The 58,937-nt window shown below is 42.9% G+C and overlaps 1 protein-coding gene across 1 annotated transcript; it reads right to left on the bottom strand.

The window, feature by feature from the left end:
• Positions 1-14,922: 14,922 nt before the first annotated feature.
• Positions 14,923-51,317, bottom strand: DNAJC10 (DnaJ heat shock protein family (Hsp40) member C10). The gene is made up of 23 exons (XM_077830216.1): positions 51,228-51,317; positions 49,799-50,177; positions 46,915-47,080; positions 45,004-45,054; positions 40,965-41,047; positions 40,625-40,756; positions 39,431-39,524; positions 39,066-39,143; positions 37,082-37,125; positions 36,551-36,688; positions 35,456-35,545; positions 34,579-34,692; positions 33,219-33,333; positions 29,091-29,218; positions 28,655-28,771; positions 27,176-27,277; positions 26,420-26,575; positions 24,942-25,075; positions 23,027-23,080; positions 22,246-22,393; positions 20,456-20,575; positions 18,926-19,045; positions 14,923-17,792 (listed from the first exon to the last, which is right to left on the bottom strand). Exons 2-23 carry the CDS (start codon positions 50,003-50,005, stop codon positions 17,781-17,783), a joined length of 2,403 nt encoding a protein of 800 aa, XP_077686342.1. The 5' UTR covers positions 50,006-50,177; positions 51,228-51,317; the 3' UTR covers positions 14,923-17,780.
• Between the last annotated feature and the right edge of the window lie 7,620 nt (positions 51,318-58,937).

Genomic DNA, 58,937 nt, shown 5'->3' with positions numbered 1-58,937 from the left:
TATTCAAATAAAAAATCAGGGACGGAAGGGCGGGAAATCAGCAGTAAGCAGAAATTATACCTAAAATATTGCAGCTAATTAAAGTCTTGTCCAAGAATGAGCCAGTGCTCCGGCTGCTAGGTTCAGTGTAACATTAAATACTACCAGCTGTGACCAATTACTGGGCCTCCCAATGGTAATTTTAAAAAAGTAGTAATCACAGTAATTTGGGAAAATATATTTAGTATGGCATGAATATGTTGCACTGACTGCAATAACATTTTAAGGTATTATCTGACATTATAATGGCATATACCTATTAGTTTCTGCATGCTCTGTTCTTTATGTTATGTTGGGTCACATATTTTAATAGTTTTAATGTGTGTTAAAGCTCTGTACAAAAATAGGAATTGTTTGGCATAGGAATTGTAAACATTTTACTGAGCTTGCTTGAATGAATACTCAGGAATAAATGCTAGTATAAATGTCCAGTCTCCTCAAAAGTGATCATCTAGTCTGACCTCCTGCACAACGCAGGCCACAGAATCTCACCCACCCACTCCTGCGAAAAACCTCTCACCTATGTCTGAGCTATTGAAGTCCTCAAATCGTGGTTTAAAGACTTCAAGGAGGAGAGAATCCTTCAGCAAGTGAAACCGTGCTCCACGCTACAGAGGAAGGCGAAAAACCTCCAGGGTTTCAAAAATCATTAACTTGGTTCTAACAGGAAAACTCCAAAATAAATTGAAATAGCTATTGGAAGAACACAATTCAAAGTAACAAAAAATTGACCATGGATTTTTTCCCCCCCAATAACATCCCGACAAACTTATGGATTTGTTTCTTCTGAATTCTGTAGTAGAAGCTAGAAATACCCAATATTTTTAAAATAGCTTATTTCTCTGAGAATGTACTAGCAAGATGTTTCTCTTAGTCTGCAAATGAAGTCTATCTTGATGAGTGCAATAGTCTTTTCATGGGGATTCTGAAAGTTCAGAAGATACCTCCAAAGATCATTAGACATGTAGTAGGGTCAGATTTGCCCAGCAGTAGGCTCTTGTTAAGATCATGATAATTTGGGCATTCTTAACGCAACCATTAGTTAGACAAGTTTCCAGTAGTTCTAGGATAATAACTAAGCCTCTCAACAACTCTGTTTATGTGGGTGGAGTATTTAATATTTCAGCTTTCCATTTGAAGTTCTTCTGTTCCTCCCTGCTCCCTGTCAGCTTAGCTGGGGCAGGAGCAGACAGTAAATTCAGGGAAAGGGGTGGGAGAAAAGAGCCATCTACTCTCAGAAATCTCTTTCCCATGCAGGTACTCATAGATAGTAGTTGAGTCACTTCTTATTCTTCTTAGAAAGGATATGAGCTACACTGCATTCTCCATCACTTAAAGTCAAGACTTTCTTTCTTAAACATATGCTGTAGCTCAGACATAAGGTACTGGGTAAGGTTCTAGGGTAAATGTGATGCAGGAGGTCAAACTAGACAATTGTAATGTTCTCTTTTTGGCTTTAAAAATCTGTGAAGGGAGAAGAGAGGGAGGTGAAGATCTTGTTTTGCCTTTGCCTTGAACTTAAGAAAAGCAGGAACAAACAACCCTACAGATGAGAACGTAGGACTGACCATAGTGGATCAAATTCAGTCTATCCTGTTTCGGTTAGTAGTCAGTACTAGAAACTTACAGCATGAACAATAAGTGAACAATAAAAGTATCTCATCTTATCATTCAAAAGTGGAGATGTAAGATGATACAGGAAAGCCAGGCTTTTGCTTTTTAGATATAACCTGATTTATTTCCCCAAAGTGGGCTGAAATACTACGTTCAGAATCATTTTAAGGACACAGGACCAGATCCTTCACTGTTTTGAGTCAGTATAGCTCCACTGAAATTAGAAGAGCTACACCTATTTACACTAGCTGAGGATGGATTTATATTTTGTGCTTCTCACCCTTGATGGCTGGGTTTGAGGGGAACCACTAAATTCTCAAGAAATGAATATGCATTTTTTAAAAAAAAATTAGGTCATATTTTAAAAAGGGTTTAAATGACGCTATTTACGTTGCTTCTCTTGTGTACTGTCAAACTTTTCAAAGAACTTGATGCAAAGTCCACTGAAATAAATGCAAAGACTTTTTATGACTTCACTGGGATTTAGATTAAACCCAGAGTCCAATTGCTTGTAAGAAGCCAAACTGATAGCTGAGTTGTTTTCATGCCAAGCGTTTTGGTATCTATTGTATAGGTTAAAATGGCCAGTATGAATTCCAATTGCATTCATTACATTATAAATTGGGTTGGCTGGAAAATAATTCCCCTTTTCAATAATTTCGAGGTTTTGAAATTTTTGTTCCACATCAAAACAAAACCAAGACCTTTCAAAAATTGTCATGGAAAAAATGAAAGAGATGAAAAAATGAAAGCATACGCCAGACCACCAACCAATAATTCGGTGCCTAGGGTGTAAGTCAAGACATACATGAACTTTCTTCATCCAGTTACACTTAAATAAGCAGTTCTATAGTGTTTGTTAGTGGTACTAAGAACAAATAGTCTCTTTTTGTATAGGTATTATACAAAAGTCCAGGTTTTCTTGTTTAACAGAGAGAGGTCTGCAATGTATTCGTTCTGATACGAACCCAATCAGCCCAGCAGTATTTCTAACTATTCTGAGCAGAGAAGATGATTAGGAAATAGCATTATGTTGATATGCTCATTACTATTTTTGAATAAAGGGGCATTTAAAAACTTTAAATCTGACCTTCTGCTTGGTTATTACATATAAAGATGTTGAGGTTTTTTTTGGCATCACTTAACCACTGTTTCAATTTGTGCTTAAAGCCACGAAAGTCAGGAAATACATAGACCAAAAAATTCTCAGCTCTGTAAGTTTATGGACTGATTCAAGTTTCTCTCTATGGGAGTGGGGGAAAGATGTATAGAAATGTCTGAATAGAGCAGGGTTCTCACAAAAAATTTCTGGTGGCCTCAGAGTGTTGCCACCAACTCTTGCTGGTGGCCGCTCTGACAATTTTTCCTAAAATACTTTTTTGGAAAAACAAATAAATATGCACATATACACGTCCAAATCATTGTAGTTTATGTAAGAGGGTTTTTGTTTGTTTGTTTTTAAACTCAATAATACAAACAATGTACAGTTGTCTCTGTTCTTTACTGGACCTAAACAGAGTAGAAACAAAAATAAGGTGCTTTGTATGTTCTTGTCTTTTGTTGTTGTTGTGTCTTTTGCTTTTTTGGTTGCTCTGTTAAAGACTTGCTAGCTAGTAAGTCTGCTGCTATGAAAAGTGATATTTTTATGTTTGTTAATATCATTTTTCACAGCAGCAGACTTGCTAGCTAGCTGGGAGGTAGTGAAAAGTGATATTAACAAACATACAAATATCACTTTTCACAGCAAATTTACAAAGCCCCAGCAATCTGGAGGGACAAATTAAGCCTGGATGGGGAGGTGGGTAGTGAGACAGTGGGGGGCCAGGGCAATGGATGGGGGGCTGGAGGAGGCAGTGGGGCCAGGGGCGATGGGCTAGGGGAGGCAGTGGGGGGCCAGCGGATCCGTGCCGAAGCCCTGTGGCTGGGGACCAGAGCCCGCCACCCCATGGCTGGAGCCTGCTATCTCATGGCTGAAGCCAGAAGCCTGAGCTCCACTGGTCCCAGGAAGGTGGGGAACTCATACCAGCTGCCTGCTCCTCCAGTGTTTCTGGCTCCAGAGGGGAGCAAGGTCCAACCCCTGCTGATGGCTCTGGGGGAGGGGCCGATGCTTCCCTCCCTCCTGTCCCCTGCAGTCACCCCCCAGGAGCCTGTGGCCGCAAGCAAAGCCCCTGGTGGCCTTATGTGGCCACAGTGGCCGCATTTGAGAAATGCTGGGCTAGAGGATCATAAACCTAGTTTCCAAAATATGAATAAATCGCCCTATAATCCCTGCAAATGGACATTTGGGAGGTATGGGCGGCTTTTCACTGCACAGATACAGCTAGAAATGTTCAGACAATCAAGGGATCCATGTGAACGTTGTTAACTCACACTGTTGTGCCTGGGATTGCAGCACATATTGTAGTGCAGAAGCTAAATGGGACAGTATCAACTGAGAACAAAGGGTTAAATCCTCATGCCCTCTTCATAGCTTTGGGAGGGCCAAAGCATGGCAGAACCACTGCAGCATGAAAAGGTGAAGGAGTAGAGAGGCCACTCAGAGGGACTCCGCAACCTTCTGCGTGCATGTGGAGTGAAACTATGGCATGTTTCTCTCCACAGTGGTGGTAAGGATATGGGATTGTGAGTGAGTCAGTGTTATGCTGAAGGTAGAGCCAGTGGGTCCACAAGCTGCACAGGATTTCTGACTGTAACCTCCCTGTATCTAATGGCTGTTGTAATGAGTCTGTGGCCAAGCACAGTGGTTCCCCGCACACTACATACAATTCTTTGCTGGTGTAAATGAGTGAAAATCCACTGACATCAATGGAGCTGCATGCATTTGCAACAGAATTTGATGTTCCAAGTGAAATACTGGCCCTACTGAAGTTAAATCTCCCATTGACTTCAACGGGACCAGAATTTCACTCTCTGTCTCTCGATAGGTTTGAGGTGGGGGTGGGAGGAGAAGGGAGGAGAGGAAACTTCTCATTTTGCCTGTCCTTTGCATCAAGACCTGTGAATTTTGCCCAAAGCTTCTTGACTAGGGGATGGAGAGTTGAGGTGAAAGGGATATTTAAAGTTTTCACAAACATCATGCATTTAACTTCAACCTTTTTATTTATTTTTAACCCCCCCGCCCCCCCGCGGAAATCACTGGGATTATGTGTCAGAGTCTGTGAAAGCAACATTGGCTGCCTGATCTGCAACAGTCCCATTGGAATCATCCTGGTTCTTCTATTAAGGTTGTGGTAACTGCTTTGGAGCTGCTGTGATCTCAGTGGTCCTTAATCTGTGGCTCACTGACCTGACAGACCCTAACAACTACCATCTATGCTCTCTATTAGGGACTTTTAATCGGCAGGCCATTGACACAATGGGCAGGCTCCCCTAGAGCTGTAGCATTCTATTGTGCCACTTGTATTATTCAAAAAATATGCTGTCTTGTCGGCATACTGTACTGTGTATTGAAAGGAAGTGTGAATACACAACCTCCTCTGAAAAAGGAGTTAATACACATGTACAGCTTCCCCCTTTAAAAAATCTGAATAGCAAAGATGGTTTAGGATTTCAGGTTTCTTTTGTTCTTATACAAAGGTATGATTCTATGTTCTGGAATAATCATCTGCAAAACTATTTTTTCAAATTTTGGGAACTCCACAAATGCCTGAAACCATAAAAATTACATTCTCTGTGGTCTCCTATTACTATAATCTATCAAACTGATTTTAACTCTGCAGTGTAGACTTTCCAGGCAACGAGCGCCAGATGCTGGCATAAAAGAATAAATCAAAATAAATTTGAGAATCACTTGTTGTCAGGCTTATATGCCAAGTTTCTTCCTGAAGTGACTGAAGTTACATCTGAATGTCAAAGGGCAGAAGAACAGGATAAATAATGGTAAAATCTGACAGATCTTTTAAAGCAGCATGACCAAGCATTCCTATCATATGACTTAAGTGATACTGATTACCTTAAATATGTAAAAATCACACACATTCCTCCCCATGCTTTATCCTAAAAGACACACTGAGATAATATTCGGACAGCTTGAGGGCAACAGTGATCAATCAAGCTTTCTTGTCAGTCACACTTGATGATGAGACATAACATGCTACAGAAGGAGTTTTTGTTACAGTCTTTGAAGATCTACAGCTTTCACTGTTTATCCAGAAAAGAAGTGGCCTATTGCTTTTTTGATGTGACCATTCTGTGGAATTTCAGCTATTTATAATAGAGATAGAAGATAAAATGGGTCTCGGTAGTATTTCTGAGATAATGTAATTAAACCACTACCATACAGATACCTGGCAGAAAATAACAGAATTGTGGAAGCAAGTTTCTCGTATTTTATTAAGCTTCTCCCCTAACATTTCTAACATTACATCAATTCCATACCAGGATGCTGGAACACTTCCCCCTCACAACAGGATGCGGATGCACTGGCAAGGAAACCTACTAAGCAGACACTGTATTCAGAAATTCACTTGAAAGCATTTACTTATAAAAACATGGAACCAAGCGTTTTGTGCTGTTATCTACCCTTATGGACATTTGGGAGGTATGGGCGTCTTTTCACTGCACAGATACAGCTAGAAATGTTCAGACAATCAAGGGATCCATGTGAATGTTGTTAACTCACACTGTTGTGCCTGGGATTGCAGCACATATTGTAGTGCAGGGTCATAGATGCCTTTGAAGTGTTTGGGAGAGATATGGTATCGAAACATGCAGAAAATATTTAACCCTAAATCCATCGTTTTAGACACCTCTGTTAACATATCAGAAGATATTTGTGCTTTCATGTCTGCTCTTGTGCCAACTACCGTAACTTCCTTCTTAATGGTCTTCCTAAGTATGGAGAACCAGAACTCTCAACTCTTCACTGGTATCCAAAACCAGAGCATCAATTCTTTGCCAGCTTCTTATCCATTTCAAAGTCTAGACCAAAATCTACCTTGTCTGTCTTCTTCCCTCCCTTCCTCCCTGTCTTTCCCTCCCTACTTCCTTTTCCTTTGTAGTCGACACTAGTGGATGATGGATCTGTGCTTCTCCCAGGTTGCTCCCAAAATCTGGATCAACCTCCCTATTTCTTTGTATTTAATGCCCTTACTTTTTCCGAATTGAATCTCTTCTTTCTGTCTTGTTTCAGAGTAGCAGCCGTGTTAGTCTGTATTCGCAAAAAGAAAAGGAGTACTTGTGGCACCTTAGAGACTAACCAATTTATTTGAGCATAAGCTTTCGTGAGCTACAGCTCACTTCATCGGATGCATACTGTGGAAAGTGTAGAAGATCTTTTTATATACACACAAAGCATGAAAAAATACCTCCTCTCACCCCACTCTCCTGCTGGTAATAGCTTATCTAAAGTGATCACCCTCCTTACAATGTGTATGATAATCAAGTTGGGCCATTTCCAGCACAAATCCAGGTAGATTCAGGGTATAGCAAGTTAGTAGAATTTTTTCAACACAAAGGAAACTTTAAAAGTCTTAGCATCCCTTTCTCCAACCTTTCATCCATCTTATCTATCAAAACTGCTGAACCTGCAGTTTCTTGTGTGGGAGCAGATTGCTGCGTTTAGACAGAGCCCCAAAATCAATGGGTCTCCATGGGGGCACAGCTGTCCACCTGCACACAAGATCTTGCAGGATTAGAGCCAGAGATGGTACTCTTTGGGAAAAGGACCATTCCTTAGATTGTATGTACAAAGTCTGGCACAGTGGGGCCTTGATCTGGGTTGGGACCGCTAGATGACAAATATTAAATAATGCACCACTGAATATCAATAGTCTTTTGCTACGTATTCTGTAAACTTCAATTGAGAGTGGTGGTCAGAGGTTCAATTCAGATAACGCCCCTAAAATTCACAGGCCTTTTCACTGTTCTTTTGATCTGAGAATTGAGCTGAACATTATACATACATAGGCTCTTTTCGCATGTGAAACCAGAAGGGCTGGGTCATATGACTAACTACACTTATCAGACATAAAAAAGGGGGAGGAGGGGTTGATTTAAGTTTTAGGAGCAGTTTTTACTTTGTCCAAACTGGTTCACCCAGTTCTAATGTAATGGGATATATATATATATATATATATAATATATATATATATATATTTACACACACACACTCTGTTTGACTTGGTGCCATGCAAGGAGTCCAATATATTGCAGGAAACCCAGAAAGGAAGATTCTAAATTATTAGGTGCAATTAATTTCAGAGCATGGTTTTGTTTGTTCATAAAGTAGCATTCGTGTGACCTTTGTAAAAATCCTAATGTTTCAATCACATAGAATCTTACTGCTGGAATTGTAGGCTAGCATTAAACTGCACCTTAGAATTATTTTGCTATAATCTAATTGCTTACTTGTTTTAAATAATTCAATTTATAGAATTTGTACTACCAAGAGAAAATTTTCATAAAACAAAGAGTCAAATTGTCCCTTGAATGATTACAAAAAGAGTTATTTGAGACATACAAAACAGAATATAGCCCTACATTATTTATGAATAATCATAACAGTTAAAAAGCTGAGGGAAGGAGGAGTCTGAGCAACTTTACAATTGACAAAAACATTGGGAGAGCAAATCAAGGGTATAAATAAAGCAGAAAAGTCAGGAATATTCATTGTGAGGAAGTGGGGAAAAATAGCTTTTTGTTGGAGGTTCTGTGACTTTAACAACAAAGTAATATGCTGTTGTGAAGTGACTGTTGTAAAATGGCAGTTTAGTGCAGTGAAATTAAGTAGTCCACTAAGACTAGCTTTTTGGCTTCTGATGGCCGTCTCTCTTCTGGTGTTAGATGCAGTGTAGTTGGTCCCAGGATATTGGAAAGACAAGGTGGCTTGTGTCTCTCACCAACAGACGCTGGTCCAATAAAAGGTATTACCTCACCCCCCTTATCGCTCTTCTGAATCATGTTTAGAAGCCATCACTTTACATGTAGGCCCAATTCTATGATGTTCTGAGCACTCTCAACATCCCTTGATGGCACTGGGAGTCAAAGGTGCACAGCACCTTACAGGATGAGGCCCATAATGAAGGCAAAGAGACAGGAAGTGAGAGTAATAATTGTAAAAATTCCTACCTTTTGCTTTTCCAGTGGGACTCATCCTGCAAATTCTTACTTCCAGAAACAGCCCCAGTGACTCAGCTAGGACTGTTCATGTAACAATTTGCAGATCCAGGTCCAATAAGAACTGACAGTTTCTCTCAATTTGTTGTGGTTAATGCTTTTGTTGATTCATGTCCATACATAAAGGGATTTAGAGAATAGGATTTTTTTTTTTTTTTTGCTGGGGGCATGGGAGTGGCAAGGGTGGAAGGATGAAATCAAATGGGCAATGGAGAAATGTTATTTCACTTAGCTTTTATTGGATGTTCTCAAATTGATCCTGGGAGCACTTGTTATGGGTTTATAGAAAACTGGATGATCACATGGTGTTTTCTTCTCCTCTTTTATAAAATCAAGTTGATTATTTAGGTAGCTTGAGATTTGAGTCAATACTCATGAATTTTTCATTATCTTCAAACTACAAAAATATAAATTTCAGTTTATCTCAGAACAGTATGAGAAGTAGCTGAGAATAAACTATCAGAAACCAACGTCATTTGCATTCAGCATATGGACTGAGGACGAGAAGTACTGTGTAGACATGAGGCTGCTCTTTGGCTCTAAAGGTACATTTGAGCGTGAAGGCAGGAGAAAATGATTTTTTTTATTAAGAACAACTAAATGTTATACACTTTGTCTTTTTGTCCTGAGACTGCAAGCATGTCTTCAAGTGACTCACATGAGGACCATATCCCAAATCTTTACTGCCACCTGCTGACAACCACTTTATCTGTCATGTCTTTCTAACTGTAGTACCTACTCTAACTGTATTTGTTACCTCCCACACCAGGACTGAAAAACAGAGAAGGAAAATATGATATTAGTACGGGATTTGCACTGGCTGCCAGTTGGTCTCTTGGTGTGTGATTCATAAAGCCCTAACTAGCTGGGTATCTACCTACTTGCAAGATCACCTCTCTCCTGTTGATGCTGGAGCTGGATTTCCTTCACTGTAAAGAGAGGGCAGTTCCAGCAGGGCATTCTCAGGGCCCTGGAACTCGCTCCCCATCTTTGGTTTAAAATAGCTGAATATGATCCTGAGCATGTTTGCAGAAACCATTTGTTTGAAAGGGTGAGGAGGAGTATGTTCCTGGGTATGAATTGGGGCTGGGGAGCTTTTCTATTTTGTCTTCTGGCTGAGGTAAGTTACCTCCACTTGATTATTGAAAGCTGTTGGCCAAAGGAGTTTATTTGTATACTGTGTTAGTATTAATGCTTCTGGGTGGCTACTATTGTCAGGAGGCTCAGAGGCCCAAATCTCAAAGCTATTCCCAGTGGGAGGTAGTTGCCTAAATACTTTTGAGGATCTGGGCCACAAACACACACAAAAACAACAACTGTGATTGATTTTTATCCGGCTTAGTTCTTAGAAAGTTTATCTGCTTCAGGTTTCCTTCAACAGCTCTTGGCCAAAGCTTTCTTGTATAATGTAATTTTAGTGAGTCATGAAAATGTGCCTCTCCTCCATCCAGTGCCAGGGAGTGCCTCTCCTTCGTCCGGTAGAGGGAGTCTACTGTCCCATGATCCTCTTGAGGCGATGACAGTTTTACCTCCTCTAAAATGGCAGCATTGGGCGTGGTGCCTTAAAAATGAACAAATCCATTCATATTTTATAACCCACACATGACAGGCTTTTATTCTGTGGTTTCAGTGCATCTATGGCTAGCAACAGAATGTGCAACAAGCCAGGGCATTTTAAAGTGAAAATGGCTGAAGTGGTGTCAGCCATCAGAGTTTTGGCAAAAGGAGCTGCTTCCACAGCACTGTGACACCTGAGGGCAAGTGTGGTACTTTGGGATAATTTCAAGCTGTGTTTACACTGTGAAGACAATTCACTTGGGGTGTTTTTAAAGACATTCCACATCCGATCAAAACACCAGATGTCTCGACTGAGTTCTAAAATTGGTCTTTAAAACAAGTTGGCACTGACTACACCAGCAGCCAAAGTGTTTTCCACCCTGGTCAGGAATGAGATCAGGATGGATCTGTTAGCAACGTGCACTATCTACAAAAGCATCCAATGAAGTGAGCGGTAGCTCATGAAAGCTTATGCTCAAATAAATTTATTAGTCTCTAAGGTGCCACAAATACTCCTTTTCTATCTACAGATGGGTCACTTTCCTATCCTACACAGGGACTTAGTGGCTTCTGATTCATCTAGTTTTGTCCCAGTCTCTTTGTCAGATGTTTTATGGACACTCTCCACATTTAAAAAGGTTGGGGAAACAAGGCACTCCATCATCTGTTCTGTTTACTGCTGTCCCTTGAAGCATCCAGAGTTTGTTCCTGTTTTAAATCGACAGCAAATGAGAATTTGGCTTATGAAGGTGTCAGTGAATGTGCAAAGAGTTCCATTCTTTTTTCCTTCAGAGCCTGCGTACTTCCTTTCGTTCTGTCAGGACTTTATCTCAGGGTCTTCCCTTGTCAGAGACATACAAAGGAAATCCATTTAAAAAACCAAACACAACAAATTAACTTTAGCAGCAAGGCATGAGACTACCCTGCCAGAAAGGAAGAGTCCATAAGATTGTTTGTGAGCCTAGTGTTGATGAGACACATTTTAATTAACTTAAATTCATTCACGCTCTTCCATTAGCTCCAGTTTTTTTTTGGAAACTGGGTGTGGTCAAATGATATCTACAGAGATTTACAAAAGCACTGACAGCCACCCATGTGGTATTTCAGGTGGAGGCATAGATGCCGATCCTTGCCTCTGGCTGAGGAGCACTCTGTGAAAGTCCAGAGGTGTTGAGATGATGTAAAACCACTTTTGCACTTCCCCAATCCTGAGGCTGCCCTGCACTGGCCCAGTTCATTGGTGTGTTAGGACAATTTGAGGACTGCTCTAATGTGTGCCAACTGCCCATAGCAGTTGGCAGTCTCCAAGGCATAAGGACAATGGGGCTATACCCTCTTACCCAACTCAAGCCCCCTATGCCAGCTAAAGGGATATATGCCACCCAAAAATAATTTATTTGGGTGATCCTCCTATGATTTGCGAATCTGGCATTAGCCTTGCACCAGTAGAGCAGTTCACAGCTGCTGTGGTATGAGGAGAATCTGGCCCACAGTATGCTGATAAAGCAGGTCCCAGCATATGATACTCTCTTCTATGCATCAACCCAGATCACTAACCCTCAGTGGGGCAAAGTCTGGATGTCTCTACCTTAAAGTTATCCAGCACAACGGTGGTGGTGGGGAACCTTTTCCCATGCACTCAGCTATCATGGTGTTGGGGGCTGGATTAGAATATAGATAGAACCTGATTGGGGTTATATTTATATTCACATGCATAACCCCTAACTCCATTTTCTCAAAAAAGAACAACAAAAAATACCTATCACCCTTCCAAGTAATATTTTTTTTTTTCCATTAGCGTGAACTTGTTCCGCAAGCTCAATGACATTGTTGGCGCTGTCTTGTTTTTACTGGAAAAAAACTTCAGATTCCTGACTTCAGAGGCAAAACTGAATCTAACATCTGCCCAAAATATTTGGTGTCCAAGAGCGTTTGCACTAACACAGAAGGCAAGAACTGTATTTATCTGTAAAATCGATTAGAAGGGATTGTGTTTGTTCCTGTATTTTCACTGCAGCTGATCTAAATGCATACAGAACAATCACCCAGCCAGGGGCACATTCTTTAGTTTTAACGAGTTTGGGCTCCTGCGCTCTACTAATGGCTGTGTATGAAGAAAACATTTGAAAGTCAGGCATACAAATGGCAAGAACCATTATGCACACATATGGCTACATCTAATTTATAAAAAGAACAGGAGTACTTGTGGCACCTTATAGACTAACAAATTTATTTGAGCATAAGCTTTCGTGAGCTACAGCTCACTTCATCGGATGCATTCAGTCGAAAATACAGTGGTGAGATTTATATACATAGAGAACATGAAACAATGGGTGTTACCATACACCTTGTAAGGAGAGTGATCAGGTAAGGTGAGCTATTACCAGCAAGAGACTGGGGGCGGGGCGGGGGGAACCTTTTGTAGTAATAATCAAGGTGGGCCATTTCCAGCAGTTGACAAGAACGTCTGAGGAACAGTGGGGAGTTGGGGGGGGGGGAAGAGATAAACATGGGGAAATAGTTTTATGCCCCCACCCCGCTCTCTTGCTGGTAATAGCTCACCTTACCTGATCACTCTCGTTACAGTGTGTATGGTAACACCCATTATTTCATGTTCTCTGTGTATATAAATCTCCCCACAGTATTTTCCACTGAATGCATCCAATGAAGTGAGCTGTAGCTCACGAAAGCTTATGCTCAAATAAATTGGTTAGTCTCTAAGGTGCCACAAGTACTCCTTTTCTTTTTGCGAATATAAACTAACACGGCTGCTACTCTGAAATCTAATATATATGTTCTAAACCAAGTCTTGCCTCACTTACTTCTGTGGGATCACAATTTGAATCAGTATGTGAATGTAAACAGAAGTAAGGTTCTCATCAACTTTCTCACCCACACTGCAGCTATATAATACTTTCTTTTACTAATGATGAGTAAAAACAGGTGTAATCATAATGGTTGGGGAACCTTTATTATAGTGTATGCAATCCAGAATACTATAATCAACACATTGTCAGCTGGATATTTCATTTTCTTCCTCCACATTCTTTTGAAATCTCCCAGCCAACGATATATGGGCGATTAGCATTAATAGTAGTCCTTCAAATGAATCTATTGTCCATAGAAAAGTATTGCAATACTGTGTACCTATAATCTGTGCTTCAGTACAGCTCCCCCTATGTGGGAAAACGTTCTCATCACTTTTCCATGTTCAAGTTAAAAACACTTAATTGTGTCAAATTATTCAAGGAAAAGAAGTAACTTTGCATGCTATCCTACCAGTATGTTCAGGCTGCCAAATTCTCAGTTTCATGATATTAATTGAACAAGCTTTTACTTTGTTTCATATGCTTTTCAAGTAACATTTTAAGACCTATTTGTTTCAGCAATGAATATTTATGTATCAGTTTAATTATGAAGACTTACTGATGCTCTTATGTATACTTAAAAGACTTGGTTTCTGGGAATTGGCGAGTACGTACAAGGTGTAATGGACTTGACTCAGATATGTAAGGTTTTCAAGTAAAGAATCTGTAAATAGAATTGATGTATAAACTCCTTTCTGGGAGCAAGTAGGGAGTGGGGAAGAAAATTTAAAAGGGAAGTGAATGGTATAAAGGGCCAGATTTACAAAGGCATTTAGGTGCCTAAAGACTGATAAATGTGTGGTGGGATTCACAAAAGCACTTAACTGGGTTAGGTGCCTAATTCCCCTTGAAAAATACCTAATACCTTTCTACATCTGGACTTCAATCTTAGCATCATAAACCCATCTTGATTAAAGCAAACATAGTTCAAAGAACCAAAGGCCCATTTCCAAAACCTCCAAATCTGTCAGGACAACTCACGCACATCTTACATATGTCTCACCCTTACACTACATGCTGGACAACCTTTGTTTCACATCCAATTCCATGATGTGGGGCAGGGGAGGGAAGTTTGCTCTGTGTAACATGAGAAATTTGACAGGCTTGACCTCATTGATGGGGGGAGTGATAGCTCAGTGTTTGAGCATTGGCCTGCTAAACCCAGGGTTGTGAGTTCAATCCTTGAAGGGGCCATTTAGGGATCTGGGGCAAAAATTGGGGGATTGGTCCTGCTTTGAGCAGGGGGTTGGACTAGATGACCTCCTGAGGTCCCTTCCAATCCTGATATTCTATGACTTAATACCCTGAGTGTCTTCAGCAGCTGAAGCCCTGGAGAGTGCTGGTTGTGCTCTGGCTTGACTGAAAGACATTCCATGGTCTCCAGCCAAAGAAATCCTTTGCACCTCAGGTATTTCTCCATCCTGTGGAGCATGAGTGGTGGATTGAGAGTGAGACAAGGGGCACTGAATGTTATTTAAAAAGGAAACAGTTGAAGAATCATCAGGGCTGGGTATCCTAACATTTCCACAGAGGGAGAAAGCTATGGTGTTGGTGGAGTAATGTTGCTGGTGGGGATGGGTAGGATTCAAGCTTTATTGTATCTGTTTCTTCAGAGGAGAGGAAATAAGGAACCATTGAACATCACTTCTTAAATCAGAGCATCCAGTTTATATACGAATCATGATTCATCTTCCAGTTTATTGCATATACAAAAAGGCTATTAGGTGTGTTCTTTTGAAGAATTTTTTAATGTAAACACTACACTTTAAAATATCAAAACAGCAGTTACACAGTTTATTTTGAAATGCCTGCTTCTTCTGTATTAGAGACCATGTGGTATTTTAAATTGTCAGTTTAATTCTCTATGCAAAATTTTTCCATTTTCTCATTTTGTTAGCAGAGTTCTTCAGCATCTCCATTTGTTTTCACTCTAACAGCAGAGCGACTGGTTCTGACTCTTCCCGATGCTTCTTTGAGGGCCAATATCCTGCAATTTATCCTACAGCTTGCAGAATCAGGATCTTCTTCTTTAGTGATCTTGCTATTGTAGGTGTCCTGGACAGTGCATTTAAACTATTGATTAAATTATAGATTACTAGCATAAAATTATATCTGTGATATTAGCAATTGAAAGTAAATGGGCCTTAAAAAAAAGCAAGCTAAATAATGTAAGAATAGTATTTTGCACAGATAGAAATTAAGTCTAGGCTTTGACAGTAAGAATTGGCAGACAAATCAGTTGCCAAATAAAACCTTACAAAAGTCTTTGAAAACATACAGCATCCTATAGTAATTTTTCTAAACCATAAGCATAAAGAGATCTATTGGAGGGTAGAAGAAAAACCTTCAAGACCAAATCCCTAAAAATGTAAAATACAGTTTATACAATATATTTTTTTTTCATTTCATGTCTTGAAATTATGCTATTTCAGAGGTGTGGTAAGAATCTTTCCAGACTACAGACTTCTACACAAGCTCCTTCACATCAAATTAAATCTTAAACCATTTTTTTCACTTTACTTAGACAAATTACCTCCTCATTGCCCATTTTGTATTTCTTCTCTTATACAAGGTGAGGTCTCATATCTGTAGACTTCTTGGGCTACCAAATACTGATATTCTGTGGACTGGACACTTCTGATGGGCACAACAGTATCCTATTTCCATACTATCAATACAAGTTTGGAAGGACTAACATGGGAGGGAATATTATTGAATCTGTATGTTCATTTAAGAAAAGCCTAAGTGTTAGAAGGGCTACAGTCCAACTAAGCCAGTTGGTTCTTATGGTCCTATTACTTTAATCAAGAAGAATGCTGTGAATTCTTCATACTTATTGTCCTAACATTTCTATAACTATTAATTGCAAGTCAAGGAAGACTGTCCAAACATCTCTGTTACTGTTTGTAGTTCTGCTGGAATGAATTTCGAAAAATATTATCCAAGAACGTATAACTATGACATCCATTGCTTTCTACCTTTCCTCCAGGGGATGAACGTGAGAAATGAGGTTGCAGTTAAACAGGCACTGACCAAGACAAAAGAGCTTGACTGTTTTGAAGTCACATAAATTTTAACACTTTCCTGAGTGTGGAAGGGTCCTTGATAAAAGAAACAGATGTACTACTTTTTTGGGGGGGGTCTATGGCTGGTAATATGTATTAAATATCCTGCAAGCAATATAAGTAACTGTAAACATGGGGTAAAAAGTATTTGAGTTTGGGTACCTCAGACTGGCGAGAGTCACTTTTTGTTTTCATGTGTGTCACGCTCTAATTTATTATATAAATTACTCAGTGAGGACAGGACCTCTTAGGAATTTCTGATGTACTAATCATTATGGTACCTACAGTAGGTTCAATCATGCCAAAGCTGGGTGGGTGGGTGGAAACGGGGAGAAAAACTCATATGGCAATGGCTAATGTATATTTTAGAAAAGAGTAAATCATTTCAAAGATAGTGATCTTTTCAAAGAAATTTAACTTACAGTAGACAGTTTTTGTGGACTCCAGTAAAACTGAAATGTAAAACTATTTAAACATTGCTAAGTGCAAATGGTGCATATAGAATCCTTTGTCGCATACACAATTTTAAAAAATAACTCAAAGAATTACCTCAGTGTCTACATGAACAATGTTAAATGTCCATTATGAAATAGTCAAAATTCAGAAGGCACTTGTACAAAAAAGGGAAATATGCACTGTGGGTCAGGACCATATTTCATGATGAAGATTTTCAAAGGTGTCTGGGGGCATAGGGTTTGACAGTGGTTATACCAAAACAAGTTAAAAAGATGTGTCCCACGTATTCATCTGAGTTAAAGATAAACTGGAACAACTTTACTATGAAACAAGCTGAGAATTCTATACAGGATACTTCAGTGGTATAACACATTTGTATTTGAGTTAAACATTGAGTTTTGAAATCCTAATGTGGTAAGATGAATTTAGGAAAAAAAAGAGACAAAGCTCTTCAAAACTTTTGTCACCTCAGCTGGTAAAATATAGCAATATTCTACTAGAAAGGTGATTTGTTGATTCTATAAACTTATCCAACTACGGGTTGCTTGGTGAATTACTACAAAATTAAAAACCCAAAACTAAACTTCCATCATGAGATAAGATTATTTTTCCTTCACATTGATGGCAGACGATTCCTCAGTGTTCAGGAAGGGACAATGCACTCTGCTGTGTGAAAATGAAAGTTTGGCTGGCTTGATTACATGCTCGTCCACAGGTTGAATGCAACATTTGTGTGGAGTGTGAGGGAAGAGATGTAATACAAGAGGGTAGATGAAAACCAAATAGCCTCCACTATTGTCTAAGCCCTTGATTAAGAGACACAAACTTCAGCAAGTGGGGCAGACACAGACTATTCCCAAATTCTTGTAATCCCTACACAACAAATAGAACAACTCCCGCCACAAAGTTTTATAGAATTCATGTGGACAAGCCTTGGTGTCCATGAATTCAAACTAAGGTTCATTTCTGTTTTTCCTATCATGAAATTAGTCTAACTTATATTTTCATCATGGTGCCTTCTATTTGTCACAGCTTCAGTATACTCTGACTTTTATCCTCTTCAATATCAGAGTTCATCCTGGTAATAATAATAATAAACAAAATTACAATCCAAAAGTACTGATACTCCGTTTTTTCTTCTTCTTCACACCAGTAATTTTACATTTTTTTGCACTAGCTCTTTAACACCGTAACTTGGCTGGACAAACATTTAGCAAACTCCAATTTTGACATTTAATAATTTAATATTTCTTTCCTGCTGAAACACAGAAATATTAGTCTTGGGCTAATATCCCTCTGTACCTATGTCCCCTTGCCTGCCAGGCTCAGGGTAAGTCTACCCTCCAGTGCAAGACCAGGATTCAAACTCTAGCTCAAGACTAATTTCCCACCCTCTACAAACAAATCACATTGACTTATGGTCCCAGAACCCTATGGGGTGGAGGGTCTTATTCCGAGTCAAGCTGGAATCCAGTGTTCAAACCCTATTGCTCTGCAGTGTAGACACAGCCCCACTGGACTTGTGCTCTGGGAGCCTGCCCAAAATATCCCAGAATACCATGGGCTGACCTTCCTTGTCCTCTGGACTGTCAAGTCTGGTGGACAATCAAGTTTTCTCTCACTGCACCACTAGCAAAGGGCTAGAGAGGACACATTTTGGGAAGGCGCTATGAAGTCTGGGATATGGGTGGCTGGACTCAGGCCCACAAAATGCAGTGGACACTGGAGCCCCAGGTTGGGACCCAGGATTCAACAATTTCTAATCTAGGGTTACAAATAAATGTAGATGCTCAAGCCCTAGGTTAACAAACCCAGGGTCTGCTAACTCTAGTTCTACTAAACTAGGGATTACGTTGCAGAGTAGGTATACCCAGTATAAGGGGCTTGGCTAAAGCACACTTTTCCAACTAACCCCAGCTAATGAATGGCCCCTTGGGATGGTCCTTTTTACATTGCATTCAACTTTGGCAGGAATAGTGCAAAAATAGCCTCAGGGAGGATGTAGTAACTGGTTCTGTGACAGTACCACTGAACTGTGCTGTGACCATCCAAACAAGCAGAAAAGCTGACTCAGTAAATACTGTAACTAGACCAAGACTGCATATAAAAATACAACATTTTATGGACATAAAGATGAAAGGCTATCAAGATTCTTTAAATAGCTATTCTTTACATTAATATATGTCTTCACAAAGGCCACAAGTTTCCTACCTTGTTTCTAGAAGATTTTTTTCTCTTTCCTTTATTTTTAAGGACGGCTAATCTTTCAGTCAGAAGATCAGCTATGCCCTTTGCATCTCTGCTGTCTATATGTTCTCCAAGAACATTTCTCTTTAAAAAGAGGGAGAAGAGTAAATTATTATCACTTCATGCCTTCTCTACTGAAGAGAAATGGATCTGGTGACTGCTGGATGAAATTCACACCCATTCTGGAGACAACTGCAAGGCCCTATGCAGTACTCAAATTCCCAAATGAGGTGACTATCACCCTTCGGAGAGAGAAAGAGGCATCTGTAAAGTTTGTGCTTTATAAAATGTCAACTCCCTCAGTAATAATTACTACGGAGTTCCAGTGTGTGTAAAACATGCACATTAAGGAAAACTCTAATGCTTAACTAGAATATTTTTGATATGCATATTAAAATATTTACTCAAAATATGAATACATATTTTAGAAATCTATCACTTTGTTACCTACATTCAATAAATCTCTTACTGCAGGTTTGATCTGACAAACTCTCATTCAGAGAGAAATCCCGTAGAAGTGAATGGAATTACTATGTGAGTACAGACTAGTTACAGGCGTAAGGATTTGCAGAATCATGCTCTTAATATTGCCCAATAGAGGCTGTTTGTAAATGCAAAGTAAAATTGAAAGAATCAGCTTTGTCATTAGAAAGTATTGAAAACTGAACACTTTTTCTTAAACAAAACAAATAATTACAGATCTTGAAATAAATACAGTAGCTTGGAAGTTTAACAACAACCAATGATTTCTAAGGAAAAAGGTGACTTTCTAGAGATGGAAAGCTTTTTTTTCTGGCTGAAAAATGCTGATTTGTCAAAAGCATGATATTTGGTAGAAATGTCACTTTTGACTGAAGTTCATTTGGAAAGAAAACTTGAAAAAATATTTCAATCATCTCAAAACAGAACATCCAAATTTTCAGTTTTGACACAACTTTGTTTCACTTTTTATATAATACAAAATAAAAATCAAACTCTGAATGAAATGTTCTGTTTTATTGAAGCAAAGCATTTTCAACTGGATCAAAAATGTTTTAAATTTTGTTTTGCAGGAAATTTTGAAACGTGATGCTTTTGTTCCATTTAGGAGTGAAAACTTGTGACATTTCTCACTAAATGAGAAATCTAGTGCCCACTTAGCTCTACAATTTTTCCTTACTTTGCACTATCAATTTGTCTAAATAGCAGCTTCCTTTCCCATCAGACACAATGACTATTATCTCTCATTACACTAGTGTTTTCCTGCTACAGAAATTCCAAGTATCATTAAAAAAGCATCAATTTTTAGTGTTTCATTTCCTTTAGAAAGATTAGTTTAGGGAATAAATGTTAATACAATCTGAAATAAGAACTATAATACACTTCAACATTTAATTTCCAGTACAAAATTAAGCACAATATAATCTTAAATAGTAGCGGGGCTAGACCAGTTAAGCAGCAGTACTTCCCCTCATTGGTTCACACAATGGGGACACTATTTAAACTAATATTTACCTTTGCTCCTTGGTAGGGATAAAATTTAACAGTAGGGTAGGCTCTGATGCCAGCCGTCTGACAAGTATGAGCATAAGCTTGACAGTCAATTTTTCCAGCTTTTACTTTTCCTTTTACAGTCTAAAAAAGAAAATTGTTTACTAGAAACCCCATTAGAATAAGCAAAGTTCAAAATTTCCATGTGACTCAGATAACTTGTTATAAATTGGAATTGTACAAAAAACACAACATAAAAATATGGTATAGAATATGTCCATTTATTTTACCAAGTGAAGATAAAGGGTAAAATTAAAAAAAAATACTTTAAGTCCCAGTTTTAAAATTAATGTAGGCACTTGGAAGCCTAAATCCCCTTGATTTTCAGTGAGACTTAGGTTATATCTATAAATGTAGAGTAGGGGTGTAATTTGCAGTTTGTGTAAATGTACCAGTGCAAGCTTTAATTTACTTAGAATGCTAAAAATATGAATGAGAATGCGGTGGTGTAGGCTTCTGCATGGCTGTACAAAGAGCTGAGGTGCGATTTAAAAGTTTTGAAAACTCTGCTAAACAGAGTGAAATTAAAAAGCAAAATCTTTATTCAGACTGAAAGAAGAAAAACCGTAAACAAAGAGGCCTGAATAACACTTTTCAAATGGAAAGACCTAGGATGAGAGCTGCAGACACATAAAAACATCCATAAAGGCTGCCTTCTGAGTACCCCCTAATAAGCACCGAAGCAGGAGCATGTGTGCCAGGCATATGGGAGAGGTGTGTCCATAGTGGCACCACAGTCAGTGCTGCGGCCCATGGGGCAGCCCCAGGAGATGACTGTAAATTAGTTAGACCCCCAGAACTGCTGGAGTTGCTGCATTTTCTATAGCAGTCCTGAATCTGGAGGGCGCAAAGGTAGCTTAAAACCACTTTAGCCTCCCCTTAGCCTTGGTCTGCAAGTTCTGTGCTGCTCATTTTGAAAGGCGTAGCACAGAATCTCATCCCTACAACTTTCAAATTTGTGTTTGTCTTTTGGAGCTCAGTTAGGCACAGCTGTCACCAATTTGTCTCCCTATGAAGACATGAACTACTGGGACGCCTTTCTTATATACCAAAGGAAGGCAAAAGCACTGAACAGAGACTTGGGTTTTGTTCTTTTTTCTGCCACCACTGGTTCTGACCTTAGACAAGTCCCTGAATCTGCCTGTGCCACAGATTCTGATCTGTAAAATAAGGTACTTGCCTACTTCACAGAGGTAATGAGGATAAACTCATTAATGTACATGAAACACTGACATACTGCGGTGACAAACACAAGTGGACTGGCAAGACCTATTTAAAAATCACACGTCCCTCTTCCCTGTAATGGAAGGGGACCATAATTTCTCTGATTTCTAAGTATTTAAAGTAAGTAAAGTAAGTAAATAAAAAATTAGAAATTATGGTCCCCTTCCATTACATGGAAGAGGGACATGTGATTTTTCTAAGTTTAGAGAAGAACTTCTCTCCAGTCACATATGCAAGTACTTAATGGTGCTGAGGAAATAAACTGAGAGGGGAATAAAAGACTTGTCCACATAACTAATTACTGTGCAGCAAGCTGGTGCACTGCAGATTCACACCATGGCTTGCTGCCTGGTAACTCACTGTGTAGACATGCCCTACAATTTATAGTTTTGAAATAAATATTTTACTTCATGGCAGTGGCATATAGAACTACTACTCAGTCTACTGATGAAAAGCTATATAAGAAGTAGGTATTATTATTACTTATCAGAAGCAAACTAACTGCTGGTGTCAATAGGTTAAAAACTTACCCTAGCTAGCACCTCAAATTCTGGAGCAAAATTTTGGCAAGGGCCACACCAAGGAGCATAAAAATCAATGACCCAATGATCTTTCCCATGCAAAACTTTTTCTGTGAAGCTCTGAGGTGTCAGATCTACAGATACTTGAGGTAAATATCTGGGGAGAGAGGAAAAACATTTATAATAAAATTAAAAACCTTAAATATATTTAAAATTGCAGTTACACTGCAGAAAGCTTCCAGAAATTAGAGAACAGCTATAATGAAATGTAAATAAACACAGTAATACTATTATGTTGAAAGGCCCTTTAGTTTACATGAGGTATAGGCATCTAAGCATTATCTCATCCCTCCTTGAACCAAAAACTAAGGATGTTGTCTAATTTGAGTGTGGGGAGGGCAGACCTGTGTCCATTCAATATGAATGGTCTTTTCTCATCAATAGAAATATCTTCTTCCTTTCTTCAGAAGACCTGAACTTGGTGCTTAGTCTGAATCTGGGAAGTCAAAGAGCTGTGTTCCGAGACTACAATAATGCTTTATATTTACTGTGGGTTTAGGAACGTGACGCTAATGTGACGTGTTGTAGGAAGCTAAGAATACCTTCTCTAAACAATGCTTTTAAGGCTTGAGCCAACAGAGTACAGAAATTCCTGCATCTGTTTTATGAAGCAACATATCCATCTATCTAGGCATTTCTAATGCTTTGTTTCCATGGCATCTGGGTGCCAGCTTCTCCTAGACACAACCATTAGGCTAGCTTGTGAACAAATTTTAATGTAACAACTCACCCAAGTGCCCAGCTCCTTAACGAATACGAATCCCTGTGCCAACCATTGTAACTACTATTAGAGAACACACAAGAAAATACTAATTATACAATAGCTTGAATAGGTTTGAAAGACTTTGTAGAGGTGTTAAATCTGAACCCAGAACAACCTATTCACAAAGGTTGATATAAAATTAAGTTGAATGCATACATTTTAGAATATATTTCTACTATAGTTCAGATATTGAAAAAGCTATTTTAATTTCAAATCTGAATAATACAAGTCAATAATACACATTGTAAAGTACTGGAACATGAAGAGAAGGAAGGATCGGTCCTATGTTATGTTAAATTAAAGGAGATTAAGGTAAATTTAGTACTTCAGTCAAATTGACTTTTTGTCAGCTAAAAAGGCTTGTGAGCATTGTGTCTTTGGTAATATTTCCAGATAAAGTTTCTAAATCTAATATAGATGGGACAAAAAAATAGCACATGATCAAGTGGAAAACACAATTAAGTAAAAAAAACAATTTTAACCTATTTTACAGAGAACATTTTATTATTACAATGGAAATATTTTCAATTAATTTTACTTTTCATTCTATCAACTTCTGCATTTATCTCAGCTTGGTAACCCAAAGGTTTATTATTTGAACTGTAAATACTGTAGGGGATTGTTTGTTTAAAAACATCTTTCACTGGAATTTTCACACAAATTAGTGAAACTAATAAATCATAGGCTGTGAGAGTTTATTTCACAAAAATATAAATTCACAGTCAAATCTAACCAAACAGTTCTTAGTGGCATTTCTTTCCAGGGGCACTCTTTATCCCCAGAGTATATTTTAACATATTTCTTAATTACAAAATCTGCATTATTAAAGATTGAATTTTTTTTCCCAAAAAAGGAAAATAAAACACCTCTTCTGGGGCATTTTAGTGCTTTGGGAGAGATTTATATAAAAGAAGAATAAAATCAACTTTCATCATAGGCGGTCCAACAGTCAAAGCTTCAACAGCCTATTAGGCACCCCTCAATACAGTCTATATAATTTACTATCAATGAGCATTTGATGGAACCCTTCAATTGTATAAATAATCATTAGTCTTTCCCAATTCAGTTTAATCTCTTACTTCAGTATTCCATTTGCCTCTGAGGTGCCAGGGTCAGAAATGTAAAGTGTTAGATGTTACAAAGCTATCATGTATCATAAAGAATCGGAGCACTGTTACAAATTTTTTTTTTTTAAATGGTCAGATTTCACTTTCCGTAGCAGTAGTATTTTTCACTATTTAGCATTTTTCTGTCAGTGTCCCAAAGAAATGGTATGGTGAATGTGCTCACTGAACACGTAAGGTCAAAAGTTCTATAATGTTGATATCAGACACATGCTAAAGAAGGTTATTTATATATAATATCTACACGCATACTGATCTGTTTTAAAGGTCAGGTTGCACTGAACTATGCACCGTGAGTTAGAGCTATTGATATTTGCTGCAGAAGACAAAGGACTGGAAAATTTAAGAGTCTATGGCACTGTTCTGTCTGAACTACGTATTTTGGCCATTGACATGGCAAAGGACTAATTGTTTAAAGTTATGTAATTCGTTTTTATGTTACTAATGAATACGCTGCTCATGAAAACCTCTGGCAAACTTAATAATAAAACACAGGAATCCCAAACAATTATTTAGATAAACTAAATTAATTTCTTGCATTATTTTAGTATTACAAAACTGAAAAATCTCAGAATGTGTGAGAATAAAATCATTCATACTATACTTGTAAACACTTATGAGTTTCCAGTGGCTTTGACTTACCATCTGAAAGATACTATTTTCCCTCCCAAGCCCTCCTTAATACATTTTGAAGATAGCATAACTCTTGAAATACAAATCATGACGTATTTTCCAAATGTAAGCAGTTATTCACTTACTAGTAATGACGACCTGTATTTGATTTTTGAGGAAAGAGTCTTATTTCAGGATATCCCTGTACATTTTCTTGGTGACAGAAAGAAAAATATTTTTGACAATCCATACTGCCAACAGTGATTAATCCATTTAACAACTGAAAGAAAAAATATTGCATTTTCCAGTTAGTAAAATCACTCTGGGATCACATTGAGGTTAGTTCATGGCATATGAATCTTTGTCAGAGATGAATACTTCAAAATTCAGACATCAGCGTTTATTGCAGTTCTCACCTCTGGAGTACTCAGCAGGTAAAAAGCAAAAAGGCTGATTTTTTTTTTTTTTTTTATGATAACTGTGTGTGTACAATCACATACATACTTTGCACATGAAATACTATGCATGTAGTAGAACCCCTATTTTATAAACAAACTGGAGACAGACATTCATAATAATCAAAACATTCATAAAACTGGACATCTCAAAATTATAGTAGGTACAGTACATAAGCTGCAGGATGGTGCTCTGAATTGCTTTTTTTTGTCCCTCTAAGCTCTGTAAAGCGACTTCCAATGCACTGACGGCACTGGCCTGTGAAGGGATGTCAACTTGTTCTTAATTGACATCACTTTTGTTATGGGGTCCCTCATACCCTGGTTGGGGAAAAAGCGTTCATATAACTGACTGTTAGTACGACTCGTGTTTATGAAAATCAGTATTATACTGTACATGTCCAGAGCCATGATTAGTCTATACACACTGCTAACTGGCACCAAATGGTCTCAGGACTGCACAAAAATCAAAGATTTGCAATACTATTACACAAATGATTACACAGAGCAATGGCCATGCAAAGTAAGCACAGACCTGAATACTGAAGTGTGTATAGTTCAGATCACTGAAAAGCAGACTTAAAACATCCTGGAAATACTATTTAATAACGTGAATTGAAAAAGCCCTCAAAGAATATTTTCAGGTTTTTTAAAAAATATAAATAATGTTTAATTAATGTTTTATACCTCAATTTGAAATCAGAACCAGATCCCGATTCGTTCCTCTAGGTGCTACTTAAATACAAATAATTATAATAAGCTATCCATTAATGAAGTTAGAGGGGAAAAACGGCTATGGTTACTTAAAGCCATTTATGATCCAATGTACATAAATGTCTTTTTTTTACCTTTTTTATTTTAAACACAAATACCTAGTCACCTTATAATTCACAATATATAATGAATTAATCAAACTTCAAGGAAAGTTATTCTAAAACTTGTCAAAACTTGTGGGATTATGGGTATTATAGGACGACAGTAGCAATGTTCAGGAACTTAAAAAGTTGGGACAACATAAAACTGCCAAGCAGGAACTTATTATTTGTCCATTATATTAATCACTCATTTTTTTCCACTTATGGTAACTTCTCTAGGCCAATTTATTGAACAGTCTCAATACTTCTATTAAATAGGACATTTTAAAACTTGGAATGTGATTTCCATTTTACCCTGGCCATCCTTTTCCATTCTGGCATTAAAGCCTGGCAAGGCCCACACCATGGAGCATAGAAATCAACCATCCAGACTTCATCCCGCTTTCTTTGTTTAACTAGTGTACTGAAAGTGTCTGGTGTTAAGGAGACCACCGAAGGGTTCATGAGATCCTGAAATACACAAATAATGAGACTTACATTTCACATACAATTAAATTATCCTGAATGTGGCACTATCAAATACAAACTGACTACATAATACTACCATGCTCATCTCACTAATGAAGCTTGTTTGTCTTTAAGTATCAATAACTCAAAAATCCTATAAATTAACAGCCTTTGAAGAATGGATTGAGAGGGTAGAGATCTGCACCTTATTTCACAAAGGTGATAAAACTATTCACAATTTTAGGTACATATATTGGGAACCACAGTCTCTGAGCACTCTCAATAATGAATGTATTTCTCCTCCCTATAAAGTTAGGAAGTGTTATTAACACCATTTTACAGGCCGGGAACTGAGGCATAGAGACATAAAGGACGTGCTCAAGGTCACAGAGAAAGTGTGTAGCATAGCAGGGAACTGAACCCAGGTCTCTGAATTTCCAGACTACCACTCAGAAGACCATCCTTCCTCTCCCTCCACTCTTTCTGATTTTAAGAACATCAGGATAGCTGGTTAGAAAAGATACCTTGGAATGTTTTACATCAAAACAGCATGTATAATGTGAATTCAGGGACTGACGGTGTCATAATGTGAGAGTCACATACCTCTATAAACGCCAAGATCTGTTCAGCTGAGTGATGCCCTTCATATTCATGAACATTGGACTGGTTGAACACCACTGTTGTTGGGTAAGCTCTAATGTTATGCTATTGAAAAACACAACAACAAAAGAAATTGCAAAGAATGTTCCTGGTTGCTGCCAATCCATTAAGGACCATTGGTACTAATGATCCATATTCTTGCTAGCCAATTTGCTTTGCACAATACAACTCTTCAAACTTTTAGATAATATACTTAATCTTGCCTTAGCGGGGGGGAGAAGGGGGATAGACTAGATGACCTACTGAGATCCCTTCCAGCCCTACATTTCTATCATTTGTTGGATTTTGATAAATGGGAGTTTGGAAGGCCTAGAAAAGAGTGGGGTCTCCAAACCCTAATTCACAGTGAAAAGGATGCTGGCTTGTTGAAGAGGCTGTACTGTTGGAGTTTAAAAGCTATCCCACACTCCTTTCGCTGTGCTCATGGTTAAGGGAACAAAATTACGGCTTTTTCTAAGTCTTCTGACCTGTCCCTCCTAATTCTCTAAACAAACAAACCAAAAACCTTTATTTGAAGTTTTCAGCTGTACCACTCCCCAACCTTCAGGTAAAACAGCGTGTACTGTACTAGTAACTGTACATTAATTTTGCTATCTGTAAACCTAGATTCTTCAACGATTTAAGTCCTTCAGTATCAGAGGAGTTGCCAATGTACACAATCTTTAAGGCTTTCAATTCTATGCCGATTTCCCCATGTATCTTACGACTTTAAATTTTTCACTATAAAACCAGAAATATCCTGGTTAATTGTGCATATGTTAGGAGATTACACCAGTTTGACTATATATATATATATATATATACACACACACACACACACTTTTTTTTTTTAACATCTGTTGTTGAATTCAAGCAGTGCACATATATAGAAAAGGCCTAAGCAAGTAAAAAGGCAAAAATGCTTAGGAAAGCGCCTTCTTAAATATGTTGACTGGTCCTGCATTTCTTGTGACCTCCAAAATTCCTGATTTGTACTGCAGACAAAAGCAATGCACATTACAAAGCAGCTGTAGGCTGGCTGGGAACTTGAACTCTCTGTGGCATTCTGAAAATGGTGCTCCATCAGCGTAAATTGCTCTGTTGTTTTTATCTCTCCATGTTCAAAGCAATAATAGGACTAGTGTATATTTTGTAAATAGATTAGGAACGAGTAACTGGGTCTGTGCTCAATCATTTCTCTCTCAAAAGGGAATAATCCAACACTGGAATTCAAATCTTTCCTGACCACTAAGGAGGCCGGACAAGACTTTAATCTTTTACAGAACACATTTTAAGTTTACAGATTTTTTTAAAGAGACCTGTATAGTTTATTCCCTTGAAAAAAGCCTTGATAATGGAGCACCCTCTTTGGATGTGTTTTGAAATTTTAACTACAAGAAAACAGAATTTATTGAATAAGACCTTTTAATACTTGCAGCTTACCATGTTGCAAAGCCCTTCATGGATTGTGCAGTCTAGTGTGCCAAATTTAAGCTGCCCAATAAGGTGCTTTGATGCTTTTCTCAACTCTGGCAACAAAGCTCGACATGGAGGACACCACTAAAAAAAATGCAAATCATAATAGTACTGTTAAAATAAAGCAAAGAACATATAACTCTCCTGTAAGCAGTTCTCTGCAGAAATATGAATACATATATTGTCTCTCAGTATGCCAAGCAATTTGTGTGTGGTCTTGACAAACAAGACTCCAATAAAGGATAAAAACATCAATGTAGGAATGGTGCAACCTTGGATTAATGAATTATTATGGTGCTCCATGCTATAGAATATCATCTTCAAAAACAATGCTGGTATTTTAATACAATATTTACATATTTTAGCTAAAAAGGGAAAAGAAATATAGCAATCTAATACTTACAGGTGCAAAGAAGTCAACAAGCCATGGTTCCTTCTCCTTGCCAGGAAAATTCTGAGGCCCAAGTGTGATAACATTAGAGTTTACACTCTCCTTGGCGAATGCAACTATGTCATATAGGATCATCTTCCCTAAAAATACCCACCGCAAAAAACCCACTGTTATTCTTAATATCTATATTCTTATGATTACTCAATATTCATTTACCAAAAAACAGGAGCATGTTTCATTAACAGTGTATGATTTGTCTTATTACAAATGTTATACCAGAGATCAGGCTGAAGAGCTGGTAAATGCAAACTTTGTCACTGGCCACACTGGTTCTGATTCAAAGCCCACTGAAGTCAATGGGACTTATTCAATTAACTTAAATGGGCTCTGAACAAGGCCTTATTAAATAAACTGTAAAGCTATCATCTTACCTCAACTTATGTAAGCATCATTTCACTAGTCTGCTCAGTGTAGGTACCAAGTATGACAATGCATGTTGGATATTTGGATAAGAAATGCTTAAGGCATAAAATGTCTAGCCAGGATAAAATATAAAATTAGTGTTCTTTGTGGAAAATGCTTTCTGTTTTGAAAATGATTGAGTTGAAGAAACTCAAAGTAGCAATGTCTCAGGTCACAGCACAGTGATGATGCAATTTAATATAGCTCTCACTCAGTTTAGATAGATGAGACCCTCAACATTACCCTCTCATAACCAAAATAATAACTAGGAGAAGTACAAGTTGTGGCAAAGGTTGTAGATGCCACCTATTCTGTACAAATTAAAAGGAGCCATTCTGAAGAGACGATACAGATATCTTTAAAAACCTGCAAGGAAAACGTTAGATGAATTGGCACCGACTGCAGTCATACCAGCATTAAAAATAAGATAAATTCTCTTTATGCTGTTTGCATCTTATATAGAATTTGGCTACAAAAATGTCATACCTATTTGACAGGAGCTCTAATGGTCCCTTCTAAAGCAATGACTTTAGCTCAGTAGGAGGTTTTATCAGACTAAGTTTCTGGTTGAGATCTTTTGTGTGCTATAAGAAAAGGAGTACTTGTGGCACCTTAGAGACTAACCAATTTATTTGAGCATGAGCTTTCGTGAGCTACAGCTCACTTCATCGGATGCATACTGTGGAAACTACAGAAGACATTATATACACAGAGACCATGAAACAATACCTCCTCCCACCCCACTCTCCTGCCGGTAATAGCTTATCTAAAGTGATCATCAAGTTGGGCCATTTCCAGCACAAATCAAGGTTTTCTCACCCCCCTCCAAAAACCACACACACAAACTCACTCTCCTGCTGGTAATAGCTCATCCAAAGCGACCACTCTCCCTACAATTTTACCCCCCCACCCCCATACACACACAAACTCACTCTCCTGCTGGTAATAGCTCATCCAAAGTGACCACTCTCTCTACAATGTGCATGATAATCAAGGTGGGCCATTTCCAGCACAAATCCAGGTTTTCTCACCCCCCCCACACACAAACTCACTCTCCTGCTGGCAATAGCTCATCCAAACTGACCACTCTCCTTACAATGTGCAGATAATCAAGGTGGGCCATTTCCAGCATAAATCCAAGTTTAACCAGAACGTCGGGGGGCGGGGGGGTTAGAAAAAAACAAGGGGAAATAGGCTACCTTGCATAATGACTTAGCCACTCCCAGTCTCTATTTAAGCCTAAATTAATAGTATCCAATTTGCAAATGAATTCCAATTCAGCAGTTTCTTGCTGGAGTCTGGATTTGAAGTTTTTTTGTTGTAAGATAGCGACCTTCATGTCTGTGATTGCGTGACCAGAGCTTTGGATGAGCTATTACCAGCAGGAGAGTGAGTTTGTGTGTGTGGTTTTTGGAGGGGGGTGGGAAAACCTGGATTTGTGCTGGAAATGGCCCACCTTGATTATCATACACATTTTAAAGAGAGTGGTCACTTTGGATGGGCTATCACCAGCAGGAGAGTGAGTTTGTGTGGGGGGGGCAGAGGGTGAGAAAACCTGGATTTGTGCTGGAAATGGACCAACTTGATGATCACTTTAGATAAGCTATTACCAGCAGGAGAGTGGGGTGGGAGGAGGTATTGTTTCATGGTCTCTGTGTATATAACGTCTTCTGTAGTTTCCACAGTATGCATCCGATGAAGTGAGCTGTAGCTCACGAAAGCTCATGCTCAAATAAATTGGTTAGTCTCTAAGGTGCCACAAGTACTCCTTTTCTTTTTGCGAATACAGACTAACACGGCTGTTACTCTGAAATTTGTGTGCTATGCTCTTCATGCTTCAGAGCCTGAAAGCCAGATCTTCAGCTGGTGTAACCCTACATAACCTGTCAATTGAATTTGATGAAGCTACACTGATTTACATGAACTGCAATTCCAGCCCTGAGTCTATACCTAAATTTTTACAGCATTTCAGAATTCTTTAAAGGGGACACTTCAATATTATAGGTTTGGAATTATTTACTGGTGGGCTTTGGAGGAACTAAGCATATATGGCAAAAGTGGCTGTGACTGAAAGCACCCCTGTATTCACACTCTGCACACTAATGTAGTAAAACTAATAACTCACTCGTCAATAATATCATGGTGAAATGTATGTAGCAATATTATATGTAAAGTTATGACTTCCCGCTGTATGTTGTTAGCACATATTCAAAACCACACAGCCCTGCCTAGACAAATGTTGTTAAACAGGTCTATCCTAAACAAAGGAATGTGTGTTTACCTCAATTTACATATTAGTAGTAAACAGCATCGTCAAGACACTAGGAGGAGAAGATGGCAGGAAACAGAACAATTTGCATTTTAGCAAATGCAAATGGAGGAAGAAAGAGCATGGAGCCTCCTTTATCACGAGACACCATGTCGCCTTCCGCCTGCTGCTTTGGATAAAGTTTACTTTTTGGGGGGCAAGAGGATATCCTTAGAAGAATACATTTCAAAGATTCAATGACCTATAAAAGAAAGGGACAGGTACCCCCAAATTCTCTCTTTTACCTAAGACAAAAGCACCAGAACCTTTTGGGCCTCTGGGACAGATACTGATCAAGGAGAGAGTCAGCCACTATCTTGCTGGAAGACTGTAGGTGAGAAAGGCCATCTTACACAAAGCCTTGAACCAAAAGTTGCTAGATTTAGTTTTAAATGCGTATTTTCACTTTTATTTGCTGGTAACCATTTCTAATTTTATCTCTTATACTTGAATTAACTTAAAATCCTATTTTTTTAAAATCTAAACCAACCCAGTGGTATGAACTGTTTGATAATTCCAGTTAAGGTAGCAAAGTATTGCTGTTGATGATTCCAGTTAAGGTAGCAAAACATGACTCCTTAAAAGGGTAACAAACCTTAATATCCCTCTGATAGTTCCAGGACAGGGCTAGACATTTCAGAAGATGTGTTTTTGAGAAAATTCAGGGCCAGGGACTGTGTTCACTCATCATCCCAGTAGTTAACCAAGGCTAGGTGAAGCCAGTGGAAATCTGTGGCATTGCAGGCAGTCCAAGGCTGCCCAATACATAGACAGAATGCATGCTTGTTGCTAACTGTGGGACTTCCAGGCAGAGAGCCAGTGACAAGGCATTATGAGGCATTTGGGGTTACAGGGAAAGAGGTGATACAACTCTTCACTGGTGTTGATTTCACCCCATAATGTGACAACAGTGGGTGGAAGCGAAATTAGCAAATGGACACATGTAAAATAAGAGATCAAGTCCCAAGATCCTGAAGCCAAAAGAGTTGTGCAAGCAGCGTGATCAGCATATGGGGAAGGGTGTGTCTTATGTCATTTTTCAGCTACCTTTGCCAAAGCAAAGAGCTGCACTGATCAGCTTCAGAAATTCCCATTCTTATTCCAAGGCTGTAACGATGTCTTTGAAATAGAGGGAGTACTAAAAAGTGAATAAGTAGGAGGACAACCTTTTGGGGTTTGAGGATTGCTTACAGAAGAAAAAAGTATACAGAATAATATAACTCAAGACAATAGGCAATGTTAAAGCAAAATTATGATGTAATATCATTAGAATTGTGAAAACAACTGTTCTGAAAAACAAATTCAGTTTGCAAAAGACTTCACCTAAAAAAATTACACATTATCTTAAAACTTCTGTCAGTTTGCCTTACCATGATGAATTTCATAATCTTCAGTTCCCTTTCCTTTAAAGACTGCTAGACATGGCTGATAGACATACAGATTACTGCAGACACTTGGTGAAGAAAGGCAGTCAATCTTTCCAACCTATTATTAAACAAACAATAACATTTGGGTTTTTTAAATAAGGGAATCTAATTTATTTATATTAGTATATTTGGAAAGTTGACATAAATTAAGATGCTTTTCCAAAATAGTACTTCCTGTCCGTTATAAATGCAATATTCTTTTATAAGTGCTAGTGGTCTTTGATCCTAAAGACTGATACGATGTTTAAGGTGTAATACAATTCATACAGATGTATTATGTACCGCAAGCACAATTAGGTAGAGAAAAACTTCTAAAAACAAAACAATTTAATATTGCGACACAGCTAATCACTGCTAATTCTTACCTCAAAGACAGGTTTAGGGAATAGAAACTAAAACAATCCAATTTCTTCCAAATAAAATATCAAGAGAGAACAGAGCATCTGAGATAAATACTAGGGGACCAAATTCTGCTCTTAGCAGAGTAACTACTGAAGTCCATGGAAATTACTATGAACTTGCATTAGAGAACTGTATGATCTATGGTGTTTAAATATACAAGCTTCCCCTGGTTACACGGGAGCTATTTTGAATTACTTTTAAGAATGAAAGTTAATTTAGTTCCAGCTTCAAGCACACACAAATATAATTATAAAATCTTTGTGGGGTAAATATTTAAAATACTGTTCAAGATTTGCAAGGCTTTTTTTGTTTGAAGTAGGTCTTCATTTTCTGTAAAGAAAAAACTGCACTAGGTTTATCACAGACATATCTAATGTAACTGTTGAAATGAGACAAATACAGACTACAACCAGTTTTCAAACACAAGTGCCTAACCCATACGTAGGTACCTAAGTCCACTCAGGTTTAGTTAATGTGCAGCACATTTGATATTAAATTCAGTGGAAGCTGCTGAAGCTGCAAGTGCCCAGGACTGTGAAAATCCCTTTGATTTAGACATCTAAGTCAGGACTTGGGTGCCTAACTTTGCACACCCGAGTTTAAAAATTGTGGCCTACAGCAGGAATCACCTATCCAATGCAACAGTCGGATACAATAAGGAAGGTTAAGGAGAATTTGTGTTGTAATTATTTTCAGTTTTTATGTTTTAACATACTCAAGTTCTACTTAATGGGCCAGATTTTGTTCTGAAATCAGTGGCGTTACCCCAGATGTACACAGGTGTGAGAGCAATATCTGTCTCAGTACTTACAACTGATAGGTGATAATAAAGAAGATAACATGAAACAGCTTGTTAATGGGAAGCTAGGGTGCATAATGCTAAATAAATGAGTATTCTTACCTGAATATGTTCATCTTTAAGTAGAAAATTCAGTTTTTTAAACTCATGCACATTTGACTTGTCACTCTCACCGAACTGAAAGAAAAGCAGCCATCGGTGATGAGCCACATGGTCCTTAAAATGGGAAGCAAATGAGAGAGAAATGCTTATCTTCCAGTTTCTACCAGTTATGTAAGTTAAATCCATGTTTTCAGTCATGTTACTGTAAATCAAATGCTAAGCAATTCACCAGAACCTAAATCCTTATCCAATACACATTGCATTGCCCTTCGAAACGATATAAATGTAACAGCTTTTCAATAGAGCACCGCGCTAAGAGAGAAAATCTAAAAACTACTTTGTATATCTTTTTAATCTTGCTTCCAACTTGCCTCCCTCATACTAGATCAAAATAGCTAAACTTTGCATTCTCTCTTGAAAGCAGTGATACTCAGACCTCAGTTGTTCAAGAGCCAAAGTAGCAATCAACATTACCCAAAGGAGCCACAGAAGTGTGAATTCATTGTTTCATTTACTGTACTACAATTAATATTTAACAGTATGATGGGAATATTTATTTTATATATACTCATTCTCACAGCAAATAAGTTGTTAACTTAGTGCAAGATGATAACTTATCGGGTTAATAACACAATAAAAGCATCCTGATTGGTTAATAATTAAATCAGTGTTTTAACATCATGTGCTGCAAAGAGCCGCAGGCGACACATTAGAGAACCACTTGCAGCAAACATTATTATTAGCCTAGTGAAAGGAGACTGAGGCTTAGGGCTTGTCTTCACTACCAGCCAAATCGGTGCTGCTGCGATCAATGCAGCAGGCATCGATTTAGCAGTCCTGGTGAAGACAAGATAAGTTGATGGGAGAGGCTGCTTACCTCTAATGAGGCTGCAGAGAGCATTTCAAAATCTGGAAGATGCTGCATTACTTCCAAATATATCTCTTTGGCATCCAAGGAGTTAAGAAACTAGAAGAGAAAAAAGTCACTCTAATTGTATAAAATGTATAAACATTAACCTGATTGTCGTTGATTAGCAATCCTCAACAGAATTAACCTGATTAGTTCTCATTCATCAACTGAAAAATGCTGTTAATCAACATATGTTACTTGATTCGAACCTCCCTTTAATTGCTGGTTTCAGAGTAATTGCTATTACAAGAACACTATACTCTAAGCAGTCTGCTGTTTTAGGCCCAGATTTTAAAATGTATTTAGGCACACTGTGCTCAGTGTTGCGACACCAGAGTCTCATTTTTAAAAAGTGATTTAGGCACATAGGAGACTAAATCCCATTGTCTTACACACTGCTTTTCTCCCCATCCCCCGCACTAAAAACACAAAATACCGTGCTTTGTCAAAATGAGTGCTAAAACAAAGTCATGGCCTCAACTCACAAAACACTTTCTTTGGCAACATGTCTCTATTTTACTGTACTATTTGTATAGTTCAGATCACTGTATTTCTGTAATTTTGCAAACATCAGGAAGTGCATAAGAAGTAGTAACTCAATGCTGGTGGATTTAATGTAGCTCCAGTGATTGTTACTTTCTCTTCAGGTTCACTTTTGAAGAAGGGCTTTGGTGGCCGTAGCATGAGAGAGAGGGAGAGTCATGTTTCAGATTGGTGATTTTCTTGCATAAATTAAGAATATTAACCTCAAGACAACTGAAACAAGAGTTTAAGGTGATATGGTAACAGGAGAATAGCACAACACAGCATATATCCATAGTGACATGCAGTGCAAGTCCATTTTCACTGCATGTAGGCCACATTTTGAGATTTTAAGAAGGGTATCTAGCTCATTATATATCAAATTTACCAGTAGCACATAAGTTAAATGTAAAACTGGGAACAAGCATTTCTCAGTGTAATAAATTCAATTTTGTTTGATTGGTGAATGTTTATAATCCACTTTCTCATCACCACCACCACATTGTATGTAGACCCAAACTGTTTAAAAGTAACTCATACCAAAACACCTCCTTTCTCTTTATTAGTTAAGGTGGCTCCAGGTGGAAAGTATGCTGTAGTACTAGATGAGATATCCAAATTATCACAAAGCTCACCCTGGGTGGCACAATCCATCCAGCCTACATTAACAAGGCCTTCCTAAAATAAAAAAGCAACAATTTGATAGTGTTATTTTGAAACTCAAAGAAGAATTTCTGCAAATACAATAGAGGCAACTAGCTACTTTTTTTAGGAGATGTGGGGGGGAGGGAGGAAGACTTACAGGGAAGCACAACAATACTTTGATAGTCATGTACTCTAATTTAGGAAATCCTTTAAACATTTAGTTCCATTATATCATGTCCAATAATGAGATGGCTCTCAAACATAAAGCTGATTTGAAAACAAACTGTTTGAAAGTTATTGGGTGAAATCTTGGCCCCACTGAAGTCGGTGAGAGTTTGCCATTGACTTTTATGGCATCAGGATTTCACCTTTCGGAATTCTGATTTAAATATAATGGGTAACATCTCCAAATGAAATACTGCTTACCAACATGCCAGCTAGTTTAAGGCGCGTCTGGGAAGTCAAACAATCTGGAAAATGAAAATAATGATTTACCATTAAACACAAGGCTTTAAATGATCAAGTAATTAAACTTACTCTAGTTTAGAATTTTTCTTCTCATCACCAAGAATCCCAGGAGGAGCAGGCTACAGTTTTCCCATGCATGTTTGCTAGCTTTTTAAAAACAAATTTTTTTTTTGTAGCTTTTCAAGTGAAAATCTTGAGAAGCTACTTCCTATGCGATGACAATTGTGAATGAAAATATTCTATAGTGGCTTAATCGGTAGAGAATTCCCTCATTTTGAAATATGAGCAGTTGTTTCACATGGCTTATGATTCCTGCCCTTGTAAACTGATTCTCACCTGAGCAGTGTTTTAAAAATATCTACCTATGTATCAAATTTTGTCATAGAAAGAGATTTCATTGGAATTATTAGAAACCCCACAAACATTTCTGAAAAGTACTAACTTGAGAAGATAACTGAGTTTTTGAAAAGGAAATGCAGTAGATTTAGTCTACCTGGTTTTCAGTGCTTGATACAGTTCCACAAGGGAAATTATTAGTTAAATTGGAGAAGATGGGGATTGATATAAGTATTAAAAGATAGATAAGGAACAGGTTAAAGAGGAGACTACAATGTGTCATGCTGAAAGATGAACTTTCAGGCTAGAGGGAGATTACTAGTGGAGTTTCTCAGGGATCAATCCTGAGACTAATCTTATTTAACATTTTCGTTACTGACCTTGGCCCAAAAAGCAGGAGTGTGCTAATAAAATTTGCAGATGACACAAAGTTGGAAAGTAAGGCCAAAATGGAGGAGGACCAGAATATCATACAAGATCTAGATGACCTTGAAAACTGGAGTACTAGAAATGAGATGAAATTTAACAGTGCAAAGTGCAAGGTGATGCACTTAGGGACTAACAACAAGAATTTTTGCTATCAACTGGGGACTTTTGAGTTGGAAGTAACAGAGGAGGAGGCAGACCTGGGTGTACTGGTTAATAACAGGATGACTATGAGCTGCTAATGTGATGTGGCTATGAAAAAGGCTAATGCACTCCTAGGATGCATTAAGTGAGGTATTTCCAGTAGAGACAGGGAAGTGTTATTGCCTTTATACAAGGCACTAATGAGACTTCATCTGGAATACTATGTGCAATTCTAGTCTCCCATGTTTAAGAAAGATTAATTCAAACTGGAACAGGTGCAGAGAAGGGCTAGAAGGAGGATCAGAGGAATGGAAAACCTACCTTCCTTATGAGAAGAGCCTCAAAGATCTTGGTTTGTTTAGACTAACCAAATGAAGGCTGAGGAGAGATGTGATTGCTCTCTATACATACATCAGAGGGATAAATACAAGGGAGGGAGAAGGGAGTTTATTTATTTAAAAAGTTCACCCGCCCCGTTTTTTATTATTTGATCATCAGATCCGTAGTTTGCGATATGCAAACTTAGGTTGTGCAAGGGCTACATAATGCCTAAAATATTTAATCATTATTCAATCTTTTTTGCATTATGATTGGAGAGGGAAAGTCCACCACTCCCACCAATCCAGGGCCAATGAGCAGGGATGCTGCATACTTTTCTCGTATCTGATGTTGCAGCTTATGAGCTGTAACAGCAGCCAAAACCTGTCTGTGTCAGTTGCATGGGATGTGGGGGCTACTGCAAAAGTATGGATCCTATGGCAAGGCCTCACTGTGGGCCCAGGACAGAGGCCAATCCTGTCACACATTTAGGGTGTGGAAGCACCACTGTATAGTTCCTCCATTAATGTTCCCTTTCCCTAGTAACCCTATAATGGGGCTTAAGTGGTCCATATGGCCTTGTGCTGGCCTTCCACACTGTGTGAATTTTACCCCACTAAAATATTCATTAGAAGCAGCAGCAAATATGTCACTGTCAGCAAAAAACAAAAGAGAATTGTATTCTCTTCAATCAGTTTGCCTTATTTAATAAATTTACCTCCACCCTCAGCACAGAAAGTGATCAGCCAGCCAACACCAGAGGCAAATGAAGCTTGAATAGCATTCACAAAATTTCCTATTAAAAAAAAAGCACAAAATCCATATCAATTTCTGTTTGATGTTTTGTTTTAAATATGAAAAATTATGGTATGTAAACTATGAAATGAACATGCTTATTAGCACAATTACAATTAAACTATTTTTTAATTTCAAGTATTGTGTGTGTGCACATGCACAAATTTCAACCTTGAGTAAGAAATACTGGGTACACACACTCAATTAAATGTATATATAATCCTGGCAACACCTCCTTATCTTAAAAAACAAAATAAAAAGATCAATAGCCCAAACAAGTTACATTACCTGCCCATAACTCTGTCACTGTGCTTGTGACATACTGCATGGCAAAACTCATTAAACTTTCCTTTGATCTGTCTCCATAATATTTTACTGGATTCTATAAAAAAAAAAAAAAGTGTTAATGCAAAATTTAACTTATAGAAATCATTACACAGTAATTGATAATTGAAATTATTATTTATACTGCAGATGGACCTTGACCAAAATCCTAGAACCACATGCTTTCACCCTCCATCCCAAACTTTGGAGTTCAACTTTAAATTTGAATTTTGTGACTCAGGCCCTTGTCTAGTTTATATATGGCTTCCATTCAGTCCAGCAATACCAGGATCATAAGGCCTCAGAAATATCAGTTCCCATAGTCATGTCTATTCGTTTAAAAGAAGTGAGTATTGTGCCAGTCTTCTGTGAATATACATCTCCTCTACTTTAACCTTCTCAAAAGTTTACACATTCTCTCCACTGTAGCATTATGTGCTGAATGCTCAATAACCAGACTAAGTAGCATGCAGTACAGCACATTGCTACAGTGGAAGAAATTTTGTAAAAATAACATGCAGGTGTCTTTTAAAGGAATATTCTTAAAGTTTCTTAAGTTTGAAGCAGAGTATTGCATATATTTAAACATTATCCTACATTGTTGGAAACTCCAATACAGAACTGTGATAGAGGGCAGTGTGGCTCAGTGGATAGGGCACTGGTCTGGGTGTTCAAAGCCTTGTATTCAATTCCCGGATCTATCACTTACTCATTGTATAGCCTTGAACAAATCATTTAACCTCAGTGTCTCAATTTCCCCAAAATGGAAGAAGTGATACTTACCCTCTATTGCAAAATGATTTGAAGAGAACTGTTTGAGAGGTATTTATTTGTTTCCTCACTTAGTTATAATATAACATGATCAAAAGTGAAATTGGCTAGAGTAACTGGGCTGTTCATGGTAAATGAAAGTCCAAATTTTTTTTTTATAAAAGAAGAATTAGACAATTATAAAGAAAAATTCTTTATCAGTATAGCATCAATGATAAAATGTATTTTAGTTTAGTATTCTTCCTTAGAATTCTTTAATTTATTTTAATTATTTTTATATAATATAAACACATAACAAAACACAAATACATGCACGAAATGGAAAGAGCATATAAACGTCCATTATTTACAAAACCTGGAAAAAAACAAAAGAGTGTAATTACTCACCATTCCAGTTTTGAAAACATAGAGACTTGGATAACTATTAATTCCTTTGATCCGACAAAGCATTCTGTTATCACCACAATTTACAGCTCCAATGCGTATTAGTCCATCCATTTCTTTAGCAAATTCTCTCCACTAAAAAGGAGGGGACAAAAAAGAAAACTTGGGATATTTTCCTTTGAAAACAATTTTCAAAATTCTTCTGCTGTTGGCTTCTTGAATCAATGCTGTTTTAGGCTTTGGCTTCAGCATTCAAATGAAACTTGACAAAGTTTTACTCAAATTAAAAAGTGTCTACTTGAAATACATTTTCAGAATTAAGATGTTGACTGTAAATACATACCGTAGGTGCTAAATCATGGCAGTGTGAACATCGAGGGGAATAGAAATTTATGAACCAGAGTTCTCCAGAGTTAACAGCAGCATCTGGTTAACAAGACAAGACAAAAATATACTTAAGTTAAGAATTGATAAAAGCTTCCTTTTAAATTTTGCATCTACGAGTAGTGTGAGTGTGAGAGAGAGAGAATAAATACACACCCATTTTAAGACCTGAGTTCAAGTGATTAGAATTCCCTGATTCAGTGGATATCAGTAATACCTAGTATAGTGTAATGACTGCAACTCCATTTACACTCTCACTGGCATATGCAGGACACATGAAAGGCATAACTGAAGTGAAACCACCTGCTTAACTATGAAATTTTGTTTACATGTAACTGAGCTAGTAAACACACTATAATAATTTAAACCCGCTAACAAATTAAACATATCACTTTAAATATTAAAAGGATTATAGAAAGTTAGTTACATTAACAAAATACAAACACTACCTCTACTCATCAGATACACGTTATCTCCTGCCAATCACTTGCACTCTTGCCATATGGTAAGTAATGATCAAACCTGAACCAAATAAAAATTCTGTTTCAAATAAGAGAGGTTTATTTTTACATCTGAAAATGCAATTTAAATTGCAGGCTGTAATTAATTTAATGTGCTTTGGTAAGGGGCCAACTACCTAATGACTAGTCTGAAAGGGGAGCACAGAATCACAGAAGCGTAGGACTGGAAGGGACCTTGAGAGTCATCTCGTCCAGCCTCAAGGCAGGACTATGTAATAACTAGACCATTCCCGACAGGTGTTTGTCTAACCTGTTCTTAAAAATTGCCGGTGACGGAGCTTCCACAGCCTCCCTAAGCAATTTGTTCCAGGGCTTAACCACCCTGACAGTTAAGAAGTTTTTCCTAATGTCCAACCTAAAACTCCCTTTCTCAATTTATGGCCATTACTTCTTGTCCTGTCCTCAGAAGTTAATGTGAACAATTTACTTCCCTCCTCCTTGTAACAACCTTTTAAGTACCTGAAAACTGTTATGTCTCCTTTCAGTCTTCTCTTCTCCAGACTAAATAAACCCAATTTTTTTCAATCTTCCTTCATAGGTCATGTTTTCTAGACCTTTAATAATTTTTGTTGCTTTTCTCTGGACTCCCTCCAATTTGTCCACAACTTTCCTGAAATGTGGCACCCGGAACTGGACACAATACTCCAGCTGAGGCCTTATCAGCATGGAAAAGAGGGGAAGAATTACTTCTTGTGTCTTGCTTACAACGCAGCCCCTAATGTATCCCAGAACGATGTTTGCTTTTTTTGCAACAGTGTTACACTGTTGACTCATATTTAGCTTGCAATCCACTATAACCACCAGATCCCTTTCTGCAGTACTCCTTCCTAGGCAGTCATTTCCCATTTTGTATGTGTGCAATTGATTGTTCCTTCCTAAGTGGAGTACTTTACATTTGTCCTTATTGAATTTCATCACCTATACTTCAGACCATTTCTACAGTTTGTCCAGATCATTTTGAATTTTAATTCCATCCTCCAAAGCACTTGCAACCCTTCCCAGCTTGGTATGGTCTGCAGACTTTATAAGTGTACTCTCTATGCCATTATCTAAATCATTGATGAAGATATTGAATAGAACCATACCCAGGACTGATCTCTGCAGGACCCCATATGCCCTTCCAGTTTGACTGTGAAACACTGATGATAACTACTCTCTGGGAAGCTTTTTCAACCAGTTATGTACCTACCTTATAGTAGCTCCATATAACCTGTATTTCCCTAGTTTGTTTAAGAGGAGGTTATGCCGGACAGTATCAAAAGCCTCACTAAAGTCAAGATATACTACATCTACTACTTCCCCTATCCACAAGGCTTGTTACCCTGTCAAAGCATGTAAGTATATTAGAATACTCATTACTAAAGGGGTACGACTGACTTCAAATCATGTGGCTCAGAGTCCACTTTTAGTGGGGTTTTTCAGTCACGTTTTCCTATGTTAAAAATCTCTCTGCTGTTGCTGTGTGAAACACCTAAATGAACAGGGGAAATTGACTACAGTTCTGCTTCTGTAGGTGGCCAATGTCTCATGTGGAACTTTTTTGTCTTTGTGAGGTGCTATGTGGGTATAATGGTGTACCTCAGTGGTTCAAAGCCTAGCTGACTATATAAGGAAAACGATACACAAAATGCTGTCAAACATATACAAGTGGAAAAACAAGGACTTTTCCCCAACATTCTATATTAGTTAGTTTATCTTTAGGTGTTACTTCTAACAAGAGAAGAGAAAAAGACTGCCATAGAAGTGAAATTAAGTTGGCTATATCCCTTTAATTTTTTTTAAACAGAACTTTGTTTAAATTCATATATCCAGAATTTTAAAATGGAAGCTGTGATACATAGAAAATTATATTGTTTTGTTATAAAATAAATGTGTCATTAGTTTATCATTAACCATAGGTTAATTCACCACCCATCATAGAAGAGGGTGCAGGTCCTGGGCTGTTTTCCCAGTGACCGTGAATGGGGAACACCTGATGGGAGGGTTGGCTCCCGTCTTCACCTGGTGGACATCCAGGCTAGTGAGCCCAGGCCAGTTGGAGAACAGCTGCCAGTATGAATGCAGCATCTCTCTGATCTCTGCCTGCTGGGCAGCGGTTAGCTGGTCTGAGAGGGGAATTGATTCTGGCGAGGGGTCAGCTCCAACCTCAGGGTGCAAAAGGTCCTCAGAACAGTAGAAACACAGTGGTTCAATGGCATGGGGAAGGGGCAATACGGTGGTGGCAAAACAGACTCACAAGAAGGCTCTCAGTACTGGTTCTGCAAAGCCCATCATAGCAGGGATTTGGGGGATTGGTTGGGTTCTGAACCACTGGTAACTGCATGAATCCAGTGATCACAAACACCTGAATATGAGGTGTACAGGAGTGATGGCTGCTGTGTGAAAGTGAATGCTGAGGGGGCATAGGGCTGTCCTGTATCTTGGTTGGAGGATGGATTTAATTCCCCTTTAATTTAAGTAATTAATCCTCATATAGTTCCGGTACTAACTCATACTTTTTTGGCATATATGCGTGTTTCATCCTAGATATAAGTTCTACTATATCTATTACACATTTGTTTAACAAAGAGTAGCAGCAGTAAACTTCATGCACATTTAAGGAATCTGAGCCAAAGTGTATCTAAGAAAAACAAGCTGTCCTCCTTCAGGTATCTGTATAAAAAGTCACTATCACATCCTGGCTATAATTCATTTGTGTTTTGTCTTTTCTATTTCGTCTGAGAATTATTGCTTGTGCTATAAGATGTCAGCATGTTTGACTGAAAACTGCTGTCTTACTATAATGCTGAAGTATATTAAAAAAGATAGTAAAGATTTACTAATTTCTAGAAACTAATAGTAGAACACTGTCAATCGTCTGTGAGTACACACAGCATCTTATTTTGAAAACACATCAACTGTCTGTAAACACTAACAATAAATATGAGAGGGGAAAAACAAAAGCCCCCACCCACATCATTGATCAGTATGAGCTGTTTCCTGGTGTCTGGATTAAGACTTTTTATTTTTTACCTCAGGGAACTAAGACTTAAGAATGTCAGAATAGGAATCCTGTCAAATGGTATCTTCAAACAAGCAGAACTGCAGGTAAGTAGAACTGACTGAATTGCTAATTTTGAAGATCAGCTGCCTCTTTGGGATTGTGTCTTGAGCACACATCTCCCAAGAGTGAGAATTCTGCAGGATAATAAATCCAGAGAAACAAAATTACAAGGTAAATAATTTTCTCTTCCTTGAGATATTACACACTTTCTTTCAAATTTAATCTAAAAAGCTGACTGGCATTGATCTGCATAGCATTTGTTAATTGACCCATGATGCTCAAAAACATTTTTCTCTTTGGATATAATATGCACGTTTTCTCTAGTGGTATTCTGACAATTTATAATCTATGTATACCATGAAAAAATTCAGTCTGAAAATAATATTTACACAATGTTAAAATATTAGAGAACCCATATGATTTGACGAACATACCAAATTCTCCTCTATCCAGTGTTATGATTTCAGGATCATCATCATAAATACCTAGTAAGAAAAAATACTAAGTCAGCAACTATTTTTCTTTTGCAATCTTTACATAAAAGAATCCAGAAATACTCCTATGCTTCTTGCTCAAAATGAAATTTGTAGAAAACAAATGATGGTGCATATTAGCAAGGTGAAAGATTTTACCATGTGATATATAGTTCAGTGGTTCATATAAGATTAATTTGGTCTCAGTTCAATTCCCAGGAGATAAATGTCCACAACACAATAGCCACCATCACAGCTGGGAACCTTTTGGCATCCTCAGCAGACAAACCAGTCATTGAGTAGGCATAGGAGACTGAACTGGCTGTTCACACAAAGACGTGGTGCATCTTTGTCACAGATGAGACACAATACGGAGTGCCTGATGAGGGTTTGAGAGGCCGCATGATTCAGTTGATAGAGCACAGCAATGAGACTTTCGAAACCTAAGTTCTAGTCCCAGGTCTGTCACTGGCCTGCTGTTTGACTTTTGTCACTTTCCCTCTTGGTGCCCCAAACCTCTCTAACCCTTTGTCTGTCTTATCTATTTAGAGTGTCAGCTCTTTGGGGCGGGAATTGTCTCGGCATGGTTTGTACAGTGCCTAACACAAAAAGCCCAAATGTCAGTTGAGGCCTCTAGGTACTACTATAATACAAATAAATAAGACAGAACTTCAGTATCCTCCAGAGTTATCAAGCCAGCACCATACAGAAGCAATAAATTCACAATAAAATAAAAATCCAGAAGAAAAAGTAAACAATAGGCATAACTGTACATAAACTTAAAATGAATGTTCGATAAAAGTTAAAAATCTGACATTTTAAATCAACCACTTTTGTCAAGAAGTGCAGACTCAAACACGTGAAATTTCTAAATTATTGCAACCTCTAAAGAAAATTGAAATTACTCTCAATTTCATGTAATGTGCATGTCTCTGGTTTATTTAATTTAGGTGTACACAAACATTAAAGTAGTTCTTGCGGGGTTTTTGTTTTATAAAATGTTCCCTTTGTACTCTGAGTTTTTTCAGGGTTAGACTGCTTCAGCAAAATACAAGCGTAGGAATTCTTTCCTTCACTTGTGATGTTTTTATCCAATTCACCAAAATAGGGGCTCACTTCAGCTTCCATGTTTATGGCATGGTGGAAATCATCATTGCAGTCTCTCAGTTGCCTATTTTCCAAGTTAGCTACCTGTGTCACATTAGCTCTGAAAAGACATCCTGGCTGTCTAATTGCCAGCAAATATCTGGACAATTTTTGTTTGAAGAACTGATTTCAAAATCATATTTGGCATAACCCTATTGATCTGGTGTGTATGCTTACTTCCTGGTATAGTTACATTTATCTCCAATAAGACTCCATGGGAATTAACTGTTTTGCAGGATTGGGTCTTTATGTATAAAGTGTAATAAATAAATAAATGTAAGTTAGGGAGAATACTTGTTATGGGTTTCCAATATAAAAAACTCTGAAGGAATTAAAAAGATAAACACTCCCCTTGTATTAAGAAGTTAATACGACACAATATTAGTATTTGATTACAAATGAACAAAGATCACTTATCACATATAATACACACATATATATACACACACTATAACTGAACAGTAAAATAAAGCGAATACTTAGTATAATGAGTGGATTTAATACTAAGCTGACTGTACTATTACTGCTGTTTGGTGGATTATTTTAATAAGATACCTTAAGGCTAACACAGTCAGTAGGGAGAAAGGAGAAAAAAAAGACAGCTGTGGAGGCTAGAAAGAAGAAGAGAGGGTCTAAGAGGAAAGTATGTACATAGAGTTGGCATAGCCAACAATTTTGCATTTACTCAGGACTGTAAGAGAAGCAAACTACAAACACATATCTTACCAAAATCATAGCGATAAAAGTTCCAACTCTCATATCGACCTCCTTGTTGGTGATCTTCAAGACCTTTCTCTCCATATTTATCATACTTCTTCCGTAGCTCGTCATCTTTTAATACTTCATATGCTCTATTTATTTTCAAGAAGTTTTCATGAGCATCTGGATCATTCTATCAAAGGAAAACCACATTTACTAAATATTTGTCTAATGTAGAACTAAAAATATTAAATGAACTTTCAGCAATACATCTGTTTCAATGTCTCCATGACTATGAATGTTGTAAATTGTTTCTCAATGGAAGTTGCCATCAGATGGAAGCCTCCAAGCAAGACAACCAGTACTGATAATAAGGTAGAGTAGCACAGAGAGAGTTCAACTCACATTTGAAGATCATCTACAGTAACTTTGAAAGCCTCCTGCTTTTCTAATCACTCAAATGTGAGTTGAATTCTACACCAGACTGTCAAGCTAGCAAGTTTTCTGTTTGGTTTTTATTCTGTTTATTTTATACTTCAATATATTTGTGACTTATTTCCTTAGAATTAGATGTAGTGATTGCAATATGTTATTACAGTGCAATTTTCCCTTAAGAAAACATTACATGCCCTCTGAGGATTTACCATTTTCCTAAAGAAATAAAACTTGGGCACACGCTGGCCTTTGGCTCTACATTATTTGCATCTGTCTGGGGGCACAAAACAACTGCAGCTAGGAACTCCTGTGACACAGAAGCAATATCTGCCTCCCACTATACCTCCCACTCCTCTTTCCCATCCCCACTCAGGTGTAGGGAAAGTGATGGAGACAAGGTGGGCAGCCAGGGGTAGAGATGGAATATAACAGGGGTGACCAACCTGTGGCTCCAGAGCCACACACAGCTCTTCAGAGGTTAATATGTGGCTCCTTGTATAGGCACCGACTCCGGGGCTGGAACTACAGATGCCAACTTTCCAATTTGCCAGGGGGTGCTCACTGCTCAACCTCTGGCTCTGCCACAGGCCCTGCCCCTACTCCACGCCTTCCCCTGAGCCTGTGGTGCCCTCGCTCCTCCCCCAGAGCCTCCTGCATGCCATGAAACAGCTGATCAGGAGGTGCAGGGAGGGAGGGGGAGGCACTGATCGGTGGGGCTGCTGATGGGCGGGAAGCGCTGGGAGTGGGGGGGGGAGATGATGGGGGAATGCTGATGTATTACTGTGGCTCTTTGGCAATGTACATTGGTAAATTATGGCTCCTTCTCAGGCTCAGGTTGGCCACCCCTGGAATATAATGTTCTCCAGTGGTCCTTGGCTAGAGACGAGCGATCCTTTAGGGACAGAACAAATGATGTAGCTGGCACAATTAAGAACAATCCTTAGGCTTCCTTTAATTACATCAAGGACCATTTTGGCTTCTAGTCTGCTCCAGAATCAGGGGAGTGGAAAGGTGGCTTACAACTACCTTTATATCCCTTCTCTTGGTCGTGTGCTGACTGAGAGCTCTAGCTCACCAGTATTATATTAATTCTCTCACCTTTCCCATTATTACTTAAAAACTTGCCTTAAATAACTACATTAATGTACAGCAATACTAAAAAATAAGTTATAAAGAGACTATTTCCCGCCTGATGCACCTGTACACCTGCTATTAACATTACAGGGCGTTACATGCATGAATCGATAGTGTCATCTAAGAATCTACACAAAATGTATGTTTAATTCTGCAGAAGGTAGTCTGTTGAGAAATCTTTCTTACATAGTAATATTTCCATATTTTATGGAAATTATAGATACCACTTTGGAATCTTAATACTTTTGAAAGTATAAGTAGAGAGTCCAGTTAAAACCTATGAAGCAGCGGAGAGAGCATTTTAAACACTGTTAATAAGCTATTCTATTTCAAGTGACATATCAGTTATTGCTGAATTGCTCTTTGAGATAGCAAGAAACAACCACATATAATAGATTACAGCTGATCCGTTTTTATCTTTATTGTGGGTGGAAAGGCAAAATAAAATTAAGTCTTCCTAATTAGAGGCTATATACTATAACATATTCCTCAACAGTTAATCCATGTTCAGTCACTCCTCTCTTCCCCATTGAAATGATAGTATATAGTCAAATACATATTTGCTTCCTTGACCCATATCATAAATGTTTGGTGAAAGTCCTTCTCCTTGTTGTCAAGTTCAACAATATAGCATCAACTTTGGCATTTCAGGCCCCACTCCTGCAGCTTGCTCTGTGCAGGCAGATCACTGTGCCCACATGGACCCTCATTGACATCATTGGGGCTCTCTGAGGGTGCAGGGCTCCACATACATGGAACAAGTAGCAGGATCAGGGCCTTTGTATTGTCCTACTCCAAGACTTTGTCTAATTATTCCAGTAAATCTTGAGTATCGTATAGGAGAATACAAATAAAAAATGTTTCCTTACAGGGGTCTCTCCATTTCCCCTTCTCATCCACAGGCCATCCCAGAATTTTTGCTTTCCCCTACTCAGTTTCCAAACAGGATTGACATGACATGGCCCAGCAATATTTATTACACTGATGCAATTTTATAGTAAGAACAATAAGTACTAGTTAAAACTGACAGACGCAGTGTAATTCTAAATAAGAGAAAATGTATAAACTATCAAGCCTTTTGGCTTCAATGGCTCAGTATGACTTCAGTTCAACTTTGCCACAATTTACTAACATATCCACTTTTATTTTTGCTTTTCTTTGGAGGACAGTCAGCTAGTCTAAACTAAGTATTATGTTATTACATCACTTCAAAAATCTAAGACACAAAGATGTAAAGTTTCAAATTTGTTAAAAAGCAAATAAGTCCATTTTAAAGTTAACACTGGACGAATTAGCTCAAACAGTGCTAACTTTATCACAGGAACTCAAAGATTTTACTTACCTGATTTTTATCAGGATGTAACTTTAATGCCAGTTTTTTGAAAGCCTGTCTTATTTCTCTATTACTTGCTTCTTTGGATATTCCAAGTAAACTGTAATAGTCCTGATCAGTGCAAACAAGAGCTATCAGACATGTTAAAACCAAAAATAATAACAAAGTTCTTTTCAAATCTCTAATGCAGTCTCCTCTGAATAATAAGAACTCCATAATGAAGCTTTTAAAAAGTTATACAAGTTACAATTCAGACAGACTTCAAAGAGTGTATCCAATAAGTTCCAAGATGTTCAAAAGATACAGATGTTTAATTTAAGGACTTTTCTTTAAGATTTGGTTGTCATAATCCACAGTCACATGATAATTGCCTTGCAAAAGTTACAACCTGTAAAGGGGAGGGGGGAGGAAAAAGCCATTTAGTAAAGGTTTCACTATATTATATTGATAAGTTATTAAGAAACATTAACAGCTTTAGCAGAATGCACCCTAACATTAGTAACAGGAAAAATCAATCAACTCCTTTTGATAGTTCTATATAATTTAAGTGTTCGTGGTCATTAACTTTTATCACTCCTTCTCTGGTATGGGCTAATTTCGCAAAGCTTCACTCATGTGACTAGCCCCCACTGAGAGACATTAAAGCCTAGACCTGTTTATCATTTAGGAATATATTTATCTTCTGCTTGCTTTTCCTGACTCATATTTTTTCCCCCGTAGTCTCAGTCACTGGGGGACAGGAGGAGGAGATATTTCTGCATGTGGGCGCAAGTAGTTTAAAAGTAGTTATTTCAACACTGCACAATCCTTCATCCCAGGAGTGAAATGTGTTTCAATTCGACATTTAAAACCTCTTAAAAATCAAAACGAACCTAAAAACCTCCCTCATTCAAAGGGCTTCAGCTGGCCGCAGAGTCATGCAGCCTGTCGCGTACCTAGGTGCACGCAGCCTTGGGTGATGTGCATAGTATATGTGGGCTATGCGGGTTGTGTGAAACAGGCTAGGACCAAAGATAGCTCCTTTAGCACCTTAACCTGGGGGGAGATTATACAACACTGGGGAGGAAGAGAGCAGAAGATGAGCGTGTGACAGACTGGGGAAGGAAAGAGGGAGGAGACAAAGGAGGGAAAGTGGAGGGCAGAACATGGGTGCAACAGGGCTAGGGACGGGCGGGTGGAAACGGGGAGAGGCTGTTGTGGAGGAGGCAGGCTCGGGATGAGGAGAAGATCTGGGAACGAGGGGAGGAGGACGGGGATGGGGAGAGGGAGGCGCAGGGCTGGCGGGTTTGGGGGAAGCAGCCTAGGCGGGGTAGGGGGTGGTTGAGGGCAGGAGGGGCGGCCCAGGGAGGATGCTGGTGACACAAGAGGAGCAGTGCGGGGACGAGGCAGGTTCACCCGGCTGCTCCTTCCCCGGGCGGGCCAGGCAGGCCGCGCTTACCGGTCTGTGTGGCGCTAGGCTCCCCGGCGGGATGCGCAGGAGCCGGCTGCGGGCAGGCGGCGGAGGAGGGGCCGGGCGCGAAGCAGCATGGGCCCGGGGAGGAGCAAGGCGGCGACCCGAGGCGGATCCGGCTCTGAGCCGGAGGCAGGTGGGGCCGGGAAGGCTGACGTGGCCGCGGCTCCTGCGTTGGGGCGGGGGCCGGGCTCGGAGCGCCGGGGGCGGGGCTGGCCCTGGGCGAGAGCCGTAGCCCTGCGGGCGCTAGCTCCGGGGCCTGGCCCGGCCGCGGGGAGCTGACCCGGCCCCAGTGTTGCGGTGTAACCGTGGAAGAGGCCCAGGCCCGCGTGTGCCGGGCTGCTGAACCCGGGGCTGGAGCGAGGATCACACAGGGGGTCGCCACCTTTTCCTTTCGGAGCCCCCCCGCCCCCCAAAATCTCCAGGGCCCAGCGCGGGGGGGCGTCCTAGGTGCAGTTTGACTTCTACAGGGCCGCGGAGGGAGCGGCGCTCCCCTCAGCAGGTCACCCAGCCTGTCTCGGTTCGGAGAGTTGCCGCCAAAAATCATAAAGGGGGGAAGGGGCTCAGCTCAGTGGGGGTAGCTCAGACTGTGTGGGGGCGGGGGGAGCTCAGGGTGCAGGCAGCGGGGTAACTGGGGCTGTGCGGGCGGGGGGGAGCTCAGGGTGCAGGCAGCGGGGTAACTGGGGCTGTGCGGGCGGGGGGTAGCTCAGGGTGCAGGCAGCGGGGTAACTGGGGCTGTGCGGGCGGGGGGTAGCTCAGGGTGCAGGCAGCGGGGTAACTGGGGCTGTGCGGGCGGGGGGGAGCTCAGGGTGCAGGCAGCGGGGTAACTGGGGCTGTGCGGGCGGGGGGAGCTCAGGGTGCAGGCAGCGGGGTAACTGGGGCTGTGCGGGCGGGGGGTAGCTCAGGGCGCAGGCAGCGGGGTAACTGGGGCTGTGCGGGCGGGGGGAGCTCAGGGTGCAGGCAGCGGGGTAACTGGGGCTGTGCGGGCAGGGGGTAGCTCAGAGTGCAGGCAGTGGGGTAACGGGCTGTGCGGGCGGGGGGGTAGCTCAGGGTGCAGGCAGCGGGGTAACTGGGGCTGTGCGGGCGGGGGGAGCTCAGGGTGCAGGCAGTGGGGTAACGGGCTGTGCGGGCGGGGGGGGAGCTCAGGGTGCAGGCAGCGGGGTAACTGGGGCTGTGCGGGCGGGGGGAGCTCAGGGTGCAGGCAGCGGGGTAACGGGCTGTGCGGGCGGGGGGAAGCTCAGGGTGCAGGCAGTGGGGTAACTGGGGCTGTGCGGGCGGGGGGAGCTCAGGGTGCAGGCAGCGGGGTAACTGGGGCTGTGCGGGCGGGGGGGGAGCTCAGGGTGCAGGCAGCGGGGTAACTGGGGCTGTGCGGGCGGGGGGGAGCTCAGGGTGCAGGCAGTGGGGTAACGGGCTGTGCGGGCGGGGGGGTAGCTCAGGGTGCAGGCAGCGGGGTAACTGGGGCTGTGCGGGCGGGGGGAGCTCAGGGTGCAGGCAGTGGGGTAACGGGCTGTGCGGGCGGGGGGGGAGCTCAGGGTGCAGGCAGCGGGGTAACTGGGGCTGTGCGGGCGGGGGGAGCTCAGGGTGCAGGCAGCGGGGTAACGGGCTGTGCGGGCGGGGGGAAGCTCAGGGTGCAGGCAGTGGGGTAACTGGGGCTGTGCGGGCGGGGGGAGCTCAGGGTGCAGGCAGCGGGGTAACTGGGGCTGTGCGGGCGGGGGGAGCTCAGGGTGCAGGCAGCGGGGTAACTGGGGCTGTGCGGGCGGGGGGGAGCTCAGGGTGCAGGCAGCGGGGTAACTGGGGCTGTGCGGGCGGGGGGGAGCTCAGGGTGCAGGCAGCGGGGTAACTAGGGCTGTGCGGGCGGGGGTAGCTCAGGGTGCAGGCAGCGGGGTAACGGGCTGTGCGGGCGGGGGGTAGCTCAGGGTGCAGGCAGCGGGGTAACTAGGGCTGTGCGGGCGGGGGTAGCTCAGGGTGCAGGCAGCGGGGTAACGGGCTGTGCGGGCGGGGGGTAGCTCAGGGTGCAGGTAGTGGGGTAACTGGGGCTGTGCGGGCGGGGGGGAGCTCAGGGTGCAGGCAGCGGGGTAACTGGGGCTGTGCGGGCGGGGGGAGCTCAGGGTGCAGGCAGCGGGGTAACGGGCTGTGCGGGCAGGGGGTAGCTCAGGGTGCAGGCAGTGGGGTAACGGGCTGTGCGGGCGGGGGGGTAGCTCAGGGTGCAGGCAGCGGGGTAACTGGGGCTGTGCGGGCGTTGGGTAGCTCAGGGTGCAGGCAGCGGGGTAACTGGGGCTGTGCGGGCGTTGGGTAGCTCAGGGTGCAGGCAGCGGGGTAACTGGGGCTGTGCGGGCGGGGGGTAGCTCAGGGTGCAGGCAGCGGGGTAACTGGGGCTGTGCGGGCGGGGGGTAGCTCAGGGTGCAGGCAGCGGGGTAACTGGGGCTGTGCGGGCGGGGGGGAGCTCAGGGTGCAGGCAGCGGGGTAACTGGGGCTGTGCGGGCGGGGGGAGCTCAGGGTGCAGGCAGCGGGGTAACTGGGGCTGTGCGGGCAGGGGGTAGCTCAGGGTGCAGGCAGTGGGGTAACGGGCTGTGCGGGCGGGGGGGTAGCTCAGGGTGCAGGCAGCGGGGTAACTGGGGCTGTGCGGGCAGGGGGTAGCTCAGGGTGCAGGCAGTGGGGTAACGGGCTGTGCGGGCGGGGGGGTAGCTCAGGGTGCAGGCAGCGGGGTAACTGGGGCTGTGCGGGCGGGGGGGTAGCTCAGGGTGCAGGCAGCGGGGTAACTGGGGCTGTGCGGGCGGGGGGGAGCTCAGGGCGCAGGCAGCGGGGTAACTGGGGCTGTGCGGGCGGGGGGAGCTCAGGGTGCAGGCAGCGGGGTAACTGGGGCTGTGCGGGCAGGGGGTAGCTCAGGGTGCAGGCAGTGGGGTAACGGGCTGTGCGGGCGGGGGGGAGCTCAGGGCGCAGGCAGTGGGGTAACTGGGGCTCTGCGGGCGGGGGGTAGCTCAGGGTGCAGGCAGCGGGGTAACTGGGGCTGTGCGGGCAGGGGGAGCTCAGGGTGCAGGCAGCGGGGTAACTGGGGCTGTGCGGGCGGGGGGTAGCTCAGGGTGCAGGCAGCGGGGTAACTGGGGCTGTGCGGGCGGGGGGGAGCTCAGGGTGCAGGCAGCGGGGTAACTGGGGCTGTGCGGGCGGGGGGGAGCTCAGGGTGCAGGCAGCGGGGTAACTGGGGCTGTGCGGGCGGGGGGTAGCTCAGGGTGCAGGCAGTGGGGTAACGGGCTGTGCGGGCGTTGGGTAGCTCAGGGTGCAGGCAGCGGGGTAACTGGGGCTGTGCGGGCGGGGGGAGCTCAGGGCGCAGGCAGTGGGGTAACTGGGGCTGTGCGGGCAGGGGGAGCTCAGGGTGCAGGCAGCGGGGTAACTGGGGCTGTGCGGGCGGGGGGTAGCTCAGGGTGCAGGCAGTGGGGTAACGGGCTGTGCGGGCGGGGGGGAGCTCAGGGTGCAGGCAGCGGGGTAACTGGGGCTGTGCGGGCGGGGGGTAGCTCAGGGTGCAGGCAGTGGGGTAACGGGCTGTGCGGGCGTTGGGTAGCTCAGGGTGCAGGCAGCGGGGTAACTGGGGCTGTGCGGGCGGGGGGAGCTCAGGGCGCAGGCAGTGGGGTAACTGGGGCTGTGCGGGCAGGGGGAGCTCAGGGTGCAGGCAGCGGGGTAACTGGGGCTGTGCGGGCGGGGGGTAGCTCAGGGTGCAGGCAGTGGGGTAACGGGCTGTGCGGGCGGGGGGGTAGCTCAGGGTGCAGGCAGCGGGGTAACTGGGGCTGTGCGGGCTGGGGGGAGCTCAGGGTGCAGGCAGTGGGGTAACTGGGGCTGTGCGGGCGGGGGGGAGCTCAGGGTGCAGGCAGCGGGGTAACTGGGGCTGTGCGGGCGGGGGGTAGCTCAGGGTGCAGGCAGCGGGGGTAACGGGCTGTGCGGGCGGGGGGGAGCTCAGGGTGCAGGCAGTGGGGTAACTGGGGCTGTGCGGGCGGGGGGGAGCTCAGGGTGCAGGCAGCGGGGTAACTGGGGCTGTGCGGGCGGGGGGGAGCTCAGGGTGCAGGCAGCGGGGTAACTGGGGCTGTGCGGGCGGGGGGGAGCTCAGGGTGCAGGCAGTGGGGTAACGGGCTGTGCGGGCGGGGGGGAGCTCAGGGTGCAGGCAGTGGGGTAACGGGCTGTGCGGGCGGGGGGAGCTCAGGGTGCAGGCAGCGGGGTAACTGGGGCTGTGCGGGCGGGGGGGAGCTCAGGGCGCAGGCAGCGGGGTAACTGGGGCTGTGCGGGCGGGGGGGAGCTCAGGGCGCAGGCAGCGGGGTAACTGGGGCTGTGCGGGCGGGGGGAGCTCAGGGTGCAGGCAGCGGGGTAACTGGGGCTGTGCGGGCGGGGGGGAGCTCAGGGTGCAGGCAGCGGGGGTAACGGGCTGTGCGGGCGGGGGGGAGCTCAGGGTGCAGGCAGCGGGGTAACTGGGGCTGTGCGGGCGGGGGGGAGCTCAGGGTGCAGGCAGCGGGGTAACTGGGGCTGTGCGGGCGGGGGGGAGCTCAGGGTGCAGGCAGCGGGGTAACGGGCTGTGCGGGCGGGGGGGGAGCTCAGGGTGCAGGCAGTGGGGTAACTGGGGCTGTGCGGGCGGGGGGGAGCTCAGGGTGCAGGCAGTGGGGTAACGGGCTGTGCGGGCGGGGGGGGAGCTCAGGGTGCAGGCAGCGGGGTAACTGGGGCTGTGCGGGCGGGGGGGAGCTCAGGGTGCAGGCAGCGGGGTAACTGGGGCTGTGCGGGCGGGGGGGAGCTCAGGGTGCAGGCAGCGGGGTAACGGGCTGTGCGGGCGGGGGGGAGCTCAGGGTGCAGGCAGCGGGGTAACTGGGGCTGTGCGGGCGGGGGGGAGCTCAGGGTGCAGGCAGCGGGGTAACTGGGGCTGTGCGGGCGGGGGGGAGCTCAGGGTGCAGGCAGTGGGGTAACGGGCTGTGCGGGCGGGGGGGAGCTCAGGGTGCAGGCAGCGGGGTAACTGGGGCTGTGCGGGCGGGGGGAGCTCAGGGTGCAGGCAGCGGGGTAACTGGGGCTGTGCGGGCGGGGGGGAGCTCAGGGTGCAGGCAGCGGGGTAACTGGGGCTGTGCGGGCGGGGGGAGCTCAGGGTGCAGGCAGCGGGGTAACTGGGGCTGTGCGGGCGGGGGGTAGCTCAGGGTGCAGGCAGTGGGGTAATTGGGGCTGTGCGGGCGGGGGGTAGCTCAGGGCGCAGGCAGTGGGGTAACTGGGGCTGTGCGGGCGGGGGGGAGCTCCGGGCGCAGGCAGCGGGGTAACTGGGGCTGTGCGGGCGGGGGGAGCTCAGGGTGCAGGCAGCGGGGTAACTGGGGCTGTGCGGGCGGGGGGAGCTCAGGGTGCAGGCAGCGGGGTAACTGGGGCTGTGCGGGCGGGGGGAGCTCAGGGTGCAGGCAGCGGGGTAACTGGGGCTGTGCGGGCGGGGGGGAGCTCAGGTCGCAGGCAGCGGGGTAACTGGGGCTGTGCGGGCGGGGGGAGCTCAGGGCGCAGGCAGCGGGGTAACTGGGGCTGTGCGGGCGGGGGGAGCTCAGGGTGCAGGCAGTGGGGTAACTGGGGCTGTGCGGGCGGGGGGAGCTCAGGGTGCAGGCAGTGGGGTAACTGGGGCTGTGCGGGCGGGGGGTAGCTCAGGGCGCAGGCAGTGGGGTAACGGGCTGTGCGGGCGGGGGGTAGCTCAGGGTGCAGGCAGCGGGGTAACTGGGGCTGTGCGGGCGGGGGGGAGCTCAGGGCGCAGGCAGCGGGGTAACTGGGGCTGTGCGGGCGGGGGGGAGCTCAGGGCGCAGGCAGCGGGGTAACTGGGGCTGTGCGGGCGGGGGGAGCTCAGGGTGCAGGCAGCGGGGTAACTGGGGCTGTGCGGGCGGGGGGTAGCTCAGGGCGCAGGCAGTGGGGTAACGGGCTGTGCGGGCGGGGGGTAGCTCAGGGCGCAGGCAGCGGGGTAACTGGGGCTGTGCGGGCGGGGGGAGCTCAGGGTGCAGGCAGCGGGGTAACTGGGGCTGTGCGGGCGGGGGGAGCTCAGGGTGCAGGCAGCGGGGTAACTGGGGCTGTGCGGGCGGGGGGTAGCTCAGGGTGCAGGCAGCGGGGTAACTGGGGCTGTGCGGGCGGGGGGTAGCTCAGGGTGCAGGCAGCGGGGTAACGGGCTGTGCGGGCGGGGGGGAGCTCAGGGTGCAGGCAGCGGGGTAACTGGGGCTGTGCGGGCGGGGGGTAGCTCAGGGCGCAGGCAGCGGGGTAACTGGGGCTGTGCGGGCGGGGGGTAGCTCAGGGCGCAGGCAGTGGGGTAACTGGGGCTGTGCGGGCGGGGGGTAGCTCAGGGCGCAGGCAGTGGGGTAACGGGCTGTGCGGGCGGGGGGTAGCTCAGGGTGCAGGCAGCGGGGTAACTGGGGCTGTGCGGGCGGGGGGTAGCTCAGGGCGCAGGCAGTGGGGTAACTGGGGCTGTGCGGGCGGGGGGTAGCTCAGGGCGCAGGCAGTGGGGTAACGGGCTGTGCGGGCGGGGGGTAGCTCAGGGTGCAGGCAGCGGGGTAACTGGGGCTGTGCGGGCGGGGGGGAGCTCAGGGTGCAGGCAGCGGGGTAACTGGGGCTGTGCGGGCGGGGGGGAGCTCAGGGTGCAGGCAGCGGGGTAACTGGGGCTGTGCGGGCGGGGGGAGCTCAGGGCGCAGGCAGTGGGGTAACGGGCTGTGCGGGCGGGGGGTAGCTCAGGGTGCAGGCAGCGTGGTAACTGGGGCTGTGCGGGCGGGGGGTAGCTCAGGGCGCAGGCAGCGGGGTAACTGGGGCTGTGCGGGCGGGGGGTAGCTCAGGGCGCAGGCAGTGGGGTAACGGGCTGTGCGGGCGGGGGGTAGCTCAGGGCGCAGGCAGCGGGGTAACTGGGGCTGTGCGGGCGGGGGGAAGCTCAGGGTGCAGGAAGCGGGGTAACTGGGGCTGTGCGGGCGGGGGGAAGCTCAGGGTGCAGGCAGTGGGGTAACTGGGGCTGTGCGGGCGGGGGGGAGCTCAGGGTGCAGGCAGCGGGGTAACTGGGGCTGTGCGGGCGGGGGGAGCTCAGGGTGCAGGCAGCGGGGTAACTGGGGCTGTGCGGGCGGGGGGAGCTCAGGGTGCAGGCAGCGGGGTAACTGGGGCTGTGCGGGCGGGGGGTAGCTCAGGGTGCAGGCAGCGGGGTAACTGGGGCTGTGCGGGTGGTGGGGAGCTCAGGGCGCAGGCAGCGGGGTAACTGGGGCTGTGCGGGCGGGGGGAGCTCAGGGTGCAGGCAGCGGGGTAACTGGGGCTGTGCGGGCGGGGGGGAGCTCAGGGTGCAGGCAGTGGGGTAACTGGGGCTGTGCGGGCGGGGGGGAGCTCAGGGTGCAGGCAGCGGGGTAACTGGGGCTGTGCGGGCGGGGGGTAGCTCAGGGCGCAGGCAGTGGGGTAACGGGCTGTGCGGGCGGGGGGGTAGCTCAGGGTGCAGGCAGCGGGGTAACTGGGGCTGTGCGGGCGGGGGGTAGCTCAGGGCGCAGGCAGCGGGGTAACTGGGGCTGTGCGGGCGGGGGGGAGCTCAGGGTGCAGGCAGCGGGGTAACTGGGGCTGTGCGGGCGGGGGGTAGCTCAGGGTGCAGGCAGCGGGGTAACTGGGGCTGTGCGGGCGGGGGGTAGCTCAGGGTGCAGGCAGCGGGGTAACTGGGGCTGTGCGGGTGGTGGGGAGCTCAGGGTGCAGGCAGCGGGGTAA

Source organism: Eretmochelys imbricata, chromosome 11 (genome assembly GCF_965152235.1).
Source record: "Eretmochelys imbricata isolate rEreImb1 chromosome 11, rEreImb1.hap1, whole genome shotgun sequence".
NCBI lineage: Eukaryota > Metazoa > Chordata > Testudines > Cheloniidae > Eretmochelys > Eretmochelys imbricata.
Note: the sequence above shows the minus strand (reverse complement) of the source record. Positions and strands in the feature narration are given on the sequence as shown.

What these genes read in the sequence shown, in the direction of transcription:
- DNAJC10 (XM_077830216.1), bottom strand. Translation starts at nt 50,005, where the DNA reads ATGGAGTTCTTATTATTCAGAGGAGACTGCATTAGAGATTTGAAAAGA. An exon ending in ATGTTTTCAAAACTGGAATG is followed by an intron (nt 39,525 to 40,624) that starts GTGAGTAATTAC and finishes TTTTTTTTATAG; the next exon opens with AATCCAGTAAAATATTATGG. An exon ending in AATGGAAAAGGATGGCCAGG is followed by an intron (nt 25,076 to 26,419) that starts GTAAAATGGAAA and finishes TTTTTCTTTCAG; the next exon opens with TTGTTAAATGGATTAATCAC.